Source organism: Rhipicephalus microplus, chromosome 4, assembly GCF_043290135.1.
Source record: "Rhipicephalus microplus isolate Deutch F79 chromosome 4, USDA_Rmic, whole genome shotgun sequence".
NCBI lineage: Eukaryota > Metazoa > Arthropoda > Arachnida > Ixodida > Ixodidae > Rhipicephalus > Rhipicephalus microplus.
In genome coordinates this window covers 141,211,420-141,283,508 of record NC_134703.1, presented here as the reverse complement: position 1 = coordinate 141,283,508, position 72,089 = coordinate 141,211,420, and the positions used below count along the sequence as shown (strand labels likewise).

Sequence of the window (72,089 nt, the reverse complement as noted above, 5' to 3'; positions counted from 1 at the left end):
TTCTCGCTCTACAACATACCTCGTGGCATCCGGAATAGTGCACGCCGTGAAGTGTGGCTACAAAACATTTCACGCGAGGACTTCCGTGCAACGCCGTCGACGCGGCTTTGCGAGGTGAGTTGATTTATCGGCTTTTGTTGAAACGCTACACAACGCGCGTCTAACGCGCGTTTAGTACGTGACCTTCGTTACAAATATTTGTGCGTATGCATGTACGGTTTAATACAGCTTAAATGACTGCACTTTCAGGAGCATTTCACGCCAGACCAGTTTGAGCCACTTGCTCTTGAACGCGGCGTAAAGAAGCTCAGACGCGACGCTTTTTGTGCCAACGCTTTTTAAGCCTTCTCGGCAGCGAAGGCCCACGAACAGACCTCTGCTTTCAGGTATGTCATTGCGCTGTTTGTATTACTCGTGCTGCATTATCTGAATAATCGCACTGCTCGATATCTTGTAGGAGCATTACACGTTTAGTTTTTAGGTAGACAAACAAACATAGCAACTTGAACATAGCTACTGAAAGAGATTGTCGGGCTGTACGCGACCGATATTTGGTTCCTGCGGTAAGCACGGGATGACTACACTGAAAGGCGCAGTGGAGTAAAAATGCATCACAGCTGATCTCGCTTTCACGCGATGCTGCAAGATTGCTAGTTTGCACTGCCAGCATACCATCCCAACCCCGCCCCCCCCCTACCCCCACTTTATTTGTGAGTGGTAACGCCGGCACAGGAACGTTTTGTCTTCACGTTTGAATTAAAGAACATTCTGCATTCGCAAGAAATCGATAGACTGTGAAAAAAATCAACATGTACGGAGAGGGAGAAAATTCAGTTTTAACGTTATTTATGTCATCAATACGTTACAAGGAATCACTTGCAAGAGCTAATCACTTTGTTCGAAATAACCTGGTGTATTTCTTACGGACTCGCATGCATTAATGAGGGAAAAGTCGCATGCTTTATGCGTTACGCATAATTTTACAATATAACTTTCTGGGGCTGCAGCAAAGGGACTCATTAAAGATGTACGCACGTATGAAGCACACCGCATGATCAGTTGCGTTAATGTTGTCATGTTTAAGTGACGACAGGGGTTAGCGACCGCATCGAAGCTTTGTGAGCCCCTGAGGCCACTGCGGTGCTTGGGGCACCTGGCCCTCCGTGTTGGTTGGTTTGTGCATTGCCCGTTGGGGCCATCGAGTAATTGAGTGCTTCGGACGTCCCCTAATCGAAAACTGATTGTCTTAAGCTGAAGCCACCATTGCTGAAATGACGCATTACGGATTCGGAGTTTCGAAATGACAGCCGCTTGGCAGCAAACAGCATTTAAGGGTTGTGCGCTCCTTGCTACTGCAAACAGTTGAAAATGCAGTCATTTCTCCTCTGTGTCTCTCTTTTTGTTGGTCCGTTTATAGCGCTTCATTTCACCAAGTTAGAAATGCATTTTGGTGCACAAATAAAACACATGTACGCATTGTTGCATGCGATCCACGTGGTAGCAGTTGGAGGCCATGCAACAAAATCCAATGCATTTTGTTTTCCTTTTGTGCATGTTTAAATCTTGCAGCAATATTACGTGCTGTGTTGCATGAACTTCAACTGTCCTGCCTTAATTTGCACAGCTGAACATGGTCTCTGGTTTGTGCAATCGATGCGCCCTTTTCGATATTTGTAGCGACAAATGTTACGTGCACACAGTAAAAAGGAATGTGTCCATTGATTTTGATTACGTGTACATGAAAGCATACGCGTAAGACTCGAAGCAATGTTGTGTCTCACGTATTCATCAGGCATTCCACCAGTGTGGCATACACGCTAGTTTTGTGTTCAGATGCCGGAGTTGAGGAACTGTGTGACAATAAACATTGAAACACTAATACAACGAGTGCAGTGAATTTGCTAGGTTGGCGCATAAGGAGACTTCAAAGTTTGTTAACAAAGCGTCGACTTCTTTGGAGCGGTTTAAGTGAAAGCAGCTGCTAGAATGGTTGAATAAAACGGCATTTCAATCAATTGTACTACCCTTGTCTCGTTTGATTTTATAGTGTCTGCTCATTTATGAACGACATTTTCAGGAACTGGCATGAGCATTGACAGCAGCTCAATAGGACATGACCATTGCTACTTTCACGGATCTCATGAGAGTGATACTCAAGGTATGATTGCGGTGACATTCATGGTGTAGACGTGGAAGTAATGCTTGTAATTAACCGAGATGGGTGGCTTCTATTTTGTAGAAATATCCCCAGAGGATACGCCCCACCTTTCAATTGAAGCAGAAGTGGTTGCCAAGGTACTCTGGACATTGTGCAACAGAGTTCTGCGTGCAGTATACCAAGAAAGCAGGTGTATGTTTATTGCATCATGCACGTAACTATTTTTTTTTTTAGTGGAGAAAACAATTTTTGAAGTTTAGTCCCACTATTGCAAAATTTTACTACGGGGCTATAGAAACCAACTCAATTTGCTGCATAAAGAAAGAGTTGTGTACTCGCACTATATGGTTTTAAGTTTTTTATTAGCACTTTATTTTGTATGTTCGTAAATGCATCATCCTAGTGGAAGTATCTCCTCATGACCATGAAATTGGCTTGCGTAGTTCCACAACGAAAAAGAAAAAAAAACACTGCAGTGATTGTGCGCATGCACAGCTGGGCCACTTGGAGTTCGTTGCTACACACATAATGGTTGTAACCAAAGAATACTGAAAAAGGTAGACCTGCTTAAACTGTATCGGCTGCTAGTACTTTATTGTAATTTCACTGTACAGCTAAGCTGACGCACCGTTGTCTTTTGAAGCAGACCTAAGTTATGCAACTTACTCGCATTTATGATACCATGTGATGCACTTGCAGTGCTATTTAAGGAGGCGCATTCACACTGCATGTGCTTAGGTGAAGCGTCAGGTATTTTGAAGCTTCCAATTACTTGAAACTCGTAACGCTGCAGTTTATGCGCAGGGAATTTGTTTACGTTTTGTTGCGAAAATAAAATTTATTCATTCCCGTGATTGTTTTTAGCTATCACTGTCCATATGAAGCTACAGATGTATACACGTTTCCCGAATTCCATGACGGCGTGGAACTGAATGGAAGAGCTTTTTTAAAAAAATGGCTCGAAGCTTGCACTAATCTACGCAATGTCGATACACAGCTAAGCTGATCGGTGCCATGCTTATTTATTGCTGTATAAAGACACAGCATTTGCTCTAAGGGTGCTTGAATTTCGCTGCAGCGATGTTGAACTTTTGCTTGAACTTGGCTTGGTGGACCCCAGTATATAACTCTTTCGTGTTAAAAAAGCAATAATATGTATTGTTAAGCTGCGAACTCGCTCCAGGGGTCTGAAACATGCTGACTGCAGCCTGCAGAGGACTGTCTTCGTCCCGTATTTTTTTTCATTTTCTTATAAGTGTAATCATGAGCTCCACAGACATGGCCGGCCTCAAGCATTCTTTTCGTGACGCAGTCCATTAGGCCATCACACGTTGAAACATGGTCGTGGAACGAAAACTCTTCATTCAAGAATTGGCGTCGATTTCATTCATTACGAAGATAGGTATAGTTATTTCTCGAACCCTGACTCTAAATACCCTTCGTAAATTAGACACATATGTGATATGGGGAAACCGCTCTTTCAAAAGGCAACTATAGCTGCCATATTGTTCAAACGCACCCACCGATCCCCTCGCCCACTAGTTCACACTGCGCCTGCCCTTGCAGTACTCAATGTAGTGTCTTCAGCTCGCTGGCTGAGGTGAGTTTGAGACCCCTGCTTTACACAAACGCCTTTCCTTAATATGTAGACTAAACTTGGTATTGCAACAAGATGCAATACTCTCGCCATAAATTATTTTCGTAAACAACACTCCGACAGTACTCTCCAAAATTCGGAAGGATTCCCACGCGATAAAAAAAAGAGATTTCCTCCAAGAGAATCTAGCAGCAGACTGTTTTCAGTTAAACAGATCTGTACTATTTTTTAAATACATTTGAGATGGTAGCTGAAATGACTTGGATGTTTCACGTAGAATAACCCAGATGTCATTGTTTTTTATTTAAGTATACATCCTTTACTTGCAGGTACAGCCTCACATGCAGCTCTGTTGGCCAGAATAAACGCTCTGGAACGACAGCTGACTATTGCGAAGGCTAAGGCGAGGGTGAAAGAGCGGGAGCCCAAGAAACTTATGCTTCACCTGTCTTCGTACATAAATGAAGACCAGTTCACCAGCTTGCATCGTTCACCAAGAGGCACAGTGTGGTCCAAGGAAACATTGACCAAAGCACTGAAGATTCGCCTATCCTGCGGCTCGAGGGGCTATGATATGGTCAAGGAGCTCGGCCAGCCATTGCCTTCACAACGTACACTTCAACGTCACATCGAGCACTGCAAGTTTCGTCCAGGGCTGCTGGTGGACATTATGGACTCTCTCGCTGTTAAGGTAATCGTAACGAATTTGTCCATTTTGCAGCACTATGGAAGTTCCGATATTTTAAATTTTTGTTTGTATTTTCTGTACTTATGCTGGCATGCCTCATAATACAATCACGGTGTTCCCTAAAAATGGTTAGCACTTCATGGTTGCCTGAGTGGAAGTTAGATAGCATAGAGTTCTCATTTTAGCTGCAACCCATCTAATAACAACCTAGACCTTGCAGGACACTACAATACAATCTAAGCCATCAAACATCCATTTGATAGTTGCCTGATCATGACAGGATGCAAGAGAGTTTTGTGATAGGAAGCTCATAGTTTATAGTGTAAGGTAGCGCGAGATAGGGGCCAGATAAAGTGTGTTGTTATATAAAATAACGAAAGTGTTCATTGCACGTTCTGGTTGTGACAAGCGTACCGAATTGGTGCGCTGCGCCAAAACCACGAATCATCACTGATTGACTGAACATGCATATTCCTGACGACGCTTTTGCGCATTGCAAGCTCTCAGTGGTATCTTTCGACGGCTCATGTGTTTGTGTCATGATAAGCAGTTATTTCATTACATTGGTCGACCTCATTCAAATGGATGCTTGGTTGGTCAGTGCTTCTATGGAGGTGACCTTAACGTTAACGGAATGATTACCTTTGACTGTGGGGCTGTTTACGTTATGGCACCTTATTGCAGCCTACTTGTGCGACGTAATGTACTTAAACACTAACACTTCTTTTATTTCCTGCCTAACCTTTCATGTTAGTTATTCGTATCTTCCAATCATGCGCAGGTCATCTGCATGACAGAGTACGAGCGCCATGTGTGCCTCATGATGAATGAGATGCAGATCACCCCAAGCCTCATATATGATCCTTCGGCTGACGCAGTACTGGGCAGACCTACGATTCCCTTGGCAGATGGCAGCCTCCCTGCAGACACCTTGGCTACCCATGGCCTCGTATTTATGCTGGGTGGTGTTACTACCAGGTGGAAGCAAGTCATTGGGTACCATTTGACTGGAAATTGTTTTCATGCACTCTCTGTCAAGCAAGAACTCTTGAAAATGATAAGAGCATGTGAAGACATTGGCCTTAAAATAGATGCTGTTGTTTCAGATATGGGTGGTGGCAATCAGGCTCTATGGAGGTTATTTCTTGTCAGAGTCGGCAAACACAGTCGGCCAAATTGCAGTGCTACACACCCCTGCGATTCGAATCGGAAGCTATGGTTTATAGCAGATGCCCCTCACTTGTTGAAAAATCTGCGCAATCACCTCACCAGGGGCCAAACTTTGTATCTTCTTGATAACATTGTTGTAAAAGCTGGTGTCTCCACAAATGCGGTTCTCATTGAACCAATAAAAAAACTCATTGAAATTGACAGTAAAGGAGACTTCAAATTGGCTCCGCACCTAAAACAAAGTTGTGTTGACCCTGGTCGTTACGAAAAAGTGAAGGTGGGCCCTGCTTACAGTATTTTCAATGTGGATACTGGGGCTGCACTGCGCATCCTTGTTGAGAAGGGCATGCTAGAGAAGTCCGCGCTTGCCACTGCTTGGTTTATTGAAACTGTGGCCAAGTGGTTCCGCATCATGACATCACGAACAACCAAACTTGCCTTGAGTAAAGTTATTGAGACAGAGAGGCAGGCAAGTATTGACTTTCTCAAGAATTTTGTTGTACTTTTTGAAGGGCTCTCTATCGGCACCGTCAAAAATGCCCCATGGAAGCCTGTGCAGACAAAGGCTATTCTCAGTACGCTCTCTGTACTTGAGCTGCAGGAGTATTTCCTATCATTTTGCAAATTCCGCTTTCTGTTCCTTAGCAGATTTTGTCAAGATGCGCTGGAAAATTTCTTCTCTACTCTTATAGCTAAGCATCCGATTCCCAGGTTATATGAATTTAAGTGCGCGTTGCGTTCCGCAACGCTAGCACAGTTTCTACACGCTAGTGCTGATGGCAGCTACACTAAGGACGGTGGCTTTTTACTTGCTGGTTTGAGCTCAAACAATGAAGACAGCACCACACAAACAGATTTATTTCCTGCTGACATTCATGACATGAATATGTTGAGCACGAGTCATTTTTGTACTTCGCAGGGTATGTTGTTCACAGTGCTAAGAAGTTAGTAAAAGACTGTGATGCTTGTGTAAGTGCCATGAGAGGGAACAAAGACGTTCCGCGACTCACTCAGCTGAAATCGTACAAAGAAAAGTTAGCGTTGTGTGTAGCTTCTGAAGCAGTTGTAGAAGTTCTAAAGGTAGCGGAGTCTCACTTTCAAAAAAATAAAGAGCAGCGTATTCATAATCATGTTCCTGTATCAGCCACCAAAATTGCTGTTAAAAGTGCGATATTGTGTAATACCGTGTTTCCACACTGTCATAATGTATTGGAGGCTATTCTTTCCGTGTTCTTCTCCGCAAGGATGCACATACAAGTAAGGAAAGAGGCATTGGCTCTAAGCGTGCAAATCGACAATAAATGTGGAAGTAAAAGTGTAGGAATGAGAGCTGCAGTGGCCAACCTTCCTTAAAAAATAGCAGTGTAGAAAGCGCCCTTGCAGCCAATGTGGCGTGCGTGCCAGGAGAGCTCCTTGGAGAACGCATTTTTATTCTATCTAGCTGCCTGCGCACCTTCAATAGCCTTGTCAAAATCTTCCCATCTTGCACGTCGTGCGTGCTTGAGAAACTGAAGTACCAAGAGCCATACTGTCCGAGTTCCTTAATGCTGCCATTGTCAACTTGTTGACAACATCCTGACTAGATTTACATTCCTTAAAAAATTTTGTGCTGCCTAGGTTCACAGCACTATCCCACGTGTACCATGCCATTCAAGTAAGCGCAAGTATAAGGACCAAAGCACAACCTGTTTTGGTATGTGATTGCTGTATTTTTCATCGTTTTAGAACATGCTTCCGGCACGGGACAACTCTTAAGGTATCCTTCTGTAGTTTACAATGTAACATGACAGCAAGTCACATAGATGAGCGCGATAGAAATAACCTGTACCTTTCCATCTTCTGCCATGGATGCAGTCATGTACAATGCAAAAATGTTTCGTGCAATGTTTTCAGGTACTCATTGCACCCTCTTCAAAACACACATATACACACAATGCCCAATTCACCTTCCTATAAGTTCGCACGACAAATGAACGAGAGGCACCTTAGGAACATCTCTTTACACAAGGTAATGTTTCATTTCATTTGCACCATGAAGGCATTACCATCACTTGTGCAAATCGTAAGTGCAAAGTGTCCATTGAATACTTGTTCAAACAGTCTAGTTACTTATCCAAGCAATGATGAACATGCCTGTCTCTTATCTGTTATGTAACGTACGACCAAGGTTTTGCGGTAATGTGTGGATATATAAACTGTACTGCTACGTTTATGCCACAGGGCACTTGTATAGCTAGTGGAAACGGTAGCTAACTGTTACAATGCAACTTCCTGTCACTTTGGAAATAGCAGTTTTTTTCCAAACGTTACTTCACCATACTGTCCTCTAGGCATACGCACAACGTGGCAACAGCTTATCTGCAGTTTACATACACCGTTGAAGTGCTCCTGCCATGCAGACATTCGTGTATAAGTTTGTGAAAATTGTTACTCCAGTGTTTTACTAGACATCTCAAATCACACAGGTCATTTTTGCAAGCATTATTGAATGCGCCTTTCACTAGTACGTCATGTGACATCACAAACTGTATTGTAACACGTCTGTGGATGTAGTGTGCATTGTTTAACTTTCATGATGCCATGCTGACATTTGTATGGAAGTCTGCGGAAATGGTTAGTTCAATGCTGTACTGTGTCATCACCTGTATATTTGAAAACACATATTATTGATCCGAAAGTTACTCAGTGAATCTTGCTGTTATCCACCTCATGTATATGACAACAAGATGTAGTGGAAATCGGTTTGCATGTTCACCTTTGTTCATGCCATTAAGGCATTCGTGTCTGTGCAAATTGTCAGTACAGTGTGTTGCTAGGCCATTCATTGTATGTTTCAAAGCACGCATGTTCATGTTGAAAAAAATGTAACGGTGAGTCTTCCTCTGGTACCTGTTGTTCAGGCAATGGTCAAGCAATGTTCTGCATTGAATGAAACATGCAGCAATTTTCTTCATAGTTTTATTGTTTACTGACAAATGAAATGTCTTGGTGTGGTTTGCGTGCCTTTGCAACAGCCCAGGACATGCTTGTTTATTCATAGGTGCCTGCTATGAAAATGTTGCCAGAGATTGTAACGAAGTAACAAGAATAAATATTTGTAGTCAACATTGTGCCTCATTGTTCCTTTAACATTACAGTGTCCTGATTTGCATAGGATGTTGAAATAGTGCCGTTGTACGTAGCTCAGTGCATCTATTGATGCATCAGCGCCCTATTTTTGTCCTTTGCAGAACGAACGCCCCTTCCAGCGTTCTTGTGTTGACGCTGCTTGCGTCCCCTCAATTGAGCGTGCACTTCCACGTTTAATAATTTCATAACCGCTCATTCTATATTTGTGTATGTGTATCAGTTATCATCCCTACCAGTTACATGTGTCGCCTAAGGTTCCTATTTGAGCAACTTTGTTTTATCTGGGCGCCTTAGCCGTACCCATCTGCAGTTTTTTGTTTTCACAATTTCCACCAGAATAGCAGCATTCGACACTTCGTCTGTCATCTCTAGCTGTCTGTTAACGTTACAGTAACATTTTTTACTTTATTGTTCTTCGGGGGTTGCTCAACTACTTGTCAAGCTTTTGGTTTGCTTTGAAATTAGCCCCAAATGTTACCACAGCTACATTGTACTTTGAATATCACGGGAAACAGCTGAACACTGCACAGCTGCCTAAAGTATTAACCAAAAAAGTGGACATATACCTTTGTGGAAAAAGGTTTAGCTATGGGGCTGTCTCTAAGATTATATTCACTAAATGGTAATAAGTGCTCAAGAAATTACACTGGAATTCTAAATATTATTGTTCCACTGCGGGCAGGGCAGCAAGATCTAAGGTCCCTAGTTAAAACAAGGAACCTTGGCAAGATCCTTCCATTGCTTTCTAAGGGGTGGCATAGGGTGGGGGTGCATGCTGGAGGTGAGGTGAGGGCGAAGTGCTGGTCGGTGCTTCTGACTGAAATTTCAGCCCGTACTGGCTCGGGTGCACTCTGTAAAGTATTCGGGTGTGCGGGAATGTAGCCACTCCAGCCACTCTGTCGAACGAGTTAACAATGACGGTTACAAACGGCACAATCCCGTGCACAACAGAGAAGCGCTAGTGGTGCGCCAGCATTTAGTTAACATGCGGGAAGACCAGTGCTACAGCGAGTTTGCTGGAAAAGCCGCGCTCACTATCACGCTTTTCTAATGCCCATCGTTCAGTATTCCAGCACATTTCTGCTACTTGCCGCTGATGGTGGGGCGACGACATCGTCGCAAAGTTCATCACTTCGGGACAGTGAATGCGGCGATGAGTCACAAAGGGTACAACGTGCGTGTCTGTTGTCACTCACAAACGTCTCTGTACGCGCACGCTGTAGTGCCGGGACACCCCACTCGTAGAACCCTAACTTGTTAAGTTGCGTGCACCCGCATTGCGGTGCCGCAGTCTCTTTCATAGTCACCCAGATAATATAACATGCACCACGATTACCTGGCATCCTGATTGCGAAAGTGGACGTATTTTTTCAGAAAAAGCTGTAATCGCAGTGCTGCTAGTCAGGCGTTCGTTCCAGACTGGCCGCGGTTTTTCCCTGTGTGTTCACAAGCGGCTATGATCACTCGTCACAACGTCACAACAAAGTGCTGCCCTGTGGTAAGTCAGGGACATAGGATCCAGCAAAAAGAACGTTAACTGTGCCACATCACATGATGCACGAGCAAAACACATTCGGAGAACTGGACGAACTACGACGTACGATGCGAGACGCCATGGCTAATGGTGTGAAATAATGAACTTGCACAACGTTGCCAGTTGGGTAACACACATCACGCTTCTTCTTATGTTGTACCGCTTATGTTCAACTAAGTAACCTTTTATCCTAGGTCTCATTTACTTCTCATTTGGTATAATTGTTTCTATCCGCCGTAGTAACTGAACACAAACGTTCGCTTTTTTATGCACGCTTTGACCCTTCTTGGGGGCGCTTCAGGCAAATAAGCGAGGAGGAAAAGGGAGGGTGTCGCTACCTTTGTTTCATCTAGGGACCTTAGATTGAACGAGGCAGCCGCGCCGCATCTCGGCTGATTCTCCGGCCGCGTTCACACTGAGCATTCCGGCCGCCGAAAGTGCTCCGAAGCCGGTTCAGCGGCGGCGAGATCCGCCGAAAGGGCCCTTTTCGCGCCGATCGCTCTCGGACCGATTTTCGTGGCGTCTGCCGCCGAATCGGTCACCGCGGACCAATAGGAGCGCTAGTCAAGGAATTTTGAAAAATGGCGGCCAAGCCCTACTCACTTGTTATGCTGCAGTGCACGTAACTGAATGTTGAAACCAACGGGAGTTTAACCTACTCTGTGCCTACTTCGCCTCCGTATTTTGTGAAAGAGGTGACCGAGCTTGCTGTTGGCGTGACCGAGCTTGTTGCGGCCTTGCAAAGCAAAACGAACCCACCAACGCCGCTGGCGTCGGTGGTTTTTCTGCTCTTCGTGCATTACAAGACAGCCACTTGCCAGCAAAAAAAGCAGTACTGTCTTTTCTTGCTTCTTGCGTACGAGAATCGTCGAAGTATGCACCACTGGATAGCGTAGTAGCGTTTGCGAGCTGCGACAACAACCGGGTGACAACGCATCCATCCCGCGTTCGCCCCGTAGTAGATGGCATATTCGGCGGCGCGGGGCGCGTCCAGTGCGAACGACGCTGTGTTTCGGCGGCAGGGGAATTTCGGTCGCTGTAGAAAGCGGATGTTTCAGTGTGAACTAGGCATCCGGCGGGTGACAGTAGCGGCGGCGCTGTTGTCCTATGGTACTGAAGATCTCCGGAGCGTCTGCATTAGGAGCGCGCGTGCCCGAGCCTGCGAAAGCGTCTAATTGCTCGTTTTTCGCGCGTTTAATGCGTTTCTGAGGCTTTATCAATTGACGCACCTGCTACGCGCCATAGTGCACGAGTGAATATGCAGGCACACTGAAATTGCGTCGATACATTCATTGTTTAAAGAGCCTGCCGACCCACAAAAAAATTGTCAATCGGAATTCGCACAGATCCGCCTAGCTTCTCACTCAAGCAGCGCTTCGAGCTGCGTTACATTATAAGTGGCTACTGGCGAACCACATAGAGAGGAGAAGTATCAATACTGCTATGAAATGATAGGCTCGTTTTGTCGGCACACTCTACGATATGCAGAGCACAGTGTTCCTTATATGAGCCTACATGAGCTCGATCCTTTCAGGAGTATAAGTAACGCTCTTACGACATTTATATCGGTGACGACTCAATTTTATCATGCCAGTTTTGCGGAAGATAATATTTATTGCTTTCTGAAAGGCTTATTACATATTGAACATATTAAAAAACACACAAGCATATTAAAAAGTGCCAATTGTATATATAGCCTGTCCGCTAATCTGCATAAATTCATTGTAACCAGTTCTCATTTTGTATCGACAGCTTGAATTGCGCTCCTTTCCAAATAATCTATTGGCGTAACGCCATTGCAAGCCAGCAAATTTATGACGACGTTTTGCATTATAAGCATAGTTCTATTGTCAAGTGCCATTGTGTAGGCAGGCAGTGGTGCATCTTGTTTTGAGAAATTTAATTTCTATATGTACCCGCTAATACACACACACACACACACACACACATATATATACATATGCATACATACATACATACATACATACATACATATATGTAAATATATATATATATGTATATATATATGTATATATGTATATATATATATATGTATATATATACATATATGTATATATATATATATATATATATATATATATATATATATATATATATATATATATATATATATATATATATATATATATATATATATATATATATATATATATATATATATATATATGTATATATGAGATCTAAGAGACAATAATGCCAAGGAAAGTATAGGGGAAGATATTAGACCAAATTGTAATGTAAATATGAAGAAAAGTGGGTGAAAAGATAACTTGCCGTGGGCAGGATCCAAAGGTCGCAGGTTCAGATCTTGCGACCTTCGACCTGCGATCACCCACGACGAAACACCCATGACGAAAGAACCACTTGTGTGTTAACACGAGAAGTTAAAACTCAAGTCCAAGCCTACATTTTTATTAGACATGCGCGCATTTGTACGCAGTGATTTTACTTTGCAGTATCCTACATTTGCGAGATACAAGTCATCAAATTCAGTCTCAATAACACATACATTTCAATATACGATAGCTACAAACATATCGCATTGTGTCCTAACACACGAGGGTGCTGCAGAGTATCCACGTTGCATACACCTACTGCTACGCCCAGAACGAGCATTTCGATTTGGGGTTCATGGGCGCCCCTTTGGAGCAGGAGAACGCGGCCGCAAACTCGGGCATGTTTCGCAGCGGCACAATGCAGCGAGAGCGGCCGGGCCAGTAGCGGCTCGTGGGCCGCCTCTTGGCGATCAGGTCGCACCACTTCAGGCAGTGCGCCACGAAGAAAGTCTGCTCGGCGGTGAGCCCCACGTCAGGCACCACGGCCAGTCGCTCACGAGGCTGAAGGCGCCTGTACGCCGAGTACGCCAGCTGGAGGCCCGTGAAGTCCGCGAAGCCCTCAGAGTCGACCTTGTCGTCAACCAGTACCATGGCTCTTCCTGACTCCGCCTGGGACAGGCGTCCGGTGAAAAGGGCCTTCAGTTTATCCGCAAACTACTCAGCTGTTAGCCGATTGCACGGTTACCAGATGTGTAAAGACGATTGCGTGAGGCAGTGGTGCCACCTGGGAGCGCTGTTCTCGACTATACTGTGGACATTTATCATACCCATTCTATTTATTTGTACATTAGCACCACCATAATTCGTTGGTTATGCATAATCATCGTTGTCGCGTATAAGTATCGTCATTTTGGTTTTTCCGCAGCAGTCGGATGTCTAGTTCTTGGGCCAAATAAAAGTAATCCCAACGAAGAATACAAACACATAGCAATTGCAGAACTTAGCAACCACATATGGCTTCACTGATAGTGTAAACTTGGATGGCAGCGTGATTTGGCATGCTGGCTCTTCAAATGTTTTGTTTTTGACGAGCATAAAATCATAAACGTATCTATCACTGAAAAAAAAACTTAACATACCCTGTAATGAGAGTGCTTTTTGGTCCGCCTCGTCCACTGCCCTTGCAAACAAACATCTCTCAAATGTGGTGTCCACAGGCCACCGACCATGTACAGCTTCAGCAAGCTGCTTGATAGCACAATTATCACCTTTAAAAATTGTGGACGCGGAATTTTCAGTGTCACTTTTATTAGCATTTAAACGGACACACCATCAAGCGTTAGTATTGCTGGTGCCACTGTAGGTGCCGCCGTGATGCTTCTATATGAGGCCCAAAATTGGCGAGATAAAGGGCATCCAAACGAACGATATGTCTGTGTGCTCGAAAGGAATACACATGTGAATGCATTTTATTCGAGCTAGTTTTGATGCATGACCTGTATTCATTCTCTTGCAACAACAACAACAACAACAACAAGAACAACAACAACAAAACAGGCTTTCTTCATAACACCAAATGGTAGCTTCTTCTAAACACCGTATATAAACACTAGACGTGTGCGAATGTTAGAAAATTTCAAATAATGAATCGTATAGCATTGCATATTTGAAACACCGAAGATTTTCTAATATTTTTTAAATAACCTGTGCGGACGGGGAAACACCATATTACCAAAGCGCTGAAACAGCGAGGGGTCTTTTTTACTAGTTTTAACGACGAGGTTACCGAGATAACATGCCGCGTCAGATTTTAAGTGACTATCGACACTTTTCTTATCGTTGGATGAAGGCGTCATTGCTTAGAACCACCTTTTCGTCGAAGCAAACGTGTCGCCCCTGTACGCCATCATCACCGTGTAATTGCTCACGGGGCGGTGGGGTTGCGGCTGCATTAGCTTACAGAAGTGTTAGCTTGAACACGCTTGCACGGCTAACACCAGATGCAAGTGTCACGTTCATGCAAACTTTTTTGGAGATCATGTATTCAACAATGATATTTACCTTCCTTTGCTACTAAGGCCATGATGTGGTTTTTTATCTCAAACATCAAATGCTTATCTGAAATAATGGTGTTCGGTTCAACATTGCCTAATTGTTCTGGGTCAGTTTTTTTTAAAGGCTTGGGACAAGGAGCCTCATTGATAATGCTGTAGTCTCTGCTGTATATCAATCTAGTGTTACTAAATATCTCGAATGCTTTAGTCGCTGCTGCTTACAACCTACATCAGTTTACATAATTCTATTTGTTCTTGTCTGTTCGCAGTGTCACCTTGTTGAACTTTTTGTGAGTATGTTTTGCAAGTTAGACGTTATAAAACGTAACTGTTACGAAACGGTTGCCTTACTATTCATAAATTATTCGAATAGTGCTTGATTCATATTTGTAATTGTATCGGTATCATAACTATTCTGTTCACGATTGATTCGGTGTTGAACTTAACTATTCACACATCCTTAACAAATACATAGCATGTACTCCTTGTTGGGCGATAATAATATTATAATACGCGAGGCTTAGCGTCCCAAAACTACCATATGATTATGAGAGATGCAGTAGTTGAAGGCTCCGAAAATTTTGACCGCTCCTTGACAAAACTTGACATCTTGATTTTAACTCTAGAAAATATGGAGACATGAAAGATGGTGGAAAAAGTGCGTTCATAGCTCCGTTCACTTGCTCATTATACTGTGCTATGCACACGGGGTGTTCTTTTTTAAGCAATACAGATTTTTTTAGTTAAAAACTATATTAGGTAGGCACTTGTTTTCGCAGTCAATTTATAGGCCAAACCAGAAAAAATTTGTGACTAATTAAATCTCTGAGAAATTTTAAATAAACCTTTTTATTATCTGGTTTGGGGTGGCTGCAGTGTTGATATGGCGAAGTTGTTCTACGTCACGAATTATGGCGAGCTATAGCTTTGAAAGATAAAAAAATGTCAACCAAATTTTCAAAGACCCATCGTGTAATTTCCAGACCTCGACGCCGGAGCAACAGGAACTGAACGCACCGGATGCGCCAGAAGCTACCAGAAGGGCAATCGTTGTGCTGCGTCACACGCGAACTTCCCTTTACGTGATCCCAGCAAGACCGCCGTGGTGCGCGAAACATTAATCTGGCTCCGTTTTGTATTCTCACACTTTGCGCATCGTGCAGAGGCCCTCCACGTTCCAGGGCTCATAAAGCTCTTTTATCCGGGAGACGCCACATGTAGGCGGCACCTTGCCAGGTGACCGGACATCGGCCTTGCACGATAATATTCGAGCCTTGCGACTTGCAGAATTACGTTAAGATTGCAAAGAACGCGAAAACCATCGCACACCACGCGCGAAGAATGATGTGCTCTGCTAGCATGACACAACGTCTCTCGCGCGACGCGCCATCACTTGAATTGCGTTAAGGGAAATTCGCGCGTGACACAGCACAAGGACCGCCCATTCGGCAAACCCGGTGCGTTCATTTCCTCTTTGTCCGGCATTGCGGTCTACAAATTCGACGATGGATCTTCGAAACCACGCGTGAGACCGCCGATTTTTAAAAACTAGGCTCGCCATAATTTGTGACGTAGAACAACTTCGCAATATGAAAAACGCCCTAAAACTGATAATGCAAAAGCTAATTTGAAAAGTTTAGGGGCGAAGCTCCCAAAGCGTTGGGTCTGTCCATGCATGTCTTCTGTGACCGGTTCGTAACCACCGAGTTGTATGACTCACTCAGCAGGTGGCGCTAGTGTGAGTGGCTGACAGAGGGACCGACTAACAGACGCGCGGATGTACGGACGGACAGACGAACGTACGGACGGAACTCACTGCCAATGACTGCATCGTGCAGCACAAGCTTTCCAAATACGTATTCAAATGTGTCCATATGCAACCTACTACGATTCGAGGGACGTGCATATATAGACTTAGTGTTTGCAAACTTGCCACTGCAGCCAGTACAAGAACCTCTCTCACTTCATTTCACGGACCATGAAGACATAATAATAAAGGGACCTCGCATTATAGCCACTTTGACAACGAAGAAATAAAACGAAGAAAGAAAAACAAACGAATAAAAGCAAAATAAAAGTGATTAGTATAATATGCGTGCAGGCTTACTCCTTACGTCTTTCTAATGATGTAATGGGCTAAATTTTCATGGGAGAGTTATGGTTTACCGATGATCTCCCCTCTCTCGAGCTTCGCCCATTAATCTTCATTTATTCCGTAGATATGGTGCGATTTTCTTTGTTTAGTAATCATTCCTGAGTAATCTAAATAGTATATCCACCTTGGCCTAGAAATTAGTTGCGAAGATCAGAAGTGCCTAACTATTATAAAAACACCCTGTATATTGCAGTATAACCAAAGACAATAAACAGGTTATTATAAAACGGTTATCCTGTTGCCTATCACGCGTTCATTTTTTCTTTAGCACTGAAATAAAGATTTAGTCCAACGTCGGTACACGCCCCACAATAACTTTCCGGTAGTGCCTGAGCTGTTGGAAAATTCGAGAAAAAAATCTTTGAAAAGACAATGCGAAAGGCAATGTTGCAAAAGGCAGTGTACTGATCGAACAGTAGTGTTACGACTGACACGAGAATTGGGAAAAGAAGCTATAGCGTCATGAACTAAGAACATTACACGCTGCCCATATCTGCCTGAAAACTTTATTGTGATAATATCGATGGATGAGCACCAAGGCTGTAGAGTGGATGAAAATAACTTTCTTTCCACTAACGCGCACCACAAGAGTGAGCGATGGCTGCTGCCTTACCTGCTTGTAGGCTTGACGCAAACAGAGCAACCTTAGCTGGTACTGTTGTGCGGACAGACTGTCCGTGTCGAGAATGCGGCTACCGAGGGCGTCCAGGAGTATGCCATTCACGTCGTATCCGTGCATCATCTCGTGACCAACTACCTGCGTACGTTTCGCAGAGATGCATTTGCGTATGCGTCTTCATAGTGATATTTCTTCACTTATCTTAATGATACTATATTCGGTGACAACTTTTCTTGGCACTGAAGGGAAAGCTGTAGAGGCGGAGCTTCTGCACATGTAGCACTACACGAAGTAGTCTGATTTGGCGCGCGTCTTGTAACGCTGTGGAAAGTGACGGGGGTAGACCATCAGCGCTTAATGTATAGACCTTTGCATCATGCAAAGAGGTCCGGTTTGGCCACCAACGCGTTCCTCTTCTCCGGCATGCAGGCGACGGCTTGTAGGGTGTGTGTTGATGCTGGTATGTGTGGCGTTTTCGAGCAAATTGCAGTGTATTAAGCAAAGCGGCGGATTTTGTTTTTCTTAATTGCTATAATGGCCGAAAATTGGTCATCAGGGAACCACTGCGCTGTTTTTGTGTGCAGTAACAACTACAGAAAAAAGGAAGCTGCTGTCGGAAGAAATATGCCATGTGCATCACCAGACGCGGAGTTTTTGTGGCTGTGGACTCTTCAAGTTCCACAGTTTTCTTGTTGACGAGGAGCAGCTGTTTTATGACTTGCAACAGGAAAGACTTGGTACCTTCCGCAGGTACTCGCGTATGTTCAGAGCACTTCTTCTCAGGTGAACTAACCACAACGACTTCGACACCCATGTTCAACATCGGGTATAAACGGAAGGATTGCAGCCTACAGCTATTCCAACGATGACAATATTTCCCTGATAATCAGCATCACGTAACATTTCTCTCTATCGCAGGTCAAAGTACCACGGTGACGAATAATGAAGAAAGAGCTTGTGCCAACGAAGCGTTGGTCACCAAATAGTCTGCTGTGCAGCGATACAAGTGCACTTAAGATCGTGATAAAGAACTATCTGCTATAAATTTGTCGGCGGTGGTTCACTCATTTCTGCAGATTGCGCAAATACGTCAATAGCTCCAAAAAACAAAAAAACAAATGGAAAGCTCGATCCAGACTGCGCTCGATCGAGGCGGAAGAGCAGTCTGAGTCACTAATTGGAGTGCATGGCCAGTTAATTGCTTCAACTACCGCTTTTTCCAGAGATTGAGCAGTGACCGACACCGTAATAATCTCAAGCATAGTCATACCACAGGCTAGGCTCTTTGTTCTATAAGTGAAGCATCAACTAAAGCTTGTAGCCCCCGCTAAATAGCAGCTCCGGACGGCGTCAGTGTACAAGCCGCGTACCCGAAACGAGACTGCGCAGGTCCCTGTTTACTTGTCGTCCTTGTTCTCAATCGCACGGTATTCCTCGATTATGAATCACCAACTGGCCCAATCATCTGCATTGATTAGCTACATTGCCTGACAGCAGTATTGCCTATCCGTGCACTGGGAAGCACTGCGCCAAAAAAGAAAAAAAGGGGACGCGCAGGCGCGTCAGCGTCGTTTGATGTAAGAGCTGTATTCAAGTGCACACCTGTGAAAACAAACGAGCGAGTGAGATATAGTCACTCCTTCAGAGTTAAGAAACAATTTAGACAACACTTAGTGCGCAGTTAATAAAAAACGCCAGTGCCAAGAAATAACGACGAACCACTAAACTCCGATGCACGGCTTCATGCAAGAGCGGTAGCCGATGCTATGGCGTGGCGTAAATAAATCGATCTTTGAAAAGCGAATGACTACAGCTCAAGAAAGATATTCACTATCCTCTCAAAGTGTTGTTGCTCATTCTGGAAAAGAGAGACTTAAAAACGCTGTGCATTTTAAAAAAAGAAGGTCGGTGCTGTGAATATACTCAAAGTCGGTGCTGTGAACGAGGCGGACTCGTTCGCGGAGCTGTATAAAAAATAAATTACGCTACGCTTCCGCACATGCTGTGGGGTTGCCCGGCACAGTACAGACACATTAACGCCACGACCCTTTCGTCGAAGCTCCATGAGGCTCTGCGGAGCACCGCTCTTTACGACCAAACCTGTGCGACCCAGCACGCCCGTGAGGCAGCGTCGATGGGAGCCCTTGACGTCCCCTCATGGGAGCCTTAGGCCCGGGCACCTAAACCTGCTGGTTTTTTATAATAAAGTTTATTCCACCTCCTCGCTCAACGATTTGAACCTTGTCAGAACGTCTCATAGACTAATTTTGTAAAGAACCTGCATCACTTCAGTAGAAATTCACCGAGTAAAAATTACGAATGAAAGATAAAACCGCAGCCGCATGCTTATCTTCTATACAAACAGTGAGCTTCCCGCATGTCAGATGGGTTGCCAGACCAGAAAACGGCCGCCCGCTAGCATGATGGCAGCGCCCAAGAAAAAAACGCCTATACTCGGCTACAGTGTACTAGAAGGGGGCAGTGTGCTCACTCTCCGGTGGAGGGTATGCAGAGGGGTGGCTCCAGAAATGTCGCACGTTTGTGGTTCTCTGGTCGCACGAGCGGCGGAGCTGGCATCGCCATCAAAGGAAAAATTTTGGGAGGGACGTTGCAGCTGAGCCGGTTGTGAGCCGGTCAAGTCCTGCAGAGCAACTGAGTTTGAGCCACGTTGTGCGGCTGTGGACATTGTTGCGCTGAGTTTTTGCCGTCAGCTTTGAGCGTTACACACCACGCAAGATGACAGTATGCTTTACAGTGCATACTGTAACCATGCCGCGACAACGGCAAAACCACTGTTAGGTGCTTGGTTGTCTAACAGGCAATGTGTTCATGAAGAGTAAGCAGCACCTGCCATTGTTTGGCATCCTAAAGGATGAAAACAGACCGAAATAATGCGAGAAGAACCAGCACAGAGCGGACAAGCTTCTGGAAGACACTAACGCAGTTTGCGAACTCCACTTGCAACCACGTCTGTGCATGTTATCGATGGAAAAAAAGTGCGCATACCTCACCCATTATCCACGCCGAAGCTGTTTTCAACTTGTTCGGCTGACCAACTTTTGTGACCCAGGAGGCCTCCTTCATCCCTCAAGTCAGCTGTATAGCTTCATGAAAAAGCTCGAGGATATTTTCACAGAATGTTTTTGCCAGAGTAAGCTGCACTCTGATAGCTATATGGACATACTGACAATTGTTCAGCGCAGACTCTCGATTGAAGTTGGTTGCATTGTGCACACAGCTAGCCTCAAAACGAAAGTAATTACTTTTTACGTTGTCACACGTCTTGATTAAATTTGAAAGGACTGAACACTGACAATTAGGCAGGGAAGCGGCGGAGGGCCAAGCAGCTGAAGATGAGCCGTCACACATGAAGTGAATAAGGTGTGTAAATCAGTGGCTAGATGGTGTAGTTCAGTTCTTGCAAATAAGAGCTTCATGTCAGGAGCAGAAGCTTCGTGTGTATCTTTATTTAGTTTTTCACTATGTCGCTCTACATATGTCTAACATTCGTGTTTATGCATAATTTTGATTATTAATAACCCCCAGAAAAACTGTTGTGCCATGGTCTACAACCAAAGCAGAACAAAAATTATTTAAGCACTACAATTTCACTTTATAATAAAGGCGCAAACCCAGCCAGCACGCCTGCATGTTAAAGCTTTTCTAGGAAGTGAACGTGCACTGTTTTTCTAATTATGTCATGAAAGGGCGGGCATAATCTTGTTGCGAATTCTTTTTAGGTTCGGTCTACACAGCATGAACCGTACGTTTGGTCACTGTATCAAACCATATATTTTTGTGGGATACATCATACTTTTCGACGAGGTGTTATATTCGAGGAAACACAATGTGGCCTAAACAAATATAGTGATTATCAGGAATACTCTACTAACTCGAGCACACACCCTCCGAACCCCCCCCCCCCCCCCCCACAAAAAGCGTTAGCTGCGTCGCACTAGAATGGAGAATGCACAGACTGCACCGGCTGCCATCGGACTAATTTTCGGGAAGTTGCATCGCAAAAGAAAAGAAAAACACTGTGAAGCGAGAGCACCAGAAGCTCTTAATATAATCAGAGGGCAGTCAAAGGATGCAAGTTTATTACAAATATTGAATAAACGCACGTTCCAACTTTTACGAGTGGCCATCGGCGAGCAGCTTCTGCAGGTGAAGCTTCCATTGAAGATGCCTGTGGCGCCATCTCTCTTATGTGACGCCAAAAGCGTCAGAGTAGCTGTGGAGTAAGTTTACTGCCCTCTTCTAGTACACTGTAACTCGGCGACAACTTTCTGTGGCAGCACACCCAAAGCAATGAGGGCAGAGCTTCCGCACAGGTGTTACTACGCCAAATCGTCCGTTTTCGTGCGATTTCGGTTTCGCAAGTGCATCGAACATGTACTTTTTCGCACAACCATCATGCAATAAATATTACATTTACATGGGAGAAAATAAATACAATGTTCATTTTAAGGCAAAGAACGCGAAGCTTCTTTGTGTTCTTGAACACGAACCTTGCTGCTTCTTTGAAGTGCTGAGATTTGTTAAAAAAAAGGTACGGCCGGGCAGGGTACTGGGCGATTGGAACAACGCAAAGCCACACTTGGTCATACTTGATTGGCATCATTGTTTTCTTTCTTTTAGAGAAGCAAGAACTTCCTGGAGACGCTAACGTTATATCTTTCTTTAGTTGCCGCGAAGGCAACAATGGGGAACTTAAATTTCTGCACCGATCAGCCAAGAGCGGGCGCCTGACGTTCGTGAATCCGAGTACGTAAAACGCAATCTTTACTCGGCCAAGAACGCTGTTTTTGCACAGTCAATAGGGCAATTTACATGAACGCGTCTGTTACCCAGGCAAAACACAAAAACAACTCCCTCCGTAGATGCCGATGGGAGGGGCGTTAGGGCACGTGATCTTGAGCGTTGTTGTATTAATAATATTAGGCAGCCTCAACACAGACCACGTATGCAACGGACTATTAGGAAAAGGGTAATTGGTTTTACGTACAGTTTCCAATCGCCCGTTTTCTTCCAAGCAGCGCTGGTGTTGCTGAAGACTGGCAGGTCGCTGGTGTCACTTTCAAGGCGATGAGAGTCCCTCTTTTGCTGATGATATTGTTACGGGGAAGATTTATTCACCGAGAGCTGGTCTTGCTAACGGCTTAAAGAGCACACAGTCATGCAGGCCAACGGGAGAAACTCGAGAGTCCAACCCACAACAACCACGTTGTCGCCTTCTTCATTTGGGTGCCAATTCAGCTGTGTCGGGGCGACAGTTCCATACACGTATCATCACCCCGGCCCGTAAGGTACCGTCTCGGTGCCTGTTAAATGAGCGAGTCCGCGTTGTGGGGCTTGAGACGAGATATGTGGACTACTTCCGTTCTGGGTGCAGCAGCTGATGAGTTTGTGGTAGCGGCATTCTCGTAGGTCACAGGTGTGACCTGACGAATGACTCAGTAGGGCCCAGCGTATCACGATAGTAGTTTCTCGCAGAGGCCAACACGTCGAGATGGGAGCCACAGGAGAACAAGAGATCCCGCAGAAAAAACGGCATCTCTATGCCGACGGTCATAAAGGGACTTCTGTGCTGTCTGCGACGAAGATAACCGAGCGCACGCTACCGCGCGTGCCGTGAGGGCACGGGTGATCGCATCCTGAGCGTACGAAGTGGAGGATGGGTGGTATGATGAAAGCAGTGTGTCGAAGGACAGTAAGGTATGACGTTCGAAGAGTAAATAAAAAGGGGAGTAGCCCGCTGTTTCATGACGCGAGGAGTTATAGGCGAAGGTTACGAACGGAAGAGCTATGTCCCAGTCAGTGTGGTCGGTAGATACGTACATGGAAAGCATGTCTGTCAATGTGCGGTTTAGGTGCTCCGTAAGGCCGTTAGTCTGAGGGTGGTAAAATGTGGTGAAGTTGTTACTGGTAGCACAAGATCGGAGAAGATCACCAACCACACGAGATAGAAAGCAGCGACCATGGTCTGTGAGCAGGTGAGACGGAGCGCCATGCTGGAGAATAATGTCGTACAGCAGGATGTCGGCAACATTGGTTGCGCAGCTGGTTGGTAGCGCTCGAGTGATTGCATACCGAGTGGCATAGTCTGTGGCCACTGCAATCCATTTATTTCCAGTTGCAGAAGTAGGAAAGGGACCTAGCAAGTCCAACCCCACTCGATAAAATGGCTTGGCTGCAACTTTAATAGATTGAAGAAGACCGGCAGGGGAAGTCGTAGGCTTCTTTAGGCACTGGCAGTGGTCGCAAGATGCGACGTAACGGCGAACAGAGCGGTAGAGACCCTTCCAGAATACTCGTCGTCGAATGCGGTCGTAAGTTTTGGAGACTCCTAGATGTCCAGAAGTTGGAGCGTCGTGGAATTGTCGCAGAACATCCTTTCGCAGGTTATGCGGTACGACGAGTAAAAGTTCCGTGCCGTCGGGGTGTAAGTTGCGGCGGTACAAAACGTTGTCTTGAAGCAGGTATCCGCTAAGAGAAGGGACAACATAACGCGATTGAAGGTGGTCAATGTTGGTGAGCAGCGATGGATCTCGGCGCTGTTCGTCGGCCACGTTCAGAAAGTCGGTGATGGCTAAAACGCAGGCATCGGATTCCAAATCAGTGGAGATAGGTGGATCAACGGGGTGCCGGAATAAGCAGTCAGCATCGCTGTGCAGCTTTCCAGATTTATAAACAACCGAGAACGTGTGCTCCTGTAATCAAAGTGCCCATCGGCCGAGTCTTCCTGTAGGGTCCCTAAGCGTTGACAGCCAGCAAAGCGCATGATGGTCCGTGATGACTGCGAACGGACGTCCGTATAAGTACGGACGGAATTTCGCAATAGCCCAAGCGAGGGCTAAGCATTCCGGCTCAGTGATAGAATAATTTTGTTCCGCTTGCGACAAAAGGCGGCTAGCGTAGGCTATCACACGGTTGGTGCCATTCTGTGTTTGAGCGAGTATAGCACCAATGCCATGGCCGCTTGCATCGGTGCGAAGCTCTGTTCGAGCCGCTGGATCAAAATGAGCCAACACAGGTGGTGATGTGATGGCGGTGATTAGCAACGCGAAGGAATGTTCTTGGTCCCTTCCCTAAGAAAAGGCCACATTCTTTTTGAGGAGATCCGTGAGGGGCCTAGCAATATCCGCGAAGTTGAAGACAAAGCGGCGGAAGTATGAGCAGAGCCCAATAAAACTGTGAACTTCTTGCGTGGAACGCGGAACCGGAAATTCTCGGACTGCACGGACTTTGTCAGGGTCGGGTTGAACACCAGTGGCGTCAACAAGGTGACCGAGTAGTTTAATCTGCCGGCGTCCAAATGAGCATTTCGATGAATTCAGTTGGAGAAGAGCGCAAAGAAAAACGTCAAGAATTGCCGAGAGACGAGATAGGTGGCTTTCGAAGGAGGGCGAGAAAACGATTACATCATACAGATAGCAAAGGCAGGTCGACCATTTGAAACCACGAAGAAGATAGTCCATCATGCGTTCAAAAGTAGCCGGGGCATTGCACAACCCATAAGGCAAGACCTTGAATCGGTAAAGGCTGTCGGGTGTGATGAATGCTGTCTTCTCGCGGTCGCGGTGGTCGACCGAAATTTGCCAGAATCCGGATCGAAGGTCAAGGGACGAGAAATAGTTGGCGCCATGGAGGCAGTCAAGCGAATCATCAATTCGGGGTAAAGGATAAACGTCCTCCTTGGTGATGCAATTCAGGTGGCGATAGTCGACGCAAATGCGCCAGGTGTTGTCCTTCTTTTTAACTAAGACCACGGGGGATGCCCAAGGACTCGATGAAGACTCAATGACGTCTTTACTCAGCATTTTCTTGACCTCCATCTGTATAACTCGGCGCTCAGCATGTGACACGCAATAAGGGCGTTTGTGGAGTGGACTGGCGTCGCCGGTGTCGATGCGGTGGGTTACGGCACTTGTGCGGCTCACGGGACGGTTGTCGACGTCAAAGATATCCAGGTAAGAAAATAGAACACCCCGGAGAGCTGCAACTTGGGAATGTAAGAGATCGCTGGATAACATTTTGTCGAGGAACGCCTTATATTGCGACGTGATGACAGGTTTCGCCATGGTGTTAGTGTCAGGGGTAAAAGAACTAATCGAACATTCATCAAGGGTGGAAATATCGGCTAAATTGATGCCTTGGGGAAGAACTTGGGTCAACGTATAGAAGTTCAGAACTGGAAGTAGCACCGTGTTGTTAGCAACAACCACTATAGTATGTGGTAGTGCGATGTGGTGCGTAAGGGTCAAATCAATGAGGGGGGCCACCAGATAGTCACCAGATAGGGACAGACGGGAAGGGCGACAGAGGAATGTACATAGCAGCCTGGGGCGGTAGCCGTTGAGACTCCATGGATCGTGGCCGAGTGCGATTTGGAGGAGTGAAATCGGAGCACAAAGGCAATTCGAGCCGTAAGATACCGGTAGAACAATCGATGAGGGCGGAGTGGGCGGTTAAGAAGTCAATTCCAAGGATGACGTCGTGTGGGCAAGCATGCATCGCGGACTGCGAAGAGAACGGAAGTGTGGTGGACAACAACAGTAACGCGGGCAGTGCACATACCAAGCACTGATGTTCGACTTCCGTTGGCAACTCGAACAGTAGAGAACATAGCCGGTGTGAGAACCTTTTTCAGGCGAGATCGAAGTGTAGAATTCATAATAGATACCTGGGCACCAGTGTCAATTAGAGCAGTAACGGCGTGGCCATCAACGAACACCCGAAGTAAATTGCGTCTTGAATTTGTGGCCGGTTGAGGGTTTTCATTCCAAGTCGTCAACGCAGCGCCACCTCCAGGAGCTGCACTCGTCAGTTTCCCGAGGAATGGCCAGAATAAGCCGATGACAGAGAGCGGCGGCGTTGAGGGGAGCGTGACGGCCGACCCTGAGGTGACGGCGAGCGGCTAGACCAATTTCTTTGCGCGACGACGTCAGCGTAGGACGATTCGGAGCGTGGAGATGAACGGCGAGCTGAAGGGTCCTGAATATGGTCATCCAGAAAACCGGGTTGCGAATAGTGTCCACGGTCTTGACGGCGGTCGACATTAGAAACACTTGGCCGGAAATGCCACCTGTTGCGGCAATGGCGGGAGATGTGCCCAACTCGAGAGCAAGAGAAGCAGATGGGTCGATCATCGTGCGTGCGCCATTCAGATGGATTTCGGTAGCGTGGTAGAAACCGAGGAGTCGAAGCTGCCGCAGCGACAAGTGGAGCAGAGTGGTGGTCAGCGTTGTGGACGGGAGTGCTCATGAGCTGCGGCATAAGTCTGGCGGGCTGGGGAACCTGGACGTCCCGGTTATCAAACTCCTGACGTACGACGGCTTGAATGAGCGAGACTGTTGCCCAGTTGTCTTGCGCAGAGGGCTGATAGGAAGCTGGTGCCATGGCTTCCAGCTCGTGGTGAACAATCCTTGCGATATTGGCAGGAGGCGCAAGTGAACGGGGCGCTGCAGAATCCTCGCAAGACGAAGTCGCAGCAGTGCTTGGTAGTCTCGTGATGTGGTGGGTTATTCACCTGCTTTTAGCTCGTTCAAATCGTCGGCATTCAGATATGGTGGAGTCGACAGTGGTGCAGTTCTTGCACATTAGTATGTTGAAAGCAACATCATTAATGCCTTTCAACACGTTGCTGTTCTTGTCCGCCTAGGACATGTTTTTGTCAGTCTTCCGGCACAGTGCCAGTACGTCTTGGATGTAGGTGACGTACAACTCCGTCGATGATTTAACACGTGACACGAGTTCCTGCCTAGCTGCCATCTGACGAGCAACTGACCGACCGAACAAGTCGCCAAGCTTTTGCTTGCATGTGTCCCAGCTGGTTAATTCTTCTTCATGCGTCTTCTACCAGGCGCGTGCCGTACCCCGTAGATAGAATAGAATATTTGCCAGCATAAGCGTTTCGTCCCACCTGTAGTGCTTGCTGACGCGCTCGAATAATGCGAGCCATTCTTCGTCGTCCGTGCTGTCCGTCCCGAAAAACGTGCCAGGGTCGAGAAGAGGGGGGGGGGGGAATCACAGGTGATAGAGCCGGCGCGGATGGCGAGGCCTGAGTGCTGGTTTCAGGCATCGTGGCAGGACAAAACAGGCGTCCACTGCGGAGTTCCAGAGCTGGGTTGTGTGGAGACTCCACACCTTCCACCAAAAGATGTTACGGGGAAGATTTATTCACCGAGAGCTGGTCTTGCTAACTGTTTAAAGAGCGTACAGTCATACAGGCCAACGGGGGAAACTCGAGAGTTCAACCCACAACAACCACATTGTCGTCTTCCTCCCTTTGGGTGCCATTTCAGCTGTGCCGGAGCGACAGTTCCATACACGTATCAATATCACTCACACACAAACTCTTGAAGATTGCATATGCAGAAAACAGAATATTTGACAACACACCACTGTTTTCGTTTCTCCCTGCTCAATGAATACAGATCACCTAATGAACACGCATTCATGCTCGCTCACAAGCTTCGATGTGAACTTGCTGCAACCGAGCGACGCCATCGCTGTTTACCGGGGCAGGGAAAAGGTGAAATAGCACCAAAAAAGCAGAAAACTAGAAACCGCAAAGAACGAAAAACTTACACGAGTCCTTCTTTTTAATAATAAAGTGAACAATCTTGAACATAATATTTACATCTTTTCTGTTTATATTACCCATTATGCTACGCAGCATACAAAAGTTAGCGTCCGTGGACTACATGCAGAAGCGTAGCAAAAAGGGCGTGCTAGGGCTTCGTAGCCTTGGCTGTGCTACCACAAACCGTTGTCGCCAAGTATAGACGCATGCGCTGCTTAGCGTTTCAGGTACACATAAAAAGGCGAGACTTTCTCGCATGTTCAAAGACGCGAAGTCACAACGAATAAATTGAAGGAAATACGAATACCCAAATAGTGTAAACTGCGTCCTGTCTCAAATAGCTCCACGTAGAAAATACAGGAAGAACGTTTGTGCTTCACTTTGAAAATACAGCCGCTGTTGTAACTGTATTCACTTTCACTGGCAATATGACCTACGCAATTTGTCTCTATAGCCTTCGCTCCAATGTCAAAAGAAGTTGTCACCGATTATAGAATAATTCTAGTACACTATGCTGAATAAATTTCCCGGGCTGCTTTATCAAACAAAATTTCCTGCCATATTCACAAAAAGAATGATGTTAGATGGGCGTGCTCGGATATGATCGGGTAACTTGAATCCTCCGTACAGCCGCGGCCATGTCTTTGTAGAACACGCGAGCAGCCAGTTTTCACTCTGCGGGAAAAAATCTTGAAGCAGTATCGGGCTCCAACATTGTCCGCTTGAGAACTATAGGCTACACATGCTTGATACACGGCATCAATACTGCCTGGAGGTGTCGCCCCGCAGGCGTAAATGGTGTGGGCGCGTGTGCTCAGATATGGGTGCACGTTAAAGAACTTTAGATGATCCAAATTTACAGAACCCCCCACTACGGCGTCTCTCATTATCGTATAATAGTTTTGGAACGTTAAGCCACACATATCAATCAAAGGAATCACCAGAGAGCCAATGCTTTGAGCGGTCGCCTTATCGATTGAGCATTTCTGAAATCACCCAGAAAGTGTACACGCCACCGCCGGACAAGGAATGGACATAAGCAGCTTGTCGAGTAAGGTTCTAAATAAAGGTGTGGATCGTTGCGTGCTCAACAAACAACGATAGCTGTCGCGTTGCACTTAATGCCGCTGTGGCTCCACAAGACGAAGTTGCACCGAAGTGGTTTAAAAAAACACACGAGTGTTTGTTGGGTTTTTTTTCAAGAGCCTCTCATTGAGGGCGAATAAAATTCGGGGGGATGTTATTGTCACTCTTCTGGCCGCAGTATTTTCTTCTGAAACCACTCTCTCGTATTTTATGATAGAAAAATTCAACGTCTTCCAGAGCCACACGAAAATTCGTGGTACCTGATATTCACATCTTTCGTTTTGAGAGAACACTTTTATATGTTGCGACACGTCCACATATGATGGCGTACAACGCTTCGCGCACGCCACAACCGTGTTTTAACACGACAACAAAAAAAAAGCTCGTTTCACGAAAATTCTGGCGTCAGTGTCGGCGTCATTGGTTGTGGGCGAAAAAATCACCATCTTGTCTATGACAAACAACTAAGAAAAACTCACATAAATCAACAATAAAACTTTCCTCGTCTGAGTGAGAATCAAACGCAGCCCGCTCGCGTGGCAAGCAGGTATTTTACACCACACAGGCACTCGTCTGCTTGGAAATTTAGCGAAAGTAACTTCCGCTGCCTGGAAACAACGTTCATGGTTTACAAACGCACGTGTCCTGTATACATGATTCACGTAATATCGCAGTATTATTGCGTGGTGCAAGCGTACATTGCCATCAGTGGTCAGAACGTGTGATTATTCGTCATGAAGACTTCGTCATTTGAAGCCGGCCAGCCATTGCAAAAGGCACGCGGCGCCGTGCACGTTTACTGTGCGCAGTCCCATAAGAACACGTATCTGCATGGTATGTTCGAAACCATTTCGCGCGAATGATTTCTCGCGGTTTAAAGAATGCTACTCATTGCACTGAATGCAGCCATACGGCGAAAAATTCACTGACACAAACCATTTTAAACTTTGTCCATTACATTGTAGTAATCCACAGCCATTTATTGCTCTCGAGTAATTTCATAGAATAAAAAGTATGCACTATAGGGACAGGATGTCACTATCACATTCTGCTAATAAACGCGAAACTGAAGGGTACCATTTTTTTTACTTTCTCTATCTTCTTGTTTCAAGTGCGCGTGCCTCTACGTGTTCTAGCGCCAAGTCTGACAGCAGCTGTAAGTAGAGCGTTCACGTTTGTGTTTGAGTGCGACCCAAAAGGCAGCATTTTTTCGTTTTTAATCTTATTGAGCGGCCATGCAGAACCACGTAATGTGCAGAATGTATTCAGAGGCAGCGGCCGTGGTAATACAGTTCACTGAGAAGGAAGAAAAGACCTGCACCGTCGCGAAAGCTTAAGCAAATGCATTACGAACCCTGTGCGTTCCTTCACGTAAAATAACGGGCACCCTGCTATAGCAGAGCTGCACGTAACAACAATTTAGAGAACTTTGTACTTTACTACGGGAGAGTACAACGCCATGCCTATTGATAATGTTATGAAAATATCGTTGTGTGTTTTCAGAAAAAGGGCTTAACGATTTAGAGTATACTAGACACTCTACTATGGGAGAGCATGAAGCCGTCCCGTAAGCCTCACACTTGATGAGACCGTGTTGTGAGGGTGTGTTTACTGAACTATGCATGAAGCCGAGGAAACTTGACCTGATCTCTTATGCTAAAGGGCTGGATACTCAACGCTACGCTGACTCAGGTGGAGTTCGAAAACCCTTGTAGTTGCCCACGCTGTACTTGTTCATCTTACATAACTGATTGGCAACGAAGGCAACAGCAACTGGAAGGCCGCGACGCAATACTCTTTTACCTACATTTCTACCTTTGAAACTGCCATATGTAAGGCACCAGCCGCTTTTAGAAAACAGACTTATTTGCCTGAATGTTTTAACTGCTGTGTAACAGAGAAGTTTTCAGGGATATATAGCCAAGTTGGTAGCTCGCGCTTAAACGTTCCTTCTACATCTCCATCTACAAATCCCGCAAAAACCTGGTTCCACTAATCGGGTCTTCGAGATCAGTCTGTGACATATATAGAGCGGTACATATGTTACCTATATATATATATATATATATATATATATTGAAAGAAGAAACATTTGTGAAATTCTGTTGTCTGTCATGACCTAAACATTGATATTACTTTCCAGTTGTATACCTATTATTTGTAATCACGCCAAGTTATTCAGTGTGCATGGCATGCGTGTTCTGATTGTAATCTTGTGTTTCACTCCTGCATGGGCCCGAGCAGGGCCTGCAATGTATGTAAGTAAAACAATAAAAAAATTTCAACGCAAGCCAATGGACTTCAAAGAAAGAGCAGTGCGTCGCGTTCCTTTGCGCGGTGCCTGCACTGCGCAGACACTACGTTTAAATAAGAACCGAATTTAAAGGGTAGGGTCAGTCACCCTCTAACGAACGCCAGTTTCGTGTCACATAGACAGCTGCTCTGTCAAGTTCCCCTGCCGGGAGGGTGAGCGCATGCGACGCTCTGTCTCTCAAATTTCGATCGTTATCGTTCCGCGAAATCGCTTTGTGTTTCTCACACAATATCACCACTTACCGATGTATTTGCAGTGTTCGTTTACATTGCTCGAACCCAGTTAGCTAAGTGCTCTTTCAACTAGAAGGTTCTACCACCAAATGTAGCACTTTTTTACAACAACACGGAGTTGTTGAACGAATATCTTCCCTCGCACAATCCAATGACAGAATGTGATATGTGGTGGCATTATGCCTTTGTCACTGAACAAACACGTACTAGCTGCTACGAACAGTTGTTGACGTTTTCTTTAGTTGTATATCAATCGTACAACACTTGTTCTTACCTCATCTCTGCGATTACCCTTTAGGAGGCTGCGCTATGTACAAATTATTTAATTAAATTTTATCACGTTTAAGACATCTCACTCCCTCTCGCTTTGATTAGGGCAATTGCATGGTTGCAATTAAACTGAATGGCATACCTGACCAAGACCTCCATAGCTGAGGGCGGCCGTTCCATGCTCGAAGAAGAGCGGCGGCTGCACGATGCCGGCTTCGATGGTCATTGTGTTCGTGATCGGCTGGTAGAAGGCGTTCGCTTCGCCCGTCGAGAAGTTGACCGTGTCTTTTCGGAAGAGGCGCTGCTTTATCAATCGGTGTGACTCCAACCATGGGGAGAAGAATTTCGTGCCGACGTCCGGAAATTCCGCTGCGTTGACGCAGATATATGCGCATGAGCTCGCTTCGTTCAACCTTTATTCGCAGCGTGGGCAAGCGCGCAGCGTTTTAGGGAAGGAGCTCCTTATGCTGTGCGTCGTCACGTGTCGTAGTCGCAGGAGCCACCTCTCGTTTAATCCCAACAATGTCCGCTAGATGGCGGTACTTGTAGATGATGAATATATGATGAAAAGATGCGAGATGGCGGTATACTTACAGTGCTCACTATAGATGGACAAAAGGACGGACGGACGCATGAACGGACAGACACAATAACAGACAGATGAACGAACGGACGCACGCACGCACGGACGGGTGGACGGACGGATGGACGCATGGATGGACGCAAGGACGCTTGACCCCACTTATCATTCACTCTGTGGATATGCCGTGATTTTTTGTTGGTTTACATTGTGGATGTCCTTATAGTGCAGCTCCACGAGTTCTGCCTCTTTGCTCGCAGCAGCTGCTCTGTTTGGCAACCCGAATGCTGACTCTACCTTGTCCCCGCCCCTGACTTCTCACTCCGCGTGCTCTGTGCTAAGTTATTCGTGCACTGCGCAATCTTTGCTATGCTGAATATAAGTAGGAGTCCTTCCCCTACCGAGAAAATTGGTGCACGCGATGCATGACGTGCGCGTTCCTGAACTACTTTTGATAGATATGTGGGGTTTAGCATCCCAAAAACACCATATGATTATGAGAGACGCCGTAGTGGAGGGCTCAGGAAATTTCGACCACCTGAGGTTCTTTAACGTGCACCCAAATCTGAGCACACGGGCCTACAACATTTTGCCTCTATCGGAAATGCAGCCGCCACCGCTGTGATTCGAGCCCGAGACCTGCGGGTCAGCAGCCCAGTACCTTAGCCACCAGACCACCACGGCGGGGCCGTTCCTGAAATACTAATGCTCTATTTTTATATTTTTTCTTCCTTTTTTTCATTATTGTGAAGTGCTCCTTCCCAACTTTTGGGGGCGAAGCTCCTTATGCCGTGGGTCATGCGTCCGCGATGTATGCATGTACGTATGTATGTATGTATGTATGTATGTATGTATGTATGTATGTATGTATGTATGTATGTATGTATGTATGTATGTATGTATGTATGTATGTGTGTATGTATGTATGTATGTATGTATGTATGTATGTATGTATGTATGTATGTATGTATGTATGTATGTATGTAGTAGTAGTAGTAGTAGTAGTGGTAGCAGTAGTAGTAGTAGTAGTAGTAATTGTAGTAGTAGTAGTAGTAGTAGTAGTAGTAGTAGTAGTAGTAGTAGTAGTAGTAGTAGTAGTAATTGTTGTAGTAGGTAGCCACCTCCACGGCCGGACTAGAAGAGTGGCACGCACGCACTCTTTTGAGACGAGGAGGAAACCCGCGCACGTTAATCATAAATAAAGAAGATATAGTTGCTTCAGATAAATTACCTTACAGAGACGAGTATTAGTAACTTAATCTTTTAACTTAAAAATTTGCCTCGAATCTGATGCTTACAAAAAAAAAACTTGTATCAGATGGAGGAGCACGCTGTGAGCGCCGACGAGTGCAGACGCGCTTCACGTCGGCTCCTGATTTCATGAACAACTTCGCAGTGAAATTCACCACGTGCATTTCTCAGAGTGATATCAGAAGATTCGCCATGTCATCTAGATTCTCAGGATACCAAACACAAGGTGGGCCAACTGTTTTTCGTCTTTTTACGGCCTTTTCTCGGTGCACACCGCACGAGACGCTGTTAAGCCTCGCGAAACAGGCCGGTTTCCTCAAGGAGCTGGCGCTGTAAACCCAATGTAATCCACCGCGTCGGCAAGCGAAGCGCAAGACACTGATGTTGATTCGAGGACGATGGACGTACAACATGATGATGATGAATCGCCAGCCACTACCGAGGGTGAAGAAGGCTGGCACACCGTCTACTACGGACGTCGTCGAAAGCCCGGACATGAATCGGTCAGGGACGCTGACGGCGTCCATGGTGCTAACAACAAGGTAAAACCCGGCTTTGGTAACACGCAAGCCAAAACGTAGGAAATACGGATGAGCCGCATTTAAAAGGCGAGCAGAATGCCCAAGCTGCCGGTGGGAGACTACAAAATTGTCATCCGACCGAGAGGAGGCCTACGCGTAGCCGCACTCGGCCCAACTGATATAACCAGAGGCATACATGAAGCCGCGGCTACACCACTAGAAGTCCGGCACTTCGACGTGACATGCCCCAACAAGACACAGAACATCATGATAGTGAGCACACCAGACCCCGACCGAGCTGACCAGTACAGAAAAATCAAGAATATACTTATACGAGGCAAAGAATATGAAGTGGCAGCGTATGAAACAGCACCAGAAGATAGAGCCAAGGGTATCATTAAAAGAATCCCGCTGGAAGAAACTCCTGGTAACATTAGGGCGGCCCTTGTCACTAAAAGAAACCACAGCATCATCACGGTGAAACGACTGGGGAATACTACAACGGTCATTGTGCTCTTCAGTGAAAACAAGGTACCCTCCAGTGTGTGCTATGATAATAATAATACCGTGCACGCTATACCGCAAGCAAATTGACTACTGCAAGCAGTGCAACAGACTTGGACATAGAAGTGATGTGTGCCCCAACCCCCAAGATAAACTTTGTGCTGGTTGCGGCATTCACAAACCCAAAGATGACCACAGATGTGACCCTAAATGTCAAATCTGTGGAAAAGATCACGTTACAGCCCATAAAAGCTGTATGGCCAGGTTTAAGAAACCTTACATTGTAAAACAGAGACCATGAGCCAGACTACGAGAACATCAAAGCGAAGCTCATCTCCACCAAGAGGACGTCCACGAGAGTGCTAGACATCGAGACACGGAAAACGACAGCAAACAAGATCCCGCTCCGGTTCAAGGAAATGCAGCCCTGCAAGCTCCCAGCCCAGTTCCAGGTCGGGATTGGCGTCTAAGGGACCAACAAACAAGGTGAGCTGGGCAGATAGACTACGCGGCTTGCGACCGGAGGGGCCTCAGGAGGTCAAAAATAATAACGGTAGCAATAACAACAGTCAAGAGTTAGAGCGGCTTAAAGATGAAAACAGATGAATGAAAGAAATGATAGAAAAGATGCAAGCTCAAATAGAACTCCTCACTATGGAACGCGAATGCGGCAAACTCAGAAGCCCTAATATAACTAATACTGTAATGCAGGAGGAAACACCCATAGCCGACGATCGCATGGAGATAACTACCCCTCCGTTAAAACGAAAGGCCAAAACGCAGAAAACTACAGATCCCCCAAGCACTAAACAAGAAAACATCTCGCAACAAGCAAGGTTGGATAACATTGAGAAAATAGTAAACCAGCTATTACACCGCGTTTCAATCTATCCTTGAAACCACCACTAAGACGTCTGTTGATCTGACGGCACTACCAGCCAGGGTAGAAACGATGGAACGAGGACACAACCAACAAACATTCGCAGACCTTCAGGGTGCAGTCGCGAATGTTCACCAACAACCGCAGGCGCCATGTCCCCTGCAGGCAACTCCCACAAAACCACTAACCCCTCTCATCCACCCACCTATTTTCACGCCTCCCACACAAAAAACGAACCGCGATGGTGAGGCGTGGTAAAGGACAACTCCGCATATGGCAATGGAACTATACAGGATTCAGGGCTAAGAAATCTGTCATCCAGCAGTACATCCGACAAGGTAACAAGCCAGATGTTATTTTACTTCAAGAAACGCATGGCCTCGCCACACTACCAGGATACCAGACAGTAAGTCCTGAGCGTGATAAGGGAAATAAAGCTCTCACTACACTAGTAAGGAGAGAGATTACGGTCAGAACCCATAATCAAGAAGGTGGGTACAACCATATAATGACAGAACTTCTATCCAGGAAAACAAAAGGGAGCAGCACATTTATTCTTAACGTATATAGCAGTCCGTCAAATCACAGACAACAATTTCACTCTCTATTTAGGCAGGCCGGGATATTAGCTGGCAGCGCCGTGCTCATCATAGCAGGGGACTTCAACGCCGCACACGAGGCATGGGGGCTTGGTTACACTAGCCCCAAAGAGAAACGGCTATGGCAGAGCATACAAGATGAACAGCTTACTCTGATAAGAGACCCGCATGCGCACACACGCATAGGTACAAGCACCCAGCGAGACACAACACCGGATCTTACAATAACCAAGAATGCCCCGGGGGCTACATGGCACAACACATTCGATGATTTAGGAAGTGACCATCGCATACTCGAGACACACGTACCATTCACCGATAACGACAGGATTACGACCATGTGCAACACGAGGCGTCTAGTCGACTGGGATAAATTTCGGGAGATCAGAAAAGCGATTACCGAACATCCTGACGATATCCAGCAATGGTGCGAGAGCATAATAGACACCGTCAAGAAAGCCACACAGGAAGTAGAAACAGATATCCCAGTTGAGCGCATCGATAACAGGTTAATCCACCTGTGGCGAACAAAGAAGCGTTACAACACAAATGGCGGAGGCAAAGACACAACAGAACAATCCGGAAAAAGATAGGGCAGCTCAACAAAGACATTGAAAGTCACTGTAAGCAGCTGTGTCAGCAACCATGGACGGAGATATGTAAGGACATGGGCACCCATATTGGAACATCACAAACTTGGAAGTTGCTAAGGTTTCTTTTAGATCCCACCAATACCAAAACTGAACAGAGACACACTATCCGTCGTCTCATATGCGAATACGAAGGAAACGAGGAACAGCTAATGACAGATCTACAAAACATCTACATGCCCAAATCGCCACCAATACAACATAAAAACTATACAGGCGAAGCCAACCACAACATGGACAAAAACTTTGAGGTAGCAGAGATTAGAGCGGTGCTCCACAAATCGAATGTAAAATCAGCACCGGGACCCGATGGAGTCACCAACCGAGCATTACGTAACCTGGACAATGAATCCATAGAATTTTTAACTGGATATATAAACAAATGTTGGACAGAAGGGGCAATACCCGACGCGCGGGAAGAGGCTAGAACAATCCTTATACCAAAACCTGGAAAGCCAATCAACAAAGTAAATCTCCGACCCATCTCTATAACGTCATGCGTAGCAAAAGTGATGGAACTTGCATTTCTAAATAGAGCCAACAACTATCTTGAGGATGGTGAATACTACCCACACACGATGATAGGCTTCCGTCGTCACCTAACCACCCAAGACGCCATGCTGCAGATTAAACACCAAATCATAGACTACCCCACAAAACCCACACGAGCCATACTCGGTCTGGACTCGAGGCTTTTCGGATGTACCGGAGGTGGTGACATCGCTTCCACTGCTTGAACTACCAGGCTTGGTGTGACGCTGAGAGTTTGTGGCTCTAGACAACTTGTCGGGAGAACACGTATTTTCAGGAGACTCAGATACCGATTGTGAGGCTTGCGAAAGTCTGTCACTCCTTAATTTTCGCGATGGTGACCGGCTCCTACGATGTCTGGATGTCTTGCCGGACGCTTCTTCTTGGGCCTGTACAGCGTGTGTGCGAGGCGTGTTAGGTTTCCTTGAAAACGGGGTCTTTACTTTCGTGGGCGTCGTCTTCACGCTACCTTTCAGGCCCACAGGTGACCGTTCATAGAGCTCGTCACCTTCACTTGATGCTTCAGAAGGTCGGAGCGATTTTCCCGGTTGGCCAGCGCTCCGAGATGCTCGGGACGCTTCCTTCAGCGGTGATGCGTTCGAGGATTGTTCGTTTTCTGTGGCCTTGAGTTCCTCTGATGAAGACGTAGCAGACGCACTCGGCGTCTCCACAGCGTTGCCGGGATCCTGTGACGACGTTGTGGGAGATGACAACGCTTCGGTGTCCCCAGTCAGCGCAGAAACGTCGTGTCACTCGTTGCGCATGGCGACGCGGCATCAACACCGCTGGCGTCTTCTGTCTTGGCGTCATAAAATTCTGTGTCGGTTGCGCTGTCTTCATCCCAATAATCTGGAATCTTCTGTGGCCGTGGCTTGGTTTTGCGTTGCAAAACTTCCATGTGCCTGGAGGTTCCAATTTGGGTTGTTCTCTTCGAAGCACTTTTTCCAAGTTCTGGAAATTCTTTCAGTGACTGTGAGGTGCTCTACGCTGCGTCTTCGTATGACTTGGGACGGAAGCAGTCTTTCCTCGCGTGGTCCGCATTACAGCGCTTAAACTTGGACACACAATTCTCAGATGTATGGCCGAAGGTGCCACATCGTTGACGGAAAGGTGTTGTGCAAGTAGCCGCAACATGACCTTCTCTGCTGCAGCGTGCGCATACTCTGCGCATACCACGATACTCCAGCATCACGCAGTGGTCTTGAATTGATAGGAAGTTAAGGGCGGGCTTGGCCATCTCGATTCGGACGATGCGGGTACCAGTGTACGGTGATTGATGCCTTTGCAAGGTAGCAAATGTGATACCCTTCACTTTTCCGTATGGCTGAAGAGCTGAAATAACTGCGTCATCTGACACGTACGGCGGGAGGCGGAACACACTGACTCGTACGCTTGGCACCCCGACTGCCTCAACTTGTACCTTGTGACCTTGTAACTTCAATCCTTGGTTTACCATCAACTTGGTTGCTTGTGCAGCCGACCGAGCCGCAACTAGGAACTTCGAAGCTCCGAGGTGTTGCAGGAACAGCGCCCCTTCACTCCCCATGACGTCTTCGAGGCCATCGATGATCTCGTCGACGGACGCCGTCCCTTCCGGGACGGTGAAGTTGAAGCAGTGCTCCTTGAACGGGAGCACCGCAGGCCTTGACGCCATTCTCGCTGGTCCCGGCAGGGGCTGACGACGATGGGATCAGGCCTCAAAAAAAAAAAAAAAACCATCTGGCAAAGTTGCGAGTGGACACCCGGCAGCAACGCCGCCGGAACGCCGAAGCTTTATTTAGCGACACCTCTTCGTCCCTCGTAGTCGTAGTAGTAGTGTGCAACAAGTATTGCATTTTGACCTCCAAGGTGGTGCCGGTGAGAGGTTTCTTCTGTGCGTTGTTGAACAATAAAAGATAGTGCTCAATGTGCATGCCAATGGCTGCTAAGGGGGAATGAGAAACAGGAGAATTTTACTTTTAGTTAAGGTGCATGCTGCGAATTTTTAATTGTTGAACAACGCACAGAAGACAAGAAAGGGTTGCTGCGTTATACTCGCTGGGCGTATCCTCTGTGACGTTCCCGCAAACACGGACTCATCCCCGGTTCTTTCAAGATTTTTTCGCTCGTTTCTTAAACCCACGCATAAAAAAAAAGTAAAAGAAAACCTTCGGTGTAACGAATGGGCATTCCGGTGTGGAGTACCGGAAGAATTATTTCTACTGTTCTCGCCCCCCCCCCGCGCAAACACGAAGACCGGGCGGCGCCTTGTCGTCTACAGACAGTGTCACAGTGTACGGTGGAGGTAATCCGTGCGCACCCTTCAGATTTGTGGCATGGGGGAGCAGCAGAGCACCTTTTGTTGGTTCGGGGATTGCGCGCCTGTGCCTGGTCCGGTCTGACTTCTGTCAGTCTCCGTGGCTCCAGGACTCATTAATGCGTTCTGCGCGGATGGCCACCCGCGGCGTTGAATGACGAAAAAGCGGCGGCTGCGGAGAATTTCGCGGGAGCCACCGAGCTGCATGGAAACGTTGAGACTAGGTCTGGAGATCGGCTCATCAAGTACCGGAAGCACCGGGACCATTGCTCGCCCGTAATTGAGGTGTCTTCGGACGGCTCGCCCATCCTTCTCCTTTAGGCTTGAGTTTGAACATTGTTACTTGCTCTGATTTGCTTGGGAGAGGGTTTTCCACTGATTCGCGCCGCGGGGGTGGCCGTCGAAGATGATACACTCCGACTGACAAGAAAATATGCCGCGTCGACAGTGGCGATTGGTTTGGTGCCCCGGTAGGGCGGAGTCGGGTCCTACAAAAAGGGACTAGGAGAGGATACGAGAGAGTCAGAGAGATACGATGCGATGAGTTCGAGATGGTAGAGAGACGGAATGGAAAAGGAAGATAACGGTGCGAAGAGATAGCGATGAGAGGCGATGAGATGATGACTGGGGCAAGGGCGGTACGATGAGGAATGAAAGTTAGGGATAGGAGGCGAGTAAATGGAGCGTTACGAAAGAGGGCTAAGATGGAAATCACTGAGAGGCACGACGTAAGTGACGTTGACGAAGACGATGAAGACGATGACGAATTAGACAGATCAGACCTCGACGCCAAGAACCAACCTTGGGCCCCGACTCAAGCAGCCAACTCCAAGGCCCCGACTACATGGACATTCTGTGAGATGAACTTCACCTCCCTTACTTAAACAAGCTTTGCGGGAAGGGATGCGGCATATTGAGACATTGCGCAGTTTTAATAATTGATGACTTTACCATTTGTGTCGTCGTGTGTTTACTTTTTATCGTCACACCATTGTATTGTCAAAATTATTTCCCTTATGTATCCTGCGTCGCACGTCGCGAGTGTGTAAATCATGTGTTATAGTTTTGTGTAGTGGTTGATGTACGCGGGTATACGATGTTTGCAGTTAGTATCAAATTTAATGAATCAGTAAACAGGAACAGGTCGTAGCGTCTCTTATACCCCTGTCACACGGCCACCACCAAACTCCGTTGAACACCGTGAACGTAAATCTCCCCTAGGGGGTTCGACGGAGAAGGAGTTGTGGCAGTGCAACACGGGAATGACAAGGTTGTAACAGTTGCCGCGAGGGGGCTCAGCTGGCGCTGCTTAATTTTCGGAAAAGTATTCTAATTTGATCCCTATTAATTTTTTTAGAATCCTCGTTATGCGGTTTTTACAAAAAAGCACTAATAAGTAGGTATGCGACTAACAAACCATTAAAAATAATTTCAAATAAAAACTCATTTGCTAAATGTAGCAATGCTTCTAGTGACGCTGGTCACATTGTGCTTTTAGTTGTTTTGTTGCCTGTGTACATGCCCTGTACGAAAGTTCTTTTGCTTCCTTGCCTCTTGAGCGCACATTTTGTGTTTTTCAGCCATGAGTGAAACAGCGGACGACGTGAGGAAGTGGTGCGATATTGCGCTGGTAATGACGTTGATCGGCTGACGCCGGCCGGCCCGACTCGCGAGGCACGATGTGTAGGGCATCGGTGTTGAGAGTAAGTGAACTCTGGCGGGCATAAATATTGTAAACAAACACGCGTTGTGAATGAGTACTACAACAAAAGAACGTTTAATATTGCTAAAATGTATTATTCTTTCACTGCGGCCACTTAGTGCTCGAAATTTTTCTCTGACCTGTAGACTGCTGAGGACGAGAGTACCTCGTTTCGCGTGGACCGCCAGGGGGCTCGAAGTAGTGCAGACGCGCTCGCTTCGCGCTCTAGATTCTCATGATTTTTAGTGGTGTTTTCCGTCTGCAACCACTCGAAAACGTTACTATCAGCTTCAAGAAGTTCCGAGGAACGCCTGGGCACCACTCAAGAGGATTTCTTGCCACTTGGAGGTGCCAAAGGACTTCAGAAAGCTCGTCGCCCCTAGGACGCTCACCAAACGCTGACCTGGGGAGCCGCCGGCAGCTGCACCGACGCTGGGGACGCCCGCGTCGGAGCTTCATCCAGCTATGGCTCTCAACGCGGCGACCGATCAACAATACCACCTCCTAGACCAGGATGGTACAGCAGACGACCAAATGGATCAACTCCAGGGCGACCACAATACGGTGAGCCGAGACGCTATCGGCGCTCAATCGCATGCAGAAGAGGACGCTAGCTGGCAGGCAGCGAAATCCACCAAAAAACGCAAGCAAGAGGCACTAGAGCGGAGGCGCGGCAGCGCAGGGCTCCAGGACCAAGTTAAGACAGGCACGCCAACATTCAAGAAATTGCCAAAGCTACCGCCGTTGCCGAAGGACGATTACAAGATCGTCATTCGTCCAAACCAGGGCCTCCCGCTGAGAAACATTCTGACTCCTACGCTTGCGCAAGCAATCATCGAGGCATGCCAAGCTGGCATCAGAGATGACCATTTCATCCTTAGAATCAACCCAGGGTCAAACATAGCGATTCTGTCGACCAAATATGAGGAAGTGGCGGACAAAGTGCGTCTGATACGCGCCCTTGTGCTTAACGGCAGGGCTCACGCTGTCCGTGCCTACGCCGCAAATGGAGACGATACTCTGAGAGGGGTGATTCACGGCGTACCGATCAACACCTCAACCGAAACTCTCATGGCGCACCTACGTGTCAGAACGCACGGTGTGGAGATCATCACTGCCAGAATGATAGGCACAACGAAAAGCGCAGCCATTACATTTTTCGGTCCAACGCTACCTCGTACCGTCTACTATTACGGGGGTGAACTCCGCTGCTACCCCTTCCGACCTACGATTCAAGACTGCAAGGTCTGCCGAGAAAAAGGACACCGCGCGGACGTTTGCCCGCATCCGGATCGCCCCATTTGCCGGCTGTGCGGACTGACTAATCCAACGGATGGACATCCGTGTTCTATTAGTTGCGCCTCGTGCGGGGAGGCTCACCCCACAGGAGATCCAACTTGCAAAAAAAGACTTAAGCCGCCGAAGCCTAAACAGCCGCAAGTACAAGCAGGCCACAGTGATAAGCTTCAACAGGGCACTAGCAACGACCCACCGAGGACCAAGAATCTCCGCTGGTTCTCCTCCGAAGAGGAAGAAAACGCCTACAAGTCAGCCGATGACAAGCACAGTTCCCGGTCGCATTCACGGTCCCCGGGCAGAAAGCCGCACTCGCCATCCAAGAAGAGCGCGCCAGCACCGACTCAGCAGAACCTCCACCGCAGTCCTCCAGGAGGGGGAGCCAAAGGCAACGGCGGGGATCAAGAATGCACCCAACAGGCATCATCACTTCCGGTAAGCTGGGCGGAAGCCATGGCTCCCAAGTCTGCATGTACTCCCCCCATCACACAAAACGTGCACTATCAAGCAGTAATCGCTGAAAACAAACAGCTTAAGCAACGCCTCGACAAATACGAGAACAAAATAATGTGGCTCGAAAAACAGCTGGCCCAATTAATGGGAGCCACCCCGAAAACTACAGTCCAGGCCTCTCAAAATCTATTGATTGATTGATATGTGGGGTTTAACGTCCCAAAACCACCATATGATTATGAGAGACGCCGTAGTGGAGGGCTCCGGAAATTTTGACCACCTGGCCTCTCAAAATCTAACTAGCCACCCAAGCGAAAAGCTACGGGACAATGGGCACATCCAACCGCAATCGACACCAGCACGAGATCCTGTAGCCAATATAGGAACAGAACAAACAGCGACAAACCTCACTTTACAACAACAACTGCAGCTAATGCAACAGCACATACTGCAGCAAACAGAAGCCCAAATGAAACAGTTCTTTGTCGAATTTCATGACCTGAAGCGATACGTTCATGAAAGCCTCGACAAAGAAACGAAGCGTCGACGTAAGCAGAACCAACCGCGGTCCCAGGAGTCTGATGCCAAAAGCATGCTTACCTCGGACGCTGAAAGCACACCCACCTCCTCGCATCATGGCAATTAACCGATGCATAGCAAACGAGAATCTCACTATATGGTCCTGGAACTGTCGTTCCCTGCACAACAAGCACGCTACACTCACTCTATACATAAAGGCGGCGCTGGTTCCTCCTGACGTAATCTGCTTGCAAGAGGTGGGAGCCAGGCCTAAAACAGTTTCTGGCTACAAACTGTACATGGATCCAAATACACCTAAGATTGCGACACTCGTCCGGAAAGAATTGGCCGCTACATGCATAACGGCACCGAACGAAGAGACGCAACACCTTATCGTAACGCTCTGGCCAGCGAAGAAAGGACGCCCGAGGCAGGTTATATGTAACATATACAGTCCCCCACAAGACAGAAAAGCAGAATTCAGCAATATCTTCCACTATTTGAACAACAAGCTTCAACCACGCGACCACTTGATCATCACTGGGGACTTCAACGCTTGGCACACCACATGGGGTTATAGCGCAGACAGACCCAAAGGTACGCGACTTTTAGAAGCGATACAGCGCTACGACTACACACTCCTCACGACACCGGGCATACCGACTCGTATAGGAAACAGTGTCAACAGGGACACCACTCCCGACCTTACCGTAACCAACAATGCCGCGACCATGCGCTGGAGTGTGCTGGACGACAATCTGGGCAGCGATCACAATATTGTGCAAATAACATATGAAACAGCTCGACTGCGACGCCCGCTCGGAAAAGCCAGACTGACTAACTGGACTAAATATAGAGAGCAACAGGAAGTAGACGGGCCCAAGCCAACAACTATAGCCCAATGCACACCGTACATTAAGGGTCTCTATGACAAGAACACCAAGATATATCAAACAACTACCGACGCACCTGCCATTGACACCCACTTGACACATCTTTGGCAAGCTCGTCGAGGCCTCACGAAACGGTGGCGCCGACAAAAGCTAAATAAGAAACTCAGACTCCGTATAGCGAAAATCACGGAGGAAGTAAACGCATACTCAAAGGAACTTTACAACAACAACTGTCGCACCTTCTGCGATTCCTTAAAAGGCACATTAAGCACGAAAAAGACGTGGAACATCCTACGGAGTCTTGGATCCCTCTGCAACAAGAACCAAAACAAACGCTACCCTTCAACGGCTAGCTGGGGAATTTCAAGGTGATCCGGATCAGTTAATAGAAGAGCTGAAACAACGCTACACAGGAGAACGCAAGCGAAACGTTAGCCCAACACCCAGTCAAGAATACAATGGAGAACCCAACACTGAGCTCGACGCCCCCATAACCTTTGCGGAGGTTTATGCAGCGGCTCAAAGCTTCAAAAGAAATACAGCGCCCGGATTGGATGGCATTACAAATGCCATGGTACGGAACCTCAGCGATGAAGCATTACAAGCCATCACAGACCACTTTAATCAGGAAGTCTGGACACCGAGTGGAAAGATACCTGCAGAATGGACACTGGCACAGGTTGTACTCATACCTAAACCAGGCAAACGGCGAAGCCTTGATCAGCTACGACCAATTTCTTTAACGTCATGCATTGGCAAGCTCTTCGAAAAAGTTATAATCACTCGCCTTGACCAATACACAGAAGAACGGGGGCTTCTACCAACATCTATGTACGGATTTAGGCGAGGAGTGTCTACCCAGGATATCTTCTTACTGCTCAAAGAGGAAGTGCTTAACCCAGCGCCAGGTAGTCTCAACAATCTACTCGTTGCACTCGACATCGAAAAAGCATTTGATAATATTGCGCACTCTACCATACTAGACGGTCTTGCAGCCATAGGATGCCGACAACGCATATTCAACTATGCCTCTGATTTTTTTGGAAATCGCAAGGCGCAGATTGGCATAGCGGGTACCAAATCATCGCCATACGACCTCCTACTGAAAGGCACACCTCAGGGCTCCATCTTGTCTCCATTTTTATTCAATATCGGCCTCCGGAAACTAGTCCTCCAGCTGGAGACTGTACCAAACCTGGGCTGTGCCTTTTACGCGGACGATATTACGCTATGGGCAACAAAGGGCTCCTATGGAGAACGACAAGATGTACTGCAAACCGCTATAGACATGATTCAAGGCTACCTCACTGCTGCAGGCATGTCGTGCGCACCTAGCGAATCGGAATATTTGCAAATAAGACCCCCATGCACTCGGTCCAACCGTGCACCCGCGCTGCAGCTAGAAATTGCCGTACTGATCATCAACAGGACCCCAGTAGCTCGAATATTAGGCATGCACGTGCAAGAAAACAACAGCGTAAAGACTGCAATAGGCAAACTCAGACACACCGTAAAGAGTATTGCATCCCTTATAGCTAGAATTGCGCGAAGTAATGATGGGATGACCGAGGCCGACACGGTACGCCTTGTACATGCCTTCGTTCTCAGCCGAGTCACGTTCGCTCTTCCCTTTCAATCAACACGCAAGCCCGAAATAGAGCAGATTGACAGACTCATCAGAATTGCGTACAAAGCAGCATTGCGACTTCCGAACAGCACAAGCACAGAAAAACTCCTGGGACTCGGCATGCATAATACGTATGAAGAATTGGCCGCCGCCACGCTAATCGCACAGCGAGAACGACTCACCACTACGCTCCAGGGAAGAACACTGCTACAGAGGCTGGGATACCCTCTCACCCCTCAATATTGTGGCGATGAGACAGTCATTGTACCCAAGCAAATACGTGATCAAATAATCGTGGAACCAGTTCCAAAAAACATGCACCCGCTCTACAACAAAAAGCGCCGTCAAGCGCGAGCACGAAAACTCCTGCAGAGAAGTAGCGATCCAGACGCTTACTTTACCGACGTCAGTCTTTATCCCGCGCCACCACAAGGCTCCATAAAACAAGCGTATGCATTGGCAGTGATTAACCAAAGCAAAGTCGTGGCCTGCGCGTCCCTACGCACCAGATCAAGTGCCACCGCAGAGGCAGCAGCCATAGCCTTGGCAATCAGAGAAGCCGAGAGAAGGGGGCGCTCAGCGTATATTTTGACAGACTCACAAGCTGCATGTCGCTTATACCTTAGAGGCACACTTCCAAGGTGCGTCACTAATATTTTGGGGTCCATGTTGATGGAGGCACATGGCGTCACTTGGTGCCCAGGGCATGACGGCCTGGGGGGGGGGGGGGAACGAGGAGGCAAACTGCGTAGCTCGCGGACTTACTGGCCGAGACGCAGGACTCTCCTCAGGACACCTCACAGGGCATCATGAAGAGCAAAGTGTAACAAGCAGGCAGATATTGGAAAACCAACGCCTTACAAGACGCACGTACGCCCCTTCACATCCGAACTTAAGCAGCCAACAAGCCCGGGATTGGCGCCACCTCCAAACGAACAAATACCCCCACATATCAAAACTACACGCAATTTTTCCACAGATATACACAACAGGGGTATGCCCATGGTGTAGTAACCACACAGCCACACTTACACACATAACCTACCAATGTACCGAGCGGCCAGCCAATGCAGTATCTAGGTTGGTGCGCTCACTACAAACACTCACAACGTGGTCTTGGGAGGCACGGCTTTCCGAGCTGGCACTGGGGAGCCAACTGGTGACCCTAGACCAGGCCCGGCGAGCCGCTGTGGCCAGTGGGGCTCTTCAAGAGGGCTCCACCCGGGATTAGTCACGTAATTTTAATTCTTCAATAAAGTTTATTCTCTCTCTCTCGTTTCGCGGCGAAGGGAGATCGTTGAACGTCCTTTGCGAAATGGTCCGTTCACCTTCGTTTGCGTAAGGGTGGCCGTGTGACACCGACCGCATCTTCGTTGTCGTAAAGACGAGGGAGTTAAACGGTCTTCACGGGTGCCCGTGTGACAGGGGTAATACTTCCCGGCCCCAGCACGAATCCCTGTATGTGGGAAGTGTTGAAACACATAACCAAGAGGGAACCGGATAGACAAAGTGGTTGAGTGATCTTCCCTCTCATTGGTAATCGGTGGCGTAGCGGGGGACGTCACACCTCCTAGGTTTTAGAAAGGTTTAGCGAGCGTTGGGCCGCAGTGCCATGAATACAGTGAACTAGTATATACCATGAACTCGAGGTGCTTAAAGGTGGGAAGTAGACACGAAGCGCAAACCGTAAGAAAGTGTGCGTGTGCCTCCTCTCGTTCAGTCTTTGGATGTCCGCTCGATGGCGGTGCTTCTATATGAGGAATATATGATGAAAATATGCGAGATGGTGGTACTTCGAGTGTTGAATAGGTGGACGAACGGACACACAGACAGATGCATGGACGGACGCACTGGTGGCTGCATGGATGGATGGACGCATGGACGAACGCAGGAGCGGATGCATGGACGAAAGCAGAGACGGACGCACAGATGAACGTGCGGACGCACGAACAGACGCACGCACGGACGGGCGGATCTACGCACGGGCGGCCACACAGACGCGCGCATGGATGGACGGAAGCAAGAGCGAATGGACGGACGGATGCTTCGCCCCACTATTTACCATTCACTCCGTCGATATGCTGCCATTTTTTATCTCGTTGCTTGACTGACAACATGCACCATTGAAAACCCAGCAGAAACTGCGGTAAGCAGAGCATCTGTTGCCTACCAAGACAGCGCCGCCGCATTTTCGTGACGTAAGTCCGGTGGAATTTTTCTATGCGTATAGCTGAGCTAAGCCCCATTTAACGTTTTGACAGTTTTAGTTTTAAGCTAATTGTCATGGTGCCTTTTGGGCATTTTTGTTAATTAGGCAAGTTTACATTTTGTTAATTTATTTCAAGTCATTTTTAAAAACTACTTGTTTTAGTTTCTGTTTATTTATTTGAAGTAATTGTTAAGAACTACTTGATTGAGAGCGTGATCACGCCACATGAGATCTTTGAATGGACGTCAAGCCGGCCTCCTATGTGCTACGTACTTAAATTATTTTGTCGCACAGTTTCAGCCAATGGGAGGATCTCATAATAAAAGGTGTGGATGAACTTTTAATGTTATACGATTGTATACCATTACCTAAAGGTAACCCGAAAGAAACGTTGCACATGCAAACTGAAACGTCCTTGATAACCAGAGTAAGCACGCGGGCTTTGTAGGATATTATGTTTCAGCAACATCATTGATCGGTTGGATATTAAGAAACGATGTGCTAACGTCTCGAGATCTGTTAGGGACGGCTTTCAGCTCTCCCATAGTAGAGTACAAAATACTCTAAATCGTTAACCATTTAGGGCGCCATTGTCGCCGTGCTCGGCGATCGCATTCTGACATGATTCGGTTACCTAGCCAGATTTAGGGACGGCTTGCTACTCTCTCATAGTACAGTACCCTATACTCTTAATAGTTAACAATGTTTTCTAAACACACAGGTCTTTGGGCGCTTTTCGCTTCACGCTGTTGCCATAGAGAAACATACTGTATTAAGAGTGGCCACTGGGGCCTATTTGCAGCCCAGCAAGAAAGTGTCTGACCAACGCGTTAAGCTTTAAGAGATACCCGACATCGGTAGCGTTTAGCCGACGAATGCAAAGAATAAATGTCAAGGTCTCAGCTGGAATAGAACCCAAGCATTCTGACTGCCAATGAAGCATTTCAATACAAAGCTACGCCAGGTCTCGGAATTACTTTTCAAATAGACGCCTATCTTCGGGACACGTCAATAGTGGTTTCATACCGCCTACTAAATTTTATAAACATTACATATGTACTTGTTTTATACAGCCGACACGTCGGGTTATGTCAAATGTGGTTAGTTGCCATGCGCCGAAGTTGATTTTTGAAGCAGTGTCCAGGGCCAGCACCCTCGCGAGCATCGGCGCTTCATATCAGCTTCTGGTGTTTCTAATACGCATGGTCCAGTCGGCATCGTTGCGCAAGTGCAAAAAACTGGTTATATAAACATCTGAAACTCTTCATCATACGTCTGTGCGTGCAACATTTTTACATATATTTCGCGTCATTTCATGACGTGCTTCTCAATAACAAATTGCAAAACGGTCACCTTTTCTCCGCATGCTTCGCATAACGTCGATTCCCAGGTACGTGGGATCAGCCGAATTTTAAATGTGAAGCATTTCTTAGCAAACTTCGGCGACATTGAGCGTATCTATCTATCTATCTATCTATCTATCTATCTATCTATCTATCTATCTATCTATCTATCTATCTATCTATCTATCTATCTATCTATCTATCTATCTATCTATCTATCTATCTATCTATCTATCTATCTATCTATCTATCTATCTATCTATCTATCTATCTATCTATCTATCTATCTATCTATCTATCTATCTATCTATCTATCTATCTATCTATCTATCTATCTATCTATCTATCTATCTATCTATCTATCTGTCTATCCGTCTATCTATCTATCTATCTGTCTATCTATCTATCTATCTATCTATCTATCTATCTATCTATCTATCTATCTATCTATCTATCTATCTATCTATCTATCTATCTATCTATCCGCCTACCACTTTTAGCTCTGCTGGTCGTTTCGATAATGACATCGATACTAAACTTGGTATGGCATAAAATGTCTGTATGAAGAACATATTTGACTAGTCATAACATGAAAATCATGATATGTATTTCATGAATGTCATGATTCACATTTCGTGGTCCTGCAACTTTTGCGGTGGATTCCTTCTTATGTCATGTTGCAAAACTGGTACGGTATGATATCATTGCATTCCGAAGACAAGCGGCAGACCCTAACATGAAAATCTAGACATGCGTGTCGTGTAACAACATGACTACAGGCCGCGCTCATGACCCGCTCACCGCCGTTTTAATAGCTACACATGTACAAACTCGGTGTAACGCGACGCGAACGGACGACATACGTAAGTGACACATTCAAACATAATAATCACAACATGCGTGTCATGTAACAACATGACTACATGCCACACTCATGACGCACTCGCGGCTGTTTGGCTAGCTTCACATATGGCAAATTTGGTATTACTTGACGTCAATGGATGACGAAGGTATGTGACTGGTGCATACAGGAGAATCATGAGATGCGTGTCATGTGAGAACATGACTACATGTCACAGTCAAGGCGATAATACATTTCGATGTGACGCGGTGCGCCAGCTCGCCGGCGTTCATTTCGTCGCGTCACGCCGAAGTTGCCACCACGCCAGGCGCCGGTTCTGCCATATACTCGCAGGCCCGCGCCGCGCTGCGTTGCTTTGATGCATGCGCGTTTCAGCCTCCGTCACGAAAAGTGGGAGACGCAGTGTTGTCTGGGTAACGCATCGACGCGAAATGCAGCATGTCGCATTTCGCGCCGGTTGCCGTCGGGCCGCACCGCCGGACGCTGGTCGCGCCAGTCGCACCTGGCGTCAGACTATTGAGTGCTCGTGTTTTGCTAATGTAGCGTCGATGTGCCCAGCGTGCGCACGCGTCAACGCTACGGTGAAGTGTATTTGGCCCTCATTATACGCTCACGGCCATTTTGCTAGTCCAACTTGTAGCAAATTTGGTGTTACGTGACGTCAGTGGATGATGAAAGTATATGACTTGTGCAAACAAGATAATCCTGACAAGCGTGTCATGTAAGAACGTGACAATGTACTATGTATACGCTCATAGCGTGCTCGCGGTCATTTCGCTAGCTCCACATATACTAAATTTTGTATAACGTGAATTCAATAAATGACGAAGGTAAACGACACATTCAAACATGATAATCATGACACATAAATCATGTACGGCATCATTTACTTTAACCTCGTAATATTGCGCTGAATTTAAAGTGATATATCAACCTTTCTCGTTTGTGCTTCGCATATCATCGACTCCCACTGTACGTGCGATCTGCCAATCTTTTAAACACATTGTGACGGCTCACCGCTTTTCCATAGTTGAGCACCAAGGTACTCAAAATCGATGAACAGTTTTTCGAAGCACACATTACAAAGCACTGCACCACGGCCACTTCTGCATGCTTCGGTGCTTTCCACAGTCCGAGAAGAAGCGATGAAAACAGCAAGCGTAATTCGTGCAGCAGGGCCCACTTTATATGTCGTCTTCTCAGCCATGTCCATGTGTTTATTGTGATTACAATGCATCACCAACTCGGTTTCCCGTACTACTGCAACAAGGCTTTGTTCGGGTAAGCTACAGATATGGAGCTGGCGCCAGGCATTTCTTTTCGGGAAACGAAACATATGGTCACAATGCGTTCAGGCATGACCGTGGAACCAAATATGCACATTTCAGGATCGGCGCCCAGAATATAGTCATTATGTGTACCAGCGTCGATATTTGTTTCGATTACTGACGGTGAATTCCCCTTGGAAGTTATAAATACATGGGGTGCAGGAAAAGCGCCCCTTCAAGTCAGGTTGTCCGCCGTGGTACGTGGTGTAGCGGCAACGGTGCTCGGCTGCTGTCTCGAAGGTCGTGGGTTGGATTCCGTTCGCGGCGATCGCATTTCGATGCAGGCGGAAAGCTAGAGACGGGCGTACTGAGCGATGTCAATTCACGTTAAAGGGCAACTCACCAAGCCCCATGCCGAATTTTAGTTAAGACAGTGGAACTTGGGTGTCCGATGAGGAACATTTTGCCACAAAAATTTTTCTAATTGCTTCATCAAGAGCGGAGAAAACAGGTTTTTTGAAGCGGCGTGAAACGAGGATGAGAGGAGGCGAGCTCGAAATCCGTGCCGCTGCTACGCGTAGCCTTCGCAAGCCAAGTCTCTTCCCCACTTTTTTCCGGCATATGACCAATTGGCGACGTACGCATGACGTGCCCAAACAAGTCCAACCCCCGAGCACGCGAGCAGCGTTGCTTTGTTGACCAGCGTTATTTTGTGGTCTTCTGCCTGTTTCTGCGGGATGGTTTGGAAACACTGGCTTAGATGCGGTAGAGTAGATGAGCACAATGAGTGCGCGAACGGATTTTTCTTCGCGGTGTGCCAACAAGACGCCGGGTGAAGACTTCGAGGGCTCGGCGCCCTACAGGTACGAGGTTCCGTTATCAAAGACTTGGCTAGTACGCGACCACTACGGTGGTTGGTAGCCATCGCCAGCCTTATGCTCGTCCAAGTGCGTTAAACCACATGAGTGATACTGCAGGACACAATGGGGGCTTACAGGTGCGTCCAAGCATCATAAAGCCGGCACGTTTGCAAATTCACAACCGCGAAATGGCTCCAGCGAGCACAGCAGCATTGGAAGACGATGAAGCTGAGAGCAAGAAGCCTCGCTTAGAAGAGAATCCTCTCGACGATAAAACGTGAACTTATTACCTAAGTGATGAAGAAGACATGGGCGAAGATGAACCATTTACGTTGGTTACTTATAAAAGGAAATGAGCAGAGGGTATCCCAGTCGTCTTTCGTCCAACAGCTGAATGTGCTAGCTTCTGGAAAGTGAACCCCAATCGAGTGTCAGCTGAAGTAGTTTCCGCTGCTAAAGAAAAAGTGCAGTCATTCAGAACGACCAGAGATGGAAGCTTTAGTGTCAGCGTTGCTTCCTTAAGTTCAGCCAAGCGTCTTCTGATGCTTTCAAATGTAGGTGGCTTGGAAGTTAAGCCTTTCATCCCAGAGTCATACACTCGGAACGTTGGGAAAGTAAAACATGTTCCTCTGCAGTATTCAGATGAACAACTCCTAGAGTACTTGAGAGATGCAGGGGTTATATCGGCGCGACGGCAAATAAAATACTACCGCCAGGGAGATGGAGGAGTAACGACGCGTCCACTTCACTCAGTGATCCTGACTTTTCGAGATGACCGCCCGATTCCAGGAAGAATCTACTTAGGATTCACCAGTTACCCAGTGGAAGAATATCTTGGTCCAGCACTTCGGTGCTATAACTGCCAGCGATTCGGACACATGGCGAAAAGTTGCCGTAACACACGCCGGTGTAAGATCTGCTCAGAAGAACACCATCATAAGGAGTGCAAGTCTGTTCTTCAGCCTAAGTGTGCAAACTGTGCAGGTAATCACGCTGCCTCATATTCAGGCTGCCCGCAAAGTAAAGCTGCTGCAAAAATGCGTCGGCATGAGCTCATTCATGGAAGAAAACCATGCCCCAATGAACCATCTCCAAACCTTGAGATTGTTCATCCTGTACGTGATGCACCTCAGCGGCCACCACAACAACAGTCGACAAACACGCCAAGAGAACCGTCAAGAGAGCCGCCAAGAGCACACTCGAGAGATTACTCACGAGAAGTACCTTCAAGTAACCCAACATACGCGTCAAAGTTGCGAACGCCCACGGGACCTCTGCCGGAAAATAGCAAAACCGACAGTGCCAGTGTTCGCCCCAACTACAACATCGAAACGTCACGTCATTCTCAACAGGCCTCAGAAAATCAACCATTCAATGGAGACCGTGCCTCTGCACCAGTCATGCAGTTGATTCTGCCAATGCTTTTCGCAGCACTTAAGGCAATCCTGTCTGCTCTACCGGAAGCAAACAACCTGCCAGAAGTAAAAGCCCTGCTGCCTCTGGAAGCACTATTGTGTCAACAGTCCGGGTCAAACCTGCGACAAGTAACATATGAATAAGCGCTACAAAGATGTCTCCATATACCAGTGGAATGCCAATAGTCTTCGAAGGAAGTGTGCTGACTTCCGTAAACTCCTTCTGCAGTATAATTTTCCAATACTTTGCATCCAAGAGGCAGGAATGAATGATGAGTTCTGCCTCTCCGACTACGTGATATATAAGTCATCTCGTCGAAGTGGTCCTAGCAGAGTACATTTGTGCGTCAGAAAGGACCTACCTTCTCATCAAGTTCACTCAAGTGATTCGGACTTCCCGAAATTCGTCGCTTGCAAAGTAGCCTTTGGTGAGCAGTGTGTTACAGTGATCAATTTTTACCTACAACCTTCAAGCCGCATTTCGGTAGAAGAGCTAACAAATATCTTCAACATTTCTCATTCATATACGTTTATATGCGGAGACTTTAATGCGCACAATATAATCTGGGGTAGTGATCGATGTGATGCACGTGGGAACATTGTTGAGTGTGCTGCAGACAAATGCAATTTGACAATTTTAAATGACGGCTCCCCAACTTTTGTCCGAGGGCATAACTACTCTAGTTGCATCGATGTAACCTTGTGTTCCCAAGATCTAGTGAATGATGTGGTATGGACAACGGATGTAGAAACACGTGGGAGTGACCATTTTCCCATTCTAATAAATCACCCCTACTTGCGAAAAGACGACACCAGACGCTACAGCAAACTGACGAACTGGAAAGCTTTTCGGCACCACCTAACAAACCAAAATAGTGACCTCACGACAGTTGAAAGCTTTACTGAATTTCTGCAAGATAATGCGAATAAATGTACAAAGAAAGTCCCGATTCCAAAAGACTATGCTGCAGTCGATGGAGAGTATGAACATCTAAGAGCCATCAGACGACGTTCAGAAAGGGCATATCGACGCAGCGGAAGTTTAGAAGCATACAAAAATCCACAGAAAATCCACAGTGTAATGCGCAGACGGCTAGAAAATTTAGGTAAACGACGCTGGCGTGATTTCTGTGGCACGCTCTCTCCCCACACACCTGTTCCAAGAATTTGGCTTGTAATTCGAGCACTTAGTGGCCCTGTTTCACAGAGCTTCCCATTTCGTGCTCTTGCTGTAGCCTTGGACAAACCGGAAGCTGTGGTAGCAGATGAACTTTGTCAACTTATCAGTAGGCCCGCTGCATCACAATGTGCATTATTTGATAATTCTGTCGCGTTAGCCAACCAGAAAATTAATGCTAGCTTTTGGGCCCAGCATCCTCATCTAGACCCTGTATTTACGTTAAGGGAGCTGCATTGTGCTATAGCATCATGTCGTCAAAAATCGGCCCCTGGACCGGACGGCATTACGTACAATATGCTAAAGAACCTTGGGCCCACAGGAACAACTATTCTCTTAGATATTTACAATAATCTATGGACGCAAGAAATTGTACCCGAGTCTTGGAAGTCTGCTCGCATCATTCCGATCTTAAAACCGGCTAAGACGCCCTTGAACCTTGAATCCTTCCGTCCAATCAGTATGACAAGCTGTTTATGTAAGGTAATGGAAAAAATGATTGATGCGCGACTTCAATGGTGGTGCAACAGAACTGGTGTATTCTCCAACTACTTGACAGGTTTTAGGAAACAGAGATGCACAATGGATGCAATACTGGACTTAGTAACGTATGTGGAGCATGAACGCGCCTGTGGTAGTTTGACGGTCGCAGTGTTCTTGGATATCAAAGGGCATTTGACACAGTCAGTCACACTCATGTTCAGCTGAGTATGTTGGAACATGGACTGTCCGGCAGGTCTTTGCGGTGGGTACCCAAATTTTTATCAGGTCGTAAAATATTCATTCAGACGAGCGAAGGAAAAAGTGCAGAACACGACGTCAGACAGGGAGTGCCACAAAGAAGCGTACTCAGCCCTTTTCTTTTCAACTGTGTTATGGCTGATTTAGCTAAAAGACTGCCTTCCAGGTTGAAATACTCCTTATATGCAGATGATGTGTGCATTTGGGCATCTGGCACGGACATACGGTTAATTCAGATTGCATTGCAGGACGGAATAAATATTATCAACAACTTTTTAAAAGAAAGAGGAATGATTCTATCGCACGCAAAGACAGCTGTATTGCCCTTCACCCGTAAGAAGTTAAAGAACTTCAATCTCAATTTAGAAGAAGAACCACTAATGATTGTGACACAGCATCGGTTTCTCGGAGTGGATAGGTAGCTATCATGGGCACCTCACATAAAGAAACTCGAAAACGAGGTGAATACGCTAGTGAATATACTCCGCAGAATTGCTGGGACATCATGGGGTGGACCTGTATTATCCATGCTCGCTGTTCACAATGCTTTAATACGACAAAAAGTTGCATATTCTGCAGCAGTATTACACGGCCTTTCCCGCACTTCAGAGGAGCGACTTCAAAGACTATTAGCTAGGGGACTGCGCGTCTGCATAGGTGCTCCACGAGCGACTTCCAGCAGCCTTGTCATAGCAGAGACTCGACAACCACCCTTTCCAGTCATGAGAACAATTGAAATATTCCGCCATTTTTTTCGCTTACAGACGCAACACAGGGACCACCCATTGGCACAGGAGATTTTACTAAGAGATAAAAGCAATTGTCATAATGATGTACAGAGTAATGTACATATATTACCCAGAAATTAATTTTGGAGCTCTGAAATGGACTATCCTCCATGGCTGCTTGTAATACCAAGCATTGAATTCTCAGTGGATGGCATTATCAGAAAGAGAGACATGTTCATCCAAGCTGCTCAACAAATAGCGCTTTATCCGATACACATGCGGTATCCAGGGTACATACATATTTACACAGATGGCTCAAGTACTACAACGTCTTCAACATCGGCATTTATCATACCACAGCTCAATATTCAGGAATCGTTTAAATTATGTCGCATGACGTCATCTACTACATCTGAGCTGTTCGCTATTCTGTATGCTCTAAAGTTTATAAACTCGGTAGCAGACGCTAGAAAATGGGTAATATTTAGTGACTCACAGGCCGCGTTAAGATCACTCTCCAGTACAAACAGGACAGTAATAAGTGATAGTATGACATACGAAACGCTGAAGGAGCTCACCAAAGCCAAGAGGGCGCAACATGAGATCAAATTCCAGTGGATACCTGGCCACTGCAACATTCCTGGAAACACAGCTGCCGATGAAGCAGCACGACAAGCACATCGTAAAGACGTTACTGTTTCTTTACCAATTTCGAAAAATGAATTGCGCAGTATTATAAAGAATACAACTTTTCAGAATGAGCAAAACTGCTTGGTTTGACCAAAGTACAAAGAGCTGCGATTTATATCACATCGATCCATGTAATGAATTCAAAATTACGCTGGCATTAGATAGAAGGATGTAAACTCTAATTCACCGATTGAGGCTAGGCAGCGCATACACAAAACATTTTTTGCACAGAATCGGCAGAGCTGAAACTCCCGAATGCGAATGTGGATTTATAGACGAAGACGTCTGTTACCTTCTCATAGACTGTCCACATCATGACACGCCGAGACGCCGTCTTAAGTGCGAACTGTTCGCATTGGACCGCAGACCACTTAGCATGAAAAAATTTCTGGGCCCGTGGCCAACTGGAGTTTTACAGTCCCACGCTTTAAAAGCATTAACACGTTTTTTACAAGACAGCGGGATTGCTGACAAGTATTAACAAAGAACAAACCTTCATTTGTAACACATGTACTTATTATTTACAGTATCATGTGACACCCATGACGTGTGTGTTGTGAAATGAATGACGTATCAACTATTATGTACATACAAGTGAATGCATCTTTATAAGGACCAAACGTGTGCTTTGCTGTTTTGTGCTGGTGGACCGAATAATAACGAGGGACATTTCCAGAGACTTCTTACATTGACTTTCGAACATTTACTTACCATTGTGATATGTGCGTATAAGTGTGTCTTTGCATATCTGTGCCCGAGTTTTCTATTTTCCATGCACTGCTTTGTATGTTTTGCTTCAACATACGTGTTCAAGTTTCAATCAACGGCTAAGGAGTAGCTGGCGCCATAATTGGATTGGATTGGATAAACTTTTATTTGGTCCTCCAAAACACAGATCACTGTGTTGCGGGCAGCTCCCACGTGGGGACTGAGATGCCAAGCTCCTCAGCCGCCTCGCGGGCTTGGTGGACAGCCCAGAGCTGATCTGCCAAGGACGAGCTGCGGATTGCCGCCTCCCATCTGGCAGAGGTGATGTGCGATAAATGAGCGAATTTGGTGCACTGCCAGAGCATGTGTTCTAATGAAGCTATTTCCCCACAATGTGGACAAAGATTACTTGAGTATAGGTCAGGGTACATGATGTGTAACATTTTCAAAGTAGGGTACATCCGCGTTTGCAAAAGCCTTGATGTAAGTGCTTGGGGCCGGGTTAGATTTTTGTGAGGTGGAGGGAAAATCCTTCTAGACAGGTAGAAATGTTTAGTGAGCTCGTTATATGTTGTAAGAATTTCCCGGTTATCCCCTTCACCGGTAGAACGCATCCCCGGGGAGGCGCGGTTGGAGAGTTCTCGCGCCGCCTCGTGTGCTGCTTCGTTGAGATTGGGAGGGGAATCGTTGATTTGTTTGTCCAAGGTGAGCTGGGCACCAACTCAGAAGATGATGTGTTATGTTCTTGCCTTGCAGTATTTTCAGCGTTTGTTCACAGACCGTCCCCTTGGCGAACGCCCGTAGTGCTGCCATGGAATCACTGTAGACCACTTCGATGTTATCCGTCTTGAGTGCTAAGGCGATGGCCACTTGTTCCGCAATGATTCGGTCTTTCGTCCTGACCGTCGCTGAGTTGACGACATGGCCAGCCCCATCGACTACCACTGCCACAAACGCTTTCCCATTGGCGTAGGAAGCCGCGTCAACAAATACGACTCCTCGTTCCTCGTTTGAGACTTGACGAAGTAAAGTCCTGGCCCTCGCTACTCTTCTTCCGACGTTGTGTTCTGGATGCAAGTTTCTCGGTATAGGAGATACCGTGATAGTGTCCCTGATGTTGTCAGGGATATCATTGTAATTGCGTCTGATTGCTATTGGGTGTTGGCCCAGCTCCTGCAGGATCATTCTCCCCGACCTTGTAGCAGATAACCTTGCAAACTGTGCTCTCTCTTGGGCTTCTGCTATTTCTTCGAGCGTGTTGTGTATGCCAAGCTCAAGCAGACGCTCGGTGCTGGTATGTATGGGTAGGCCCAGGACCTTCTTGATAACTTCGCTGAGGAGCACATTCAGTGTCTCGGACTCTGCTCTTGACCAGTTGTGCATTGCTGCCTCGTATGTGAAGTGACTTAGAACAAACGCATGCATCAACCTGATGAGGTTGTCTTCCTTGATCCCATTTCTTTTGTTGGCCACTCTGCGTATGAGGTGCACCGCACTGTCTGTTTTCCGAGTTAACTTGGCTATAGATTTGCTGTTGGCGCCGGTAGACTCTATCAGCATTCCCAGGACTTTGATGGAGTCGACCCTCTGGATGGCATCCCCTTGATTTGTACGGAGATGGATGTCTATCTGGTTTAACGGCTTCCATCCCCTGGGCTTCGGTCCCCGGCGTGCAGTCCGATAAAGCAAAAGTTCTGACTTACTGGAGGAGCACTTGAGCCCGGAAGGGCGAAGGTAGTCTTTTACGGTGTCAATCGCCTCTTGCAGAGCGCTCTCAATCTGCCCCTCGCTTCCACCTGTGCACCAGATGGTAATGTCATCTGCGTAGATGCTCTGCTTCAATCCTTCAATGCTCGATAATTTTTTTGACAGTCCAATCATGGCAATGTTGAACAGCATTGGTGAAATCACTGCCCCTTGTGGCGTGCCCCTTGCTTCTAGTTCGATTGCTGCGGTCTCGATATCTGCAATCTTCTTCACGGCTTTCCGATCTGAAAGAAAGGACCATACGTAGTCATAGAAGGCTTTCCCTAGACCAAGCTTGGAAATTGCTTCGAGTATGAATGAGTGGTGGATGTTGTCAAACGCTTTTTCTAGATCTAGGCACAGAATGGCTCTCACGTCTCTGGTTTCATTGTCAATGACCTGGTGTTTGATAAGCTTCAATGCATCTTGTGTGGATAGCCCTGCCCTGAATCCAACCATATTGTGTGTATATATGTTGTTATCTTCCAAGTACTTGTTTATCCTGTGCAGTATGGCATGTTCTGCGACCTTGACGATACATGATGTCAAGGATATTGGCCTCAGGTTGTCCAAGTTAGGGGGCTTTCCTGGCTTAGGAATAAGGATCGTGCTGGCCAGCTTCCACTGCTCTGGCACCCTGCCTTCTTTCCATGCTGAATTGATCATATCCCTCAGGTTGTCAATTGAATCGTCATCAAGGTTACGCAGGGCCTTGTTTGATATACCGTCCGGGCCAGGGGCCGACCTGCCGTTGAGATCATGCAAGGCTCTTCTGATCTCCTCGATGTTAAAGACCTGGATTTGGCGTGCCCTGGTACTGTCTACTTGGTGTTGCCAATCCTCTTTTGATTGGGAGGTACTTATGCACGAGCTGCTGGACAACTTGCTGTTCTGTAGTGCGCCCTATCTCTTTATGCGAAATTCGAGCGATAACATGCTTTTGATTTGTTTTGGTGGTGTTTTCGTTGAGGAGATGCTTTAACATATTCCATGTCTTGCCATTGCGCATCTGACCATCGACGGAGTTGCAGATTTCGTCCCATTGCTGCCTCGATAGTGCGCGACAATGTTCCTCGACTGATCTGTTTACCTCAGCCATCTTCTTCCTCAATCTTCGGTTCAGGCGCTGACCCTTCCAACGGTTCAGTAGTGCTTGCTTTGCCTCAAGAAGATGAGCAAGCCGGCTATCCATTCTTTCAACCGGAATATCTGTGGTAATGGTGGAGGAGACGGATTTGATGTCATATTTAATCTGTTTGACCCACTGCTCCAAGCCTTGTCTGTGGCCATCTTGTTCCCTTTCCATCCTTATCTTCCTGAACTTATCCCAGTCTGTGAAGTGGAATTCTCTCTGCTTTTTACGCTCCACGGAGAAGGTAGTGGCAAGAATGCAGTGGTCACTCCCTAGGTCTACAGCAAGGTTCATCCACTGGGCCTTCTTGATGTTCCTTACAAATGTAAGGTCCGGGGTGGAATCCCTGCAGCAAGATGTACCAAGCCTTGTTGGTATGCTGGGGTCTGTGATTAGGGTGAGATCAAGTTCACTGGCACTTTGCCAAAGTCGATTTCCTTTCCCAGTGTTGTACTTGTAACCCCATGTATGATGAGGGGCGTTGAAATCACCTGCTATGACGAGTGGACATTCCCCGGCGATATTAACAGCTTTCTTTAGAACCGTCTTGAACCCTTGCTTTTGTTCCTTTGGACTGCTGTATATATTAAGAATGAAAATGCTCTGACGGTTGCTGGTACCCGGCACGATCTCTACCAAGACGTGTTCCAATCGGCCTGCTTCTATCTTGAGGTCATGGGTTACGTGCGTTAGTTTGTTGCATACGAAGGTGCAGACTCCCCTCCCTTCAGTATCCCCTATTACAGGCCGGAATCCAGGCAACGTTGCTTGCGGTGAAAGGGTCTCTTGTAATAATATAATATGAGGCTTTTCTTGGCTGCTCCTGATATACTGCTGCAGGGTTGCCTTCTCTTTAAGGTAACCTCTACAGTTCCATTGCCAGATACGAAATGCTTCACGTAGCGCTGCCATCATGGTTATTACATGGGCGGCCAGAGCCTGATGCTGCACCTGTCGACAGGTTTGGTACCACTAGTATTGGTGGCCGAAGGGGTGAGCTTGGTGCATGAGGAGGCCTTGCTGTGTTGTGCAGATATGCTTCGACCTTTGTAATGCGCAATGTCATATGCTCTTCCAGTGCCGCCACGCTTGATTGTAGCCTACCCATCTGCTCGCTAAGATTGGCTACTACTTTGCTGAGCGTGTCCAACACCTCTTTCATATCTGACATGGTCGTTTGGTTGGCTTCCACGTGTTCTGCCATGACTGCCCTCTTTTTCGCGGTTCTCGAGTCCCCCACGTTTTCAGCCACAGGGACATCAACTGGCTGAGGCATTGGCTGTGAAGATTGCGCGCTGGTTAGCTTAGTGAGAAGAATTTTTATTTCCTTTAACTCAGCTGATAGCCTCTCATTCGATTTTGTAAGTCTCGCGTTTTCTTGCTCTAGCTGTGCAATTCTATCATGCTCTGGCAGCTTACCTGTCATCACCTCTGCCCCGCCGTTGCGCACTCGCTCAGCCCAGCTGCCTTTCGAAGTAACTGCAGGCATCCTCCCCGGGTGTGAAGCCGTGATCTCGAACTGAACGCCAGGTAGCTGGCCATTCGGGTGCCGCCCAGGCTGATCCCGACCCTGATGGTGACCTTGAGAACTCGAGCGCCCCCGTGATTGGGAGCGGGCCTTGGGTCTAGAACCTCTTCTGGAACGCGACCTCCCCCTGGAGTGGGGCCGCCTTTCCTGTTCTTGTGTAGTCTGGAAGCTCTGGGTCCTGTAGGCTGGAATAAGCTGCTTGTCATTGATGTCTGGACTCGATGTGATTGATGCGTCCCGGGCTTCTGCGGCTGCTCGCGATCTTTCCCAACGTCTGCGTCTGACGACGTATGGCACTAAGAACCTGTTCTTGCACTCCTTGTCTGCCGTGGGATGGTGACCGTCACACAGCCTGCATCTTGGATTGCACTGGTGCAGGCTATCTGGGTTCTTTATTTCGCAGCCTCTGCAGATTGTTTCAGCTGGGTTCGGACAGACGTCAGACCGATGTCCCAGCTTTCCGCAGACGTAACAAATATCGATGTTCTTGCGGTAGAGGGAGCACTGCAAAAGTGAAGGTCCATATCTCACGAATCTGGGCACCTTGTGTCCTTCGAACGCTATGATGATTGTCCCGGTGTCCTTGATTCTCTTGGCCTGCAGCGCGAGCGGGTTGTTCGCGTTCACAATCTTTCGGGTCAAAATGTCCTGAGTATCGCTTACGGGGATCCCGCGAATCACTCCTTTACAAGTGTCGTGGGGTGCCGCGGCGTACGCGCTAACCTCGAAGACTTTGCCTCCAATGTCAATTTGCTTGACCTTGAGGTATCTTGAAGCTCTGTCTTGGTCCGGAGTGCTTGCCACCATAATGTTCTGCTGCAAGTTGGAACAGATGATGTCCTGCATGGCCTATTCCTCTTTGATGCCGGCCGCCAGTACTATCACGTCTGCCACGGCTCCAGTGCCAATTCTCGAGATATTTAATCCTCCACGTGGTCGTAGCACAATTTTGCTGAAGTCCTTAGGTAGTGGCGGCATGCGTCCAGCTCGCACGATTGTATGCTTGGTGTCATACCTACTACGACTGGCTCGAGCGTCTCCCGCAACGCCGGCCTCGGTCGATCCCTTGGCAGCAGGAACGCTAACCGCGGCTTGCTTATTCCTTGAGCGTCTCGTTTCGGCTTCCTTCCAACCCATTTCTTCCGTGCAATCCTCTGGAGAGATGTCCTCTCCATATACTTGGTATTCCATTCTCAGTTGCAGATACTGGAACGCGCAGAGCGTTGAGTCGCGTTGGCGCCGGGCCGGCGCATCGGCGACAATGACCTCCTTGGTTAGGCCTAAATCCCCCGGTGGCGTTGCCGTGTAAAAATGTCCCAAAAAACGGTTTAAAAGTCCACTCACCGGCACAATGGTGGTATCTGCTGATTTCTTAAGAACTTAGGCACACGATGAGAGTAAAAACTCGGCGACAAATTCGTGAATACCACAGGAAAGCATTCTTGAAAGCAGGAGCCGATCTTCGCGCGTCCGCACTGGTCGGCACCTAGAGCGTCTCCTCCCGGCGCCATAATGGTGCGCCAACATCTCCTTATATATCATATCAATAAAAAAAAAGAGTGCGCGAACGAGTAGGAGCGTTCCACGGCGGTCGTCTGCTCAATGCGCTTACCGTGGGGACACGAACGCATGCGAAACGCTGGCACATTAGCCTCGCATCTCGTAGCATTTCACGGGGAAAAAAATTTAAGAAAACGTGCACAATTTTTTATTTCGTCTCATTATTTATTTCAAGTTTTAGTAATCTCTTAAAGCAGCAAATACATAATCTACGCGTGTTTTGTTAAATAATTTTTGCCATGTCACGTGGTATACTGTTGACAACGTTAGAGCAGAGTCGTCTACATAGAGAACAAACGTCACTGCATTGCCGTGTACGTAGGGCCATTCCTACGCCCACGTCATGCCCTCATTCTCTCCGCTTGCGCTGGCATAAGGGAGGGAGAGCAGCATTCATGTTGAAATTCGACCCATTTCCGCGGCTCGTAGCGTTGCAAATTTTGGCAGACGAGATCATGAATGCCTCGTCTACGCATTGCGTTTGTCGGCTCAAAATTGTCAAACCTGGAGAGTTGCCCTTTGAAGAACACCCGATGGTCGAAATATCCGGAGCGCTCCACATAGGCTCCTTCGAAATCTTATCGCGATTTCAGGACGTTAAATATAACGTATTATTATTATTATTATTATTATTATTATTATTATTATTATTATTATTATTATTATTATTATTATTATTATTATTTTTATTGACCACGTTAGGTTAATGGACACTAACGCTTACAAACATCCCCCCCTTCCACTTACTTCACTGTCCTGGCTCATGCCAGACTTAAGTTCATATCTGCTACCCGCCAGCTCATGCGGGTTTGAAACCACTGTTTATGTAAACAGGGGGTCCAACCTCAACCCTTCGTAACATGCAGGACAACGGGGACAAGGCATCGAGGTAAGTAAGTGGTACAATGTACAACGTAACTACAAGAGCTCGGAACTCATCATACTAAATACATAATTTTACCCAGCCAGACAGATCTCTGTCAAATGTGTTCATCTGTATATTTTGTTCACTAACTTGAGCAAAGTGTTCTTGATGTTCCAATAAAAGGAGCGCAAATGTCCTGGCTAAAAATATTTACGCGAAACACACTCTTTGAAAGACCCAGTTTCGGAAGTCTCGCGTTTCCTGCGGGTACACCGTTCGCTCGCACGGCCACCCAGGGATGTTGCTTCGTCGAGGTTGTGACAGATGTGACACGCAGTGCCATTATGGTGTCACGCATGGTAGTTGCCTTGTCCTAGTCTACACAACCACTCGAAAACTAAACGTTCTAAATTTTTGCGGTAGCCAACCCTCAATCTCCGAATTATTCATAGACTAGAACTTCCAAATCTCTCAAGTATGTACGGTATATAATCGATTCTAAGTCTTGGTTAACTAAAAGAACAGTGTTCAAGCATTGTTCAGTAGAAAAGAGGCGATATAGACAAAAAATTTTGAGGACATAAATTGAGAAAGTACTAAAGTTTTATGCTGCAGACACAGAACGCCCAGCGACTTGGCTCACCGTAGAACGCTTCCCTTTGAGCTACTGTGTCGGCGTCCTTGGGATAGCCTACGACGAGGCCCATATTGGAGGCCTTGTTGATGCCATTGCTTTGCATCCAGCCTTCCATCCAGCGTGCACTGAGGAGCTTATCACGTAGAACTGCCTTCAGATTGACAGCCATCGCAGTTGCTGAGGAGAGTACAGCTGGCGGGACCACTGCGAAGGCGAGAAAGCCGTGGCAAACGAGAAGCGATTGACCGTAGTCAGCGATATCACCAAAGGCCGGCATCTGATAGCCTTCGAAACTATGGCAATAGTTGCACTCAACAATGTTATCGATCCTACTCATGACGTCATTCAACTCATAATGTTACCATTCAACTCATGACGTTGCTATTCTATAGTAATGACGTCATTCTGGCATGCGCGCCCTTTCATGCGAGCTTTTGTGTTCTCCAGAATTACAGAAAAGGGGGTAAGTTTGTTTACATTCATAGGGATATAAAAGAAGCTGCGCTAGAACGAATATGAAGTCAGAAGAAGACAGGACATGTATACAAGGGGCGCTTTTCAGCAGAAACTTTAGTTGTGAGTGCAGCGCACTTCCTGCCTTGTTTTCGTTCTTTTGTATTTACTCTAGTGCTGCCTATATACGCAGCCGCGTGTCAGAAGGATATGCCGCACACTCCTAATGTTGTAACCAACCATATTTCTCACAAAAAGAGAGAGCACCTTCTTTCTCGAGTATTGCACGGAAGGCACCAGCTGACGTCGCTGCATCGGGGGTGTGGTCATCCACATTTACAGCCTATATAAAAGAGTTTATTGTTCCCAGCCCACCCAAAGTAACTCGCTACATACTAGAGCTTATCTTATCGTCTCTGTAGTATCATTCTCTTGGACGGTATCACAGTCTAGAAAAGAAACAAACCGAATCTTGCAATAATGCCACCTGAAACATCGCGGCAGAAACTCGTCATCACCTAATGTGTTTTACCAGCGCCTAATCATGGCTAGTTAATTGCTTAAACGTAAGGAAGTTCTAGTGTCTGCAGTAGTTATTGCTAACAATCACGCGAGAAAGATTTTGTGATCATCAAACTGCTAGAATGAGCCACACGCCTGCAAATCAGCCGAAATTCGTGATGTCATGGTAATTTAGAAGTGTGGCAGCTTGGGCAAGTTGGTATGGCATGACTATAGTTATAGCGCCAGAACAAAACAAGAAAACAGAGACAAGAAGGACACGAATGACACGAGCGCTAGTGTCCTTCACGTCCTTCTTGTCTCTGTGTCGTCGTTTTGTTCTGGTGCTATAACTATCATCATGCCAATGTTCGGGCACTGCTATATTGATCTGAAATTTTTCTAAAAATGTCTCTTAACTTCTATACTAGAAATCAGTATTTTTTGACCAATCAATATAAATGTGTCAAGAGCCTCAGTCTATTTTGAATTAGTGATACAATATCTTATTCCAAGACGCCCACAGCCGAAAAAACTCCAGGTTTCTGCTGGAGATGCAGCACAGTCACAGTGAAACTGGAAGAACGGCCTTTCAGAGCCCGTTGTGAACTCTCTTAGGGCTACTACGACAAGTACGTACGCTAGGTATCCGCTACGCGATAAACCATCATTTTTGTGAAGTTTTCAAGCACCATCTACGCCATTATTCGTTGTTCCACAGAGGAGCGAGGTAGCCGCTAGACATCTGCAAGGCAATGTGTGCATTTTTTTCTTGCGGTGGCAGCTAACGATGAATAATTATGGCTGAGCCCTTCGTAATGAATTGCTGGGTTTAAATAACTCTCTATAGTTCGCAGTTCGCATTGTGTGACACCCGGTTGTTTTTTTATGCTCCTACCATGCTATATTTTATATGCTTACGTGATTCCCTGGCAAGGAAGGAAGGAAAACGAGGGAGATTAAAGGCAGAAACGTTAACCAGTTTGGCATAACCGGTAAGCTACCCTGTACAGGGGAATGGGATGGGGGTGATTGAAAGAAGAGTAAAGAGAGAGAGGGCGAGCAGACATGCACACACATCTTGTGCGATATGCGACATCGCATTCTATACAGCCGCTCGTGCAAGAGTGTTGCGTTTAGGAATTCTCTGGCAACTAATGCAAGCACACTTGTGAGGTAAGCAGTACGCTGTAAAGCATAACTTTTGCAAAGTATTCCCTGATCGAGAGGCATCTAATCTGCCATTATTCTTTATTATGCGAAGAAGCGGGGTACCGCTACACAGCTGTGAGGTGTTATGAGCACTTTGTGGATGCTGGGGCTGATGACGATAAAAAATTGTGGCTGAGCCCTGTGTAATGCGTAGGGAGCATAAAGCTACCCACTCGTTAGACAATTCGCATTGTGTGACATCTGGTTACAATTTTACTCTTATGCCATGCTACAACGCATATGATATGGTGGTTCCTTCCCGACATGAAGCCAGTATGCAACTCTTCTTTTTCAACGGAGCGTCGAACACCGTCATGGCTATGTGGCTGACAAACAGAGGGCCCAGGTACTAATCCCGTTCCATCTTTTTTTTTACAATCCCCCGACTATCTCTCGTTTTTCTCTGGCGCTGTTAGCAAGCCATGGCCTAGAAACTCGTTTAACAAGATTGTTGGTGTTTGAGCGTTTAACGCACTCACAGCGGCGGATATAGCTGTTCATGACAGCCATTTCCATGATGCCGAGCACAGTCCGGAAGCAGGTATCGCGGAAGTCGTCATCGTTCGCTTTCACCATCAGGCGTCCACTGGAGAGCGGCAGAAGCTTGCGAATCAGGTTCCAGGATAGGACGAGCCATGCGTCGTCGATGCTGACGTTGGCGAAGAGCAGCTTGACCACCTCTGTCGAGTTGGCCCACACGACGAACATGTCGCCGCTGCTGTACGTGCCACCTGTGTACTGCACGACGAGCCTCAGCCATTCAGCTGAAACACGGGTGCATGCATGTTATACTGTTATAAAAAAGATGCACCATCCCCCTCCAGAGGGAACCATGAGCAGAGGGAACCAGGTTCCGTTGATAACGGGCACCTTGCCCGAGGTTAAAGTGTATTCTTTGTAACTGGAGCACACCATGAGTTCACTGTAGTTTATGCTGTTATTACTCGTCTCGAACTCTTGTCGGAGACCGCCCCGCGGGTTCATCGTCACGGCAAACGGCAGTGCGTGCGTTCGTCACGCGTCTGCAGAATATCGTTACCCGACGCCATCACGTGATTGACGAGAGAGTGTAAGGGGCAGAGGCCAGAGCTTCTTACACAGCGACTTACTCGGGCCCACACGCGCTAGCGAGTGTCATCGCGTTCTGATTAGAATACAGTGCACTGGCTCATCGCGCGTCGGCAGAATATCGTTCCCCGACGTCATCACATTATTACTGAGAGAGAGTCAGGGGGAGATGCTGACTTTCCCGAGTCACGCTCTTGTGAAAGACATTGGTGTTGTGAGAAGCGCGTGCATGTGTGAATACGTTTTCTTCACCGATTAATTTCGTTAGGGGGCTCTATTTGGTTACGTGTTTTCAAGATTCTTGTCATTTCAAAAGAACGTTTGCCTTAAGAGCACATTACGAAGAAATCAAGCCCGATGTCAACTTGTTTATTTACTTAACGTCACAATAGTTCGAGGACGGGCCCAGTAACTCCCTGTGGCATCATAATAATTTATTTATTAGCACAGTACAGATGCACATGCCCGGTGTATACTCGTTAGCCTCAGAACTGCAGCCCAAGTTCCACCCTGGGCGCAAGATGTCAGGAGGGTTGAAGATAAAAAAAAGGCAGACGCCGAAATAAAACGTCATGCATTATATAAGAAAAGAATTAAGCCCATGTGACCACCTTCACGCGGTGGCATTTTTCTTGCACCGAGAGTGCACGAAGTAGAAGCAGATCGTTAGGCAATGGGCACGTAAAAGGCTCACCCTTGTCAACGAATGCTCCCGTCAACGTTCCAAATTCACCAACAGTTGTGGAGACAACAGCATCGCTCGATGTTGCATCCAACACGCGGACCAAAGTTAGCACTGAAATAGAAACAGAACAGGAAATATTCATTCAGCGGGAAACTATCGGGATTCATCGTTCAGCAGTAGTCAAATGTTTTCTCCAGTGTAGACACGCACATGCTAGACCAACAAATATTTTAAAATATCTTCCTTCTTGCATCTTACACGTCCTGTGGAAGAGTGCGCTAAAATAGCCCATTCAAGAATTTGGAACATATTCGCAGGATACTTAATTATTGTCATGAAAGGCAGCGCCTTAGTAAAAGACAGGACAAACGGTGAGGTGGTACATTGGCTACGGCGCTCCACTGCAGACCCTAAGGATGCGGGCTCTATCCTAACTTCAGCGGTTTCTTTCCTGCAGAGTCTGCTTGCTAGAATCTCGTAAACTGCGGGATTTCACAAATTTTTTATGCTAGATATCATAAACATCCGGAAACTTCCCCTATTGTAATCATCGCCTGAAACCCAATAGAATATAATTTGAAGACAAGAGGCTAATTGAAGACACATGCGTATAGTATTTGTATATTTTTATCTATAGGACCGTGTAAGTGACACACACAATGTAGCTGATAAATTCCTACGTCATCATAGCAGATCGTTTTATACCTGGCATGCAGTACGATCCTTCTTGGTAGGCAGAGTCACAGCCGATTGGGTGTAGGCTCAGCAGTGAGTATAAGGTTATCTTTCGACGTATACCTAGTCACGGCCAGTTCATTTTCTGAGATATCGCGTTGATATATATTTTATACCCAGCATGCAAGTCTTCCCTTTTCACTCAACGTTCCTGAAGTGTCCTGCAGAATGTTCGGCAAAAAAAAAACGTACACTTTTGTTCGATCTTCATGATGCGATCTGTTAGCCCCGAAGCGTTCAGCTGTGGGTCGTACTCGCGTAGATAGATCTGGCCGAAATTGGCGGACGCTCCTAGTTTCATCCATGACACGTACTCGTCGTCCGTCTTAAGCTTCAGCGATTAAGAAAAAAAAGAAAACAAATCACTCTTAGAAGTGCAGCTGCAACACTGTCCCGCGATGACAGCATATTACTCGGCAAAGTTGACTGTACTGAGCACAATATCGTTTCCCAAACATAACATGAGAAACTACAGTGCTCCCATGCTCCAAAAGAGACATTGTAGAAGTATTCCTTCTAATATAAGCCGGTAAACAGAAAGTCAAAATGTAGTACACGTGTGAGGAGTCATCAGGACACTCGACAAATTTACTGCATGTATTTCGTTGGGAAATGGCCTTAAAATACTCAAATGCTGGTGACCTGAATGCATGTTTGTCGGTATAGATTCACACTACCTGTTTATCACGGTAGTAAACGTAGTTTATGAACTTTGGTGAATATTAAGTCATTGTTAGCTAAGCACTAAATGCTTTTTCTTGCTTAATTTAAGTACAACCCTTTCCATCCCGAGTCTTCCGAAAAACGAAAATGTTCTGCGTCTTAACGCACCGGTAGACTGTCTATCACGTGACAGCTCGATTTTGCTTGTTTTGGAAAAGCAAGATAACCATTAGCTTGCAATGATTCAACTTTATTGCATTTCTTGGTATGTAGTATATATGTCTTGTGATAAGCATATGGTTGGATATAGATGCTAATAAGTCCGAAGAGGACACGCCCAGACGACCGAAGCGTGGTAGTCGATTCACTCCACGACTAAAGAAATAGTCCCGCTCACGCACTAAGCAGCTTCTCGAAGGCCGATTCAGGGCCAAACCTTATAAGCGCGAAAATGCACACGACAGCGACGAGCGACGCGACGTAGATCGTCTTCGCGCGATCAGTCGCTAGCGCAGGCAAACCTCAATCACGCGACGGTTTCGGCGAGCGAATTCCACTGTTGCTGGCATGAGGCCGTCTACTCGCACCAAAAAAACCGCGTAGCGAGCGGTATGCAATTTAAAAATAAGATATATTGTTGTGTAAAGAAACGAAAAGTATTTATTATTGGCTTGCAGCACTTTTTATATGCACATGCGTAATAAACATTGCGTTATTTTTTGTTGCGCATACGTGACTAGGGCAGGGTCACGTGCACCTATGTAGTCTTTGTCTTTTCCGGTTTTTCGCTATTGGCTGCTTGCGCCCAGCACTTCCGGGCGATGAGCGACGGTTTCCAAATCTGGAGAACCGAGTGATCGCGCGAAAACGAGCACGCGACACGTCGCGCGAACGCCCTGTTTCGTCGCTCATAGCGTCGATCGTCGCTGTCGCGTGCATTTTCGCGCTTATGAGGTTTGACCTAATTGGCGTCCGGCTCATGATGGCAGGGTGGAGTGTGCGCCCATTGGTACAGGCTTGTGGGCATTTGCCCTTGAAGAGGAGTACAACGGACTTGTACCTTATTGTACACGCTTCGACAGCACACCTCGACAAGGGAACCAACGCGC

General features: G+C 46.8%; 1 protein-coding gene across 1 annotated transcript; it reads right to left on the bottom strand.

Moving 5' to 3' along the window:
• Window positions 1-12,693: 12,693 nt before the first annotated feature.
• LOC119185045 (neprilysin-2) lies at window positions 12,694-65,850 on the bottom strand. Its single transcript, XM_075891970.1, has 4 exons — window positions 65,670-65,850; window positions 32,035-32,261; window positions 17,396-17,539; window positions 12,694-13,242 (listed from the first exon to the last, which is right to left on the bottom strand). Exons 1-4 carry the CDS (start codon window positions 65,830-65,832, stop codon window positions 12,895-12,897), a joined length of 882 nt encoding a protein of 293 aa, XP_075748085.1. The 5' UTR covers window positions 65,833-65,850; the 3' UTR covers window positions 12,694-12,894.
• Between the last annotated feature and the right edge of the window lie 6,239 nt (window positions 65,851-72,089).

What these genes read in the sequence shown, in the direction of transcription:
- LOC119185045 (XM_075891970.1), bottom strand. Translation starts at nt 65,832, where the DNA reads ATGGCTGTCAATCTGAAGGCAGTTCTACGTGATAAGCTCCTCAGTGCA. An exon ending in TCAAAGGGAAGCGTTCTACG is followed by an intron (nt 32,262 to 65,669) that starts GTGAGCCAAGTC and finishes GCGTCAACGCAG; the next exon opens with CGGAATTTCCGGACGTCGGC. An exon ending in GCTATGGAGGTCTTGGTCAG is followed by an intron (nt 17,540 to 32,034) that starts GTATGCCATTCA and finishes AAACGTACGCAG; the next exon opens with GTAGTTGGTCACGAGATGAT.